Source organism: Marmota monax, unplaced genomic scaffold (genome assembly GCF_021218885.2).
Source record: "Marmota monax isolate L192 unplaced genomic scaffold, Marmota_monax_Labrador192_F-V1.1 WCK01_AAM20220418_F8-fsc00004, whole genome shotgun sequence".
NCBI lineage: Eukaryota > Metazoa > Chordata > Mammalia > Rodentia > Sciuridae > Marmota > Marmota monax.
Window position 1 is genome coordinate 12,750,283 of NW_026692881.1, and position 51,197 is coordinate 12,801,479.

General features: G+C 36.8%; 1 protein-coding gene across 4 annotated transcripts; it reads left to right on the top strand.

Annotated features, from left to right (window-relative positions):
• Positions 1-679: 679 nt before the first annotated feature.
• On the top strand, positions 680-19,372 carry Ccnj (cyclin J). Of its 4 annotated transcripts, none has more exons than XM_046450350.2 (6): positions 680-850; positions 1,444-1,553; positions 8,827-9,037; positions 15,326-15,625; positions 15,745-15,871; positions 16,443-19,372. In XM_046450350.2, the coding sequence occupies exons 2-6, from the start codon at positions 1,485-1,487 to the stop codon at positions 16,852-16,854; spliced, it is 1,119 nt and encodes a 372-aa protein (XP_046306306.1). In that variant the 5' UTR covers positions 680-850; positions 1,444-1,484; the 3' UTR covers positions 16,855-19,372. The 4 variants fall into 4 exon arrangements, with proteins under 4 accessions (XP_046306306.1, XP_046306307.1, XP_046306305.1 ...); XM_046450351.2 differs by having other exon boundaries at positions 15,748-15,871; XM_046450349.2 differs by having other exon boundaries at positions 683-850; positions 15,712-15,871.
• The last annotated feature ends 31,825 nt before the right edge of the window (positions 19,373-51,197 follow it).

Genomic DNA, 51,197 nt, shown 5'->3' on the forward strand with positions numbered 1-51,197 from the left:
GATTTACTACCACAGATGGTTAATTACATCCTCTATGGATTTGACAAGCTAGGTTATTGAAGGTAATGTTAATTCCCTTCTTGAAAAGTTCTCGGGAATCTCTAAAGCAAAGAAATAAGGCGAAGGATAGGATTAATTAGGTTTCTAAAAGAGGAGTGGATTTTGAGGTAGAACACCTCACGGAGATAACACCTTAGAGATTACGGAAACACCTAAAACCCATTTAAAAGGCCTGATGATCCCGAGCATCCCCTAGGATGTAGCAATCTAAGGTAGGGCCCATTGGTTTCACGCTGTGAAGGGCTTTAATCGCCAGAATAAGGCGTCCGAACTTTCCTTTGCCTGCACGCGGGGCACCGAACGTTCTCAGCAGGTGAGTGGCTTAACCAGATCGGTCACCTAATGGTCAACATTAAAATTTCTCGGGCGCTCTCTACCGACCCGGATCCGGTCTCAAGCCGGTTTCGAAGAAGGTGAAGGACGGGCTCCAGGCCCAAAGCACGAGAGCGGGCCGAGCCGCCCGGGACGCCGTGAGCACCCGGGCGGGGGCTGCCGAGCAGCGGAGCCGCTGCGGGGCGTAGCACCTGGGCCCGGCCTGGCCGCCGATTGGACGGCTGGGGGTGACCCCGCTGTATCGCGAGAAGAGATTGGCAGTGCAGGACTGCATTTGCCCCCGCGCTGGCTTTGTACGCCGAGCCGCCCGCCGGTCCTTTAACAATGGGCGGCGGGAGCGCCCCGGCGCTGGGCCCGAGCTGAGGCCCGCGCGTCGCTGCCGACTGTCCGCAGCATGAGCGGGGCCGGGGTCCCCCGCACGCCGGCGGGGCTGGGGCTGTGAAGGCCGCGGTTCCGGGTAAGAGAGCCGCGGTGCGGCCGAGCAGGCCTGGGCTGGGCGCGGGCACCAGTCCCGGGGGCGAGGCGCGGATCCTGGCCGGCCCGGCCTTTTGTTCGCCATTCAGGGTCCGCGCGGTTCCTCAGATCCCGGGGAGGAGCGGGCGCCCGGCCTTCTGCGGCCGGCGGACGTTCGTTCCTGGCCTCTCGGAGGGAACTTTGCACCCTAGCGGGGCTGGGACTGGTGTCAGGTCTACCCGCTCCTCGGAGCGTTTCAACCCGGGACTCCGGGAGTCCGAAGGCGGGCCTCCCGCCCCGGCTCTTGCCCTGCTTGCGGCCAGGTCTGTGCGTTGGCAGCTCGGGGTCCGAGTTGATCTCCCTCTTTCCCTGAAACTAGTTGGGCAGTTCCCTAAATAAGCTAGCTCCTCCTGAGTGCATAGGACGGGCCTTAAGCGTGGGATCTGGGAACTGTTTGGGTGCGTCCCAGGCTTAGGACGAGTGAGGTGAAGACCAACAGCCGCACAGGGTAGCTGAGGTCACACCCCTCAGGGAGGGGGCGCGGAGGGTCGTGGGGGAAGTTGCTGGCAGTGACCGCGTCTGGGGCGTGTCTTCCAGACTGAAGTTGCCGCGTCTGGCTAGGCGCGCCGCCGAGTCTCATGGAGCTGGAGGGGCAGTGGTGGCGAGGACAACTGGCTGCTGATATTCACCAAGCGCTTCGGTACAAGGTAACACTGGTTCTCAACCTTGCCATTTGGGGTCTTGCGCCAGTTAAAATGAACCTCGAAGTTCCCAGAAAGTCCAGGTCTTCCAGGCCAGAAAACCCTAGTTCGCTTATTTGCTCAAGGTTAATTAACTTATTCGTTCTGTCCCTGGGCTATATCAGAATAACCTGCAACTTAAATGATGCGAGGGCTTAGGAAAGGAAAAGTGGATGTTCTTGTCTCCAGATGGACCATGAATTTGATCGTGTATTTCAGAATACATACACTCTTGAGTTTTTATTGGGCAAAGCAGCCTTAATTGTTCTATAGTTGGTTCTGCATGCCGCTGTTGTAAGTCTCTTTTGTACATATCTAAATTTCCCATGCTTTCATCTAACTTGCTGTGAGACATTGGGCTAGTTAGTTTTCTGGTTCTCAGTTTGCCCACATGTAAAGTGAGGAATAATCATAATAGAATGTGGGGTGGAAGGTATAACTCAGTGGTAGAGCACTTGCCTAGCTTGAGCGAGGCCCTGGGTGATCCGCATCACAATAACAACAACAGTAGAACATACCTTATTAGGTGATTTTGAAATTTAAATGTATTGTATAGGGGCTTTAGTGCTTGGCATATAGTTAGCCCAAGTAAAAACTGTTATTATTACTTGCCTCTTAAGATTTGGGACTGTTCAAAAAGGCTTAGTATTAAAGGTAGAAAGACCTAATATACTTAACAGATATTGAAAAAATACACTTTTCTGGGCACAAAATCTGTGTATCACAGCTCTTAAATAACTTTACTGTGCATTTTACAAAACAGATTAATAGACAGCTCTGCCTTTCTGATAACCAGAAGGTATAACTTCTGATCCAAAATGATCTCTAGTTTAACTCACTTTCACTTTGGATAGAGAGAACCAAAGTGAGAAGCAAAACAGCCTGCTTTTTAATAAAGGGGATTCTGATCATTGGACTTGAGAGATTCTGGGATGATAACAAACTTTTATCTTAAGTCCCTGAAGACGCTAAGTAGATTGGAAAAAAAAATCGAATTGACTTAAATTCTTAGAATTTTGTATGTTTTTAAAGCTCTAGGTTTCTAAATGCTGTTTACTACTTCGATGTTCAGTCTTTTACCCTGAATACAACTCAGCCCCCTAAGAGAGCATTTTTATTGCATAAAAAAGTTCCAACTATGGGATGGTTCTCTGGAGGGTTAAGAAGAGTTGCAGGTTTTCTTCTTTGAAAATTGTCTGGATACGCTTTTAATTTTTTTTTTCCTTTTGGCAGATGTCATCTTTTAGTTGGAAATGTGCTTTTCTAAGGGTTAGATTTTTAATCCCTCTTGTATGTGGTGAAATTAATCATTTGTAAATGATACTTATATTTTTTAATTGACCAAAACTTTTAAGATTTTTCTTGGTGATCCCTCATGGTTTTCAATTCTTGTATTTTATGTGTAGATAATTTTAATCATGCGTGATTATCTGAGTTTGTTTTGTCAGTTGAATTTAGAAGTAGTTTTTTTTTTTTTTTTAATCTGAGTTTGTTGAATGCTCTTGTGCATTAGTCTCTGAAGGAGCCAAAGAATAAGACAGCCCTGCACTCAAGTTGCTAATGAACTGTCATAGGACAAGATAGCACAGGGTCTGAAGGAATACCACTGAAGGTGTCTTGGGCCATCTGTGGCACACTATCCTGGGCTGAAGTCAAGGAAGTTAAAATGAATTTTTATTATAGAAAAGCAAGTTACGGGCTGGGGTTGTGGCTCAGTGGTAGAGTGCTTGCCTAGCATATGTGAGACACTGGGTTCAATTCTCAGCACTGCATATAAATAAATGAATTTAAAAAAAAAAGACAAGTTAAATTCAGGCTGTTAGTTGATGATTTACTTAGATAGTCATCTGCTTATTGTATTGAACATGCTGAGTACCATACCAGTTGGAGCAGTAACTGAGAGACACAAACATCCCACCTTCATAGAATCCAATCTTTTTTCATAAGTCAGAACATCCAAATTTAGGTCTTTCTTTGGGGTGTTGCCATTGTATAATCTGGAAGATGTTCTGTGTTTAGACCCAAGGTTTGTAGAGAAATAATCAATGTGACCAGCATTATTTCTTCTAGGGAAGAGTGAAATACAGTGACTAGAAATCCTCTTCAACCCTAAATGCCAACTAGACAGTTTTTATAAAACACAATTTACCACTCAAAAAAACCTACAAATCAACATGTCTCCTCAGATGCTTATGTCTCCTTTTCTTCTCATCTTCTTGCTGCATTTAGTGTCATAGTTGTTTGGGAAAGAATTTTTAGAAGACTTAATGACAGTTCTCAAATTGTAGCTTTGTGAGAAACATTTAGAAAATATTTACCCCGTAGAATTGTAGTTAAAATTCTGAGTATTCTTTTAAGCCTGTATTTCCTTCCTGTGTGGGAAGGGAATGGCATTTGAGAAGCAAGAATAAGAGTGTTCAATTCTGAGGGATTGGGAATAGACAGCAGGGGAAACCTGTAAGTTGAGAAAAACATTGTCATTTTCTTATGTTTACATAACTGCAATACCTAGACAAGAACAGACTCTTGTTGGTTATGTGATAAGCACTTCTGCTTTACCATTTAAAAAAACTTAAAAGAGAATATATTGGACACGTTATTTAAAATTGTCTTGATGGCCCTTAGGTTTCCTTCCTTCCTCCTCCCTCTCTCCCTCAGTGCTAGGGATCCAGCCCAAGTCCTTATGTGTGTTTGGCAGACACTCTGCCCCTGAGCTACATCCAGAGCCCCTCCTGACTTTTTTTTTTTTTTAAGTTTGTAAGGTTAACATTGCTAATAATAAACCCCTCTAGCATTTTGAAGGTGTGTTTCCTAGTATGTCTTTTCCAGAAAACCTACCCTGGCTTTATTTTTTCCCAGTTCCTCACTCCTTGAGCTGAGTTAGCCTTTCTCAGTGTACTCATAATATCATAATACCTTGTGATTATAATAATATTGTGTTATAATGATCTCTGTATTTTGATTCACCTGCTAGAGAGAGGCTTGAGACTGTTTTTCCAGCTTTTCTCCTGGGGTTAGCACAGTGCCTGCTACAAGGGAGATGCTCAATATATGTCACATGATGGCAGCAAAGAAAGGTAAAGTTACAACTCATTTACACCATTCTAAAAATCTATAGAAATAGTGAAGGAGAAAGGAAGAATCCTAGGAGCTATATGAGAAACCAGCATGTTCCTTTTATTGAGAGAAAATTATTTTCTCAGTAGTGTTTGTTTATGCTATTATTATTATTATTTCTATTATTATATATTTGTGTATGTGTGGTACTGGGATTGAACCCAGGGCATTTTACCACTGTGCTAAACCCCACAGTCCCTTTTTGATTTTTATTTTGAGATGGAATCTTGCAAAGTTTCTCAGTCTGGCCTTGAACTTGCAATCTTCCTGTCTTAGCCTCCTTCGTCATGGGATTATAGGTGTGTGCCATCACACCCAGCTTGTGTTGCCTTGATCCTCTTAAGGTTCTTTTTCCTTGAAGATACCTAGTAAATCAGTATATCTGAAAATATAATATTTTGTTGTTCCTACAGAGGTCATAACATATATTCATTATTCTGTACCTTCCTGCCATACCACCCCCAATTTATGAGGTTTTTCCACATCAACCTATCTAGGTCTATTGACCTTTATTTTAAATGCTACATTGCATCAACATCCCATAGTTTATTTAACTAGATCCCTATTAATAGACATCACACTTTTTTAAAAAAATTAAGCTTTATATTTTGAGATTATTGTAGAATCCTATGCAGTTATAGTACAGGGGGATCCCCTATTACCTTTACCTAGTTTCCTCCAGTGGTAACTTCTTGAAAAACTATAATCATCTATCACAACCAGGGTAATTACATTGACGTAGCCAAGATGTAGAATATTTTCCATCATCACAAGGGTGTATCTTATGTTACCCTTTTATAAAAAGCATACCCTTCCCCTGCCATCTCATGCCCTCTTTTTAAAAAGAGTTTTTTAACAAAGAATTTTTTAACTTTATTTTATGTATGTATGTATGTATGTATGTATGTATTATGTGGTGTTGAGGCTCGAACCCAGTGCCTTACGTGTGCCAGGCAAGTGCTCTACTGCTGGCCCTAAACCCTAGCCCCTCATGCCCTCTCTTAACCCCTGACAACCACCAATCTGTTCTTTCTATAGTTTTGTCATTTCAAGAATGTTATATAAATAAGAGTTATAAAATATGTGACCTTTCAGGATTAACTTTTTAAACTCAGCATAATTTTCTGGAGATCCATTGTGGTTGTTGGGCATCAAGCTTTTTTTGCTATATATAATATATTCCTGGGATTAGAGTTTTTAGGTTAAAAAGCATTTGTACTTTTTAAAAAATTATCTATTACAAATTACTCTCCAATAGTTGTCAATCTGATCAATAGTATGTGAGAGCTACTATTTCTCTCTCAATAGCATAAACAAAAATTGATAAAACCTGATCTAGAAAGTAAACAATTACATAATGCTTTAAATTTGAATAAGATCTGACATCTTTTTATATATTTTTGGTCCTGTTGTATTTTTCCTATGATCTTGGTTCATATGTTGTCTTTTTCTTACTGATTTACTTGTAAGAGTTCTCTAAACAGTAAGAAATTAGTTCTTCATCATATTTAACAGAAATATTTATTAAATATATCTATTCTCCCCTTATTTGAAATGCCATTATTTTCATATATCTTATCCTGTCCAAGAACATCTTTCCATGTAAGTCCTCCACACCTATCAATTTTTTATCTTTTTTAAATTTTTTTCATATTACAGATTGAACCCATGGCTGTTTACCACTGAGCAACATCCCCAGTCCTTTTTATCTTTTGAGACAGGGTCTTGCTAAGTTGCCCAGGCTGGCCTTGAACTTGTGATCCTTGTGCCTCAGCCTTCTGAGTCACTGGAATTACAGATATGCGCCACCTCAACCAGCCAAATTTATCTTCATACAGTGTTGGCATATGTAAATCTATTCTTGGTCTTTATTTTTATAGATACTCATGTGAAATATTGTATTCGATTGTATAGAAAAACTGTTTTAATTTTATAATCAACCATCTTACTGAAATCTTACTGTTTCTCTTTATTTTTTCTGTGATTTTCTTGAGTTTTCTGGACACAAATTCTGCCATCTAAAAAATAATAATTTGTTTCATGAGAATAATTTATGATTCTTCCTTTCCAATAAGTATACCTTCACTTTTTTCTATCTGAATTGGTTAGGTAATGTTGCAATCATAGGCACTAGCCTGGTAATCCTTCTATTGTTTCACCTGCAAGTGAGATGCAGGCTCTTATATTCAATACCGTTTTACCTCCATCCAATCCATTCCTTCATTAAAGATATGTATGAACATTTGTTCTGTTTTTCCCAGGGTCACTTTTATTTCAGATGCTGTTGTGGTATCTGTCAAGATGATTGTGCATATTTGTGTATGAATTTTTTTGTGAATTACAGTTCCTAATACCAAACAGTCCTTGTATTCATGAGAAGTATTACAGCTGATTATGATGATGCATTTTTGATACTAATCTAATCTTAGAAAATATTAGATTATATGTAACTTCCCTGTTTTCATGTATTATTAAATGTACATGTAATAAAATTTGCCATGTTAACCATTTTTAAGTGACAGTTCAATAACATTAGGTACATTTACATTGTTTTGCTTCTGTCACCACTGTCCCCTCTAGAACTTTTTCATCTTCGTAAACTGAAACTCCATACTTAGTAATTTCCCAATCTTCCACCCTCACCCTTCTGCCCCTGGTTACCACTATTCTGCTTTGTCCCTACAAATTTGAATATTCTAAGTACTTCACATAAGTGGAACCGTAAAATAATTATTCTTTATAATCCAACAGCATACTGTCTTCTCTGTAGCATTTATCAGAATTTCCATTTTAATACTGAATAATGTTTCATTGTGAATGCCACATTTTATGTATCCATCAGTCAGTAGGCATTTGGGTTGTTTGTTTTCATGTTTTGGTTATTATACATAATGGTGACATGAATGTGGGTGTACAAATATCTGTTCAAATCCCTTCTTGCTGTTCTTTTGGATATACCTAAAAGTGCAATTGATGGATCATTTGGTGATTATTTATTTAATTTTTTTGACGAACTGCCACCATTATCCATGATAATATGGATGTAAACTGTACCATTTGACATCCTACTAGTATTGTACAAGAGTCCCAGTTTCTCCACATCCTTGTTAACACTTAATTCTATTTTTCTTCCTTTTTTGAATAGTTTTGATTTGCATTTCCTTAGTGATTAATGATGCTGAGCATCATTTCATATGCTTCTTGGCCTTTTATTTATGTTCTTTGGAGAAATGTCTATGCAAGTCCTTTGCCCATTTTTAAAGTGGGTTAGTTTTTTACTGTTGAATTGTAATAGTTCTTTGGCTATTAATCTTTTGTCAGATATATAATTTCTAAACATTTTCTCCTATTCTGTTGGTTGCCCTTTCACTCTGGGGACTGGACATTTTTCTTTTTGCCTGTGCTTTTGGTATCATATCCATGTTACTTCCTGCTATTGTAGTACCTATTAGTTAAGTGTCAGTTTTATACTTATCCATAAAATGAATTTGGAAATTTTCCACTTTTTTCTATGCTCCTGAAATATTTTACTAGTATATATTTTCCAATTTTTGAAAAACTAGTTGGTATAATATTTAAGATTAAAAACTGATGATGGGAAAAATTTAGGTATATAAAGGGCAAAAGAAAGATTAGGCAAAAGAAGATCATAAAACTGCTGAAAAGGACATGAGATTAGAAAATACTAAGGATGAGTACTGGTCTCTAGATCTCTGCAAGTATAACATGATATGCAGCATACCAGGAACATATCCACCTTCTTAAGAAAAGTTTTGAGATTCCTCAGGGGTGTGTGTGTGTGTGATGGTTAGATTTTTGGCAAGGACACATTTTTTTGAAAATACAATTCTCTTTTTAAAGATCTTTGTAGAATGTATCCATTCCATAAAGCAAGAAACACTTAAAATTGGTCACGTCAGAGGTCGTTAAGAATAAATAGAAAACTTTTATTTTAACCAGATTAATTTTTAAATGCCATTTATTATCCTCCCTTTTTTCATTTCTGTGTTCCTCTTAGGAAAAGTGTGTTTTGGACGTACTTGTAACACTAATATATTGGAAAGACTATGTGGGGGTATTTCTACATATTATGTCAGACTAAGTGTTGTTCTTCTTGCTTTAGGAGCTGAAGTTGCCCTCCTACAAAGGCCAGTCCCCTCAACTAAGTCTCAGAAGGTATTTTGCTGATTTGATTGCCATTGTGAGCAATCGCTTCACACTCTGCCCTTCGGCCCGACATCTTGCTGTCTATTTGCTGGACCTGTTTATGGATCGCTATGACATCTCTATCCAGCAGCTGCATTTAGTTGCGCTTTCCTGTCTGCTTCTAGCAAGTAAGTAGGAATGTGATTTACATGACTGGAAATCTCCATTACTTATATGATAAAATAGACTTACATAGAACTCAAATCCTATTCATTAGTACTATCAGGAAGTTTATTATGAAAGTGCTTTTTTAGCAGAATGATTGTTAATCAGACATGAAAAAATGGTTCTGGAGTATTTGAAAAATATATGCCTAAGCCCAACATGTTGAAGATTCTGATATAAATGCAAATTCTAGACCACCACAGATCTATTGAGTCAGCATTTACCTAGTGGGAACTGGATAATTTTTAATTTTTAAAAAGTTCCAAAGATAATTCTGTTGTGCTTTTCCAATTGAGAATCATTATTTAAAATCAGTGATTCACAACCAGGAACAACTCTGACCCACAGGGGATGCTCATCAACATGTGAAAGCATTTAGTTATCACAACTTGTTGGGGGATGCTGCTAGCATTTAGTGCACAGAAACTTGGTATGCTGCTAAACATTCTGTAATGCACTGGACAGTTCCCCAGAATAAAGAATTCTTTGGCTCCAAACATTAATGGAGCTAAAGTTGAGATACTTGTAAAAGTACCATGCTCTTAGATTGTTAGAATGCTTTCTACTGACTATATAACAAATTGGCTTAGTGAAATGAACTTTTGTGTGTAGCTACTACAGATGGAAGAATCTTTCTTGTGCATCAGGCCAACTGATCTTTTTAACCCAATTTACAGAAGGTACCACTAGACCTTTTCCCACCTCTTTCTCTTAATATCTAATTGTAACTCATTTCATTGCTTGCTAGTACTCTCAGTGAAGAGAAAGGGCAAATAAAGGAATTGAGTTTTTTCTTTTTTCAGTAATGAGAATGTCTTTATTGAAGTCAAATTGATGTATACTTTTTATATTATCCATGTTACTATAATAGAAAGTTAAGCCCTGTAATATGTACATATATCATCAGTCTTCACCTCTAATCACCACTGAAGGGTTAAGATCCAGTATGGCTGCTGTCCACAAAACATTCCCCCTATGCCAGTGCCACCGAAGTTCTTTCTGAAACACCTTTGTGTTTTGGCTGCTAATAAACTTAAAACCAAATGTAGTCCCCTGTGGTTTGATTTCTGGTACTAATCTCTTCTCAGATTTTATTTTCCTATCTTTATTCTTCCTGTGATTTGATGACCTCATCTACTTATTTTGTCCCCTTGAATATCTTTTTGTATGTTATTTCAGATCCCTTGTTAGGACAAGAATGAATGTAAAGCCATTGTCATATAAAGCCATGACTTCCCACTATTTGTGGTTTAAGGTAGAAACTGCTTACTATAGCATTTAGAATCTTTCATCTGGATGTAGTCACCCAGTCTCCTTATTCAAATTTCTTCCCAGATACCTTGAGCCAGATTCTTAGCAGAATATTATCTACTTCCTGAATAACTGCATTTCCCCTTTAATCTGTCTTCCTCCTAAGACCCAGACACATCTCACATCTCTCCCCCACCCAGAAGCCAGAGAGGTACTCTTTGCACATTTATAATTAACCTTTAACTTTTTTTTTAGTATTTATTTTTTAGTTGTATGTGGACAAATATCTTTATTTCATTTTTTTTAACCATACGATTTATTTTCATTTTTTTAGTCATACATGACGTATAATACATACATGGAATGTATATACATAAATCATATTGTCTATTCTATTCTGCTGCCTTTCCTATCCCCCCTACTCCTCCCCTCCTCTCCCATCCTTTCTCTCTATCCAATCTATAAAGGTCTGAACCTTTAACTTTTAATTAAAGTTTCATGCCCATAAGTAATCACATGTACAGTGCTGTGTATGTCTCATCACTGACTGTGAAGCCCTTTGGGGTTTAAAACTTGGGATCATTAATAAAAATTTTTTGCTTGCTGTAGCTGACACTGTCATTTTACCACTACAAAATCACACTTGTTCTGCCTGTAGTTCTTAAAAGAATGGTGTAGGTCAAGTGGGAAGCTCATCTTTGTGGATTATGAAATTAATAAATGATGCATGGTCAGTTCATAGACTGACTTATGTGACTAAATTAATTTTCAGTGTCTGATATGTTTTAAATTTGTAGAATTCATTCTTAGTGATATATTCTCATACTATGCCTTCTTACATTTGATGTCAATGGCAGCTCTCCTGTTAGTTACCATAAACATTATTCAGATAACTGCTATCTTCCTCATAGAAGGACTGAACTCTATTATGATCCTCCCGCAACTTTTCCCTGCTTTGGGGTGGGCATCCTGGAGTATGAAAGTACAGGATAGCTTATAACTGAAAGTACCAGGTAAAATTTATTTCAGTTATGGAATAGGTTGAAAGCAGCTTATAAAATTCCAGGAGCTTAAGTTGCCAATTCCTTGTTGTATTCATCATTAGAGAAAGGAAGAAGGATCTACACATTATTTCTGATTGCCTTGTTTTAGAGCAGGGACTATAATGATGGATTTTTCTGGATTTGAATCACCCACAATATGAATTTCAACAACCTTGCATCCCAGGTTATTTCTCTATTAAGATGAAAATACAGACCCCTTGCCTTACAAAGTTTTGAGGATAAGGTGGGTTTTAACATAAGAAAATGCAACATAAAGGGTTTGACATTGTAATTATTCCCTAAGAGTCCTGGTTTGTCCTAAAATAGACCCTGGTTTGTACAGAGAAATTCTCATATCCTGTTTTTATCACGTGTAGCATGGCTTCCGTTGGTGTCTGTGGCCAGCATGAAACATATGAAGAGCTTGGAATCAGTCTTGAATATGGGGTGTCTGATAATTTGCTTAAGGTCTTATGAAACTAACAAATGATCTTGGAATCAAGATGAAGTGAAAGTGAAATTATAGACTTTTAGTAATAACAATTGTAGCAAGTGCTTGTTTCTCCTTGACACCAGTAGTGGGTTAGCAAAGTTTTTTTTCTTTTTTATAACTTCCTCTTAGAGCAAAAATATTTCACAGTTGATCTGATTTGTATCTCAAATTTCTAATGAGCTTAGAATTTTTTTCTATGAATTTTTTGTTCTTCATCAATTTTTCTATTAGATTGATGGCCTTACAAATTTGTGAGTATTCTTAGTATGTATTAAGGATGACTTTCCTACTAAGTAATTAAAAAAATAGAAAGTGGTTTGGCAGAGCTCAGAATTTCCCCAGATCCATTCCCAATTCGGTGTACAACTCTTCTCTACCACATATCTGTCATTCACTGCTGGCTTTGAAAATGTTGCTTTCCATGACTGACTTGCACATTTCCTCTAAAGGAAAGACAACTTGGTGTTTTGTTTTCTGTGGCCTCTTAATTCTTTATTTTCTGGGAAACTGATATGAATTTCCTGTGCCCTTATATCCTGTTTGGGGCCTTTATCAATATAATCACATGGCTTCTGGTATTTCCTTTCAATTGAAGAAACTGATCTTTTTACTGTATGTGTGTGTAGCATTATGGATAGGTAAATAGATTTAAAGTACACACACATAGCATCAGCATAATAAAAACTATAGATATGAAAGCAGTTACTCATTGATGTTATCACACTCTTTGAATTTAATGTCCACAAAGCTGAGCACTTATATCACTATACATAATTAAAAAGTTCCAAAACTCCTTAACCTGAATTAGAATTCTAAATGTGGCTATATATGCAATATGCAAGTTATTTTTAACTTTGCAAAGCAGTATATAAAGTCTTTTACATTTATAATCATTGAATACTTACTCTATACATGTAAATATAGAAATCTGTCATTCTAGTAGTTCTCCCTATAAAATCTGGTACAGTACTTTGGTTCAGATTTGGGAATTCAAACATAAATCTTCCTTTTGGCTTCCTTTTTTTGTTTAAATCAGTTTATTTGACCTTAAATGAATTGGCCAACCTCACTACCTGGTTTCTTGAGATGTGAAATCGATCTTATGCAATTTTATTTCTTTATTTATTTGGCTTGCTTTGCTTTGCTTTGCTAGGGACCAAACCCAGGGCTTATGGTAGGCAAACACTTTACCACTGATCTACACTCCCAGCTGCAATTTTATTTTTGCTGTTGTAAGTTTCAAAGAGATAATATGAAACATCCTTGATCTGTGAATTATGGTATATTAATTTCTTCAAAGGAACTCCAAACATGATATAAATAAACTCATTAATTTTTTACAATGTTCCTTTGAAGTATACTGCCAGTGTGGCTGCTGCTACACAAATGGCAGGGTGCTTTGAAAGCTTTAATGATTCATCCTGAGGGCTTGAATCAAATTCCTAGGTCATTCTTCTTCTGAAGAATTTCACTTTAAAAACACTGAGAACAGTCTGTCTTCTTCCTTCACTTTATTGAGTGGGTGGTGGATAACTATATTAAAAAAACACTAAGATGTTTTCAATTATACAAAGTGTATACTAAACTTGCAGAAGTCTTCTTTATGTGATTTGAACTAGAAAGAACTATCTAGATTTTAAAGTCTGAATTATGTAAGCTATAGATCAACTCCTATCTTCAGCTTTATTTAGTTAAAGAGCAATTTAACTTTCTTGAGCAGGAAGAGATAACATCTCTCCTCCTTTGGGCTTGGGTTTTTCTCAAGATGGGCACTTAGAATCTCCTTGCATCAGAGGCAGAACTTAACCCCAGTTCTGCTGCCTAAGCAAAGATCAAAGGCATGTAGCAGCAGTTTTTCCTCAGCACTGAATAGGTCATCATGAGTGAATTTTTGCTGGCTACCATACAGGTGCCTATACTTTGAGCATCTGCACTGAGTGGTCCCTACCATTTGTTGTTGCAGCTTTAATGTGTGGTACAAACCTATCCCTCTAGAAGAGAAAGTTGACAAGGAAACTTCTAGTTTCTCTCACTTTGGCAATTTTTCTGGCTCTTCTCCAAAAGTGTTTTTAAATGCATAAAATAAAATTATAAGATTTCCAAGGAAACCACATATATTGAAATTGTTATCAAAATATTGAAATGTCAAAATATTTTTTAAACATTAATGTAAAATAGAACATAATAATGGGAGTTAGAAGGCTTTAGTTATTTCTGTTTTATGAACTACCAAGGAATAAGACCCAAAGAGACTTGAAAACAACGCTGGTTCTATTGCTGCATCTGAAAAATCTTAATAGTAAGTGATAGTTCATGACTATTCTCCAGCCATAAGTTCTAGAAATACCTAAAATGCATGCTTTATGTATAGGAAAATGCTTATTTGGAAATTAGTAGAAATGTGTTTCTTGGGCTGGAGATGGAATCTTATTCCTCAGTTGTTCATTGTGGAAACCTTATAGATGAATATTTCCTGAAAAATTAATGCCTTTGAATAATGAAATCCAACTATCATGTTGTCTTCTATTCTGCTTTGAGTAAGGGGATTTGAAAGAGGATAGAAAATATCTTCTCCTTTCCCCCTCCTTTTAAAATAGACTTAGCTAGATTTTTGCCTAGAATTCAGAAGAGGATAGATGTTTTTTTTTTTTGTTTTTTGTTTTTTTGTGGAATGATAATGCTTGCTAGACATTCACCCAGCCCTACCTCCCCATCTCTTATTTCTTTCTGGAATTGAGATTATGCTGAAAATATGCCAAAATGAGACACTTGAGCTTAAAAAGCTCTGACATTAAGTCCTTTAAACTCTACTCTGCTTCTACCTTAAAATAATTTTCTTTCACCAACCATCACCTGCCCACAAAATGGATCCTTTCTGAAAAGAATCAGCTTGTGAGATTTGAGTTATTTTTCTCATTGGCATATATAACTATTTTCTTTTTACAAGGTAGGATACAAATGAAAGTATTCCATGCATATTTTTTTGATTTTATTGTGAGTTGTTCAAAACATTACAAATTTCTTGACATATCATATTCCACACTTTGATTCTAGTGGGTTATGAACTCCCACCTTCACCCCATACACAGATTGCGGATTCACATCAGTTACACATCCATTGATTTACAAATTGCCATACTAGTGTCTGTTGTGCTCCGCTGCCTTTCCCATCATCCACCCTCCCCCCTCCCCACCTCTCCCCTCCCCTCCCCTCCTCTCTCTCTACCCCCTGATGCATATTTTTTTGGAGGATAGGGAAAATGGGAGATGGTGTTACTGGGAAGGAAAGTACATATGCAAATACAGAACCAAAGTATTCTGGCACAGTCCTATCTCAGTAAGGAAGAGAAAAGAATGTCTTTGGTCTAAATCTTGATGGTAAGTCAGAAAATCCATTTAACTGAATAGACATATAATGATCTCTTACCTAATACTTTTCCCAACCTTTCCCCTTTTCTTAAAAGGTAAATTTGAAGAAAAAGAAGATAGTGTGCCTAAGCTGGAGCAGCTCAACAGTCTGGGTTGTATGACTAATATGAATCTAGTATTAACAAAACAAAATTTGCTACATATGGAACTATTATTATTAGAAACCTTTCAGTGGAACCTCTGCCTTCCAACAGCTGCCCACTTTATCGAGTATTATCTCTCAGAAGCAGTACATGAAACAGATCTTCATGATGGCTGGCCAATGATTTGCTTGGAAAAAACTAAACTCTACATGGCCAAATATGCAGATTACTTCCTGGAAGTATCTCTGCAAGGTGAGTTGTTGTGGCTGCCAGTAAGTAACTTGTGTGCTTGTAACTTGGTATTCTGTTGCTTAAGTTCATTTTTGGTGTCTCCACAGATTATGCCTTTCTAAATTATGCACCTTCTTTAGTAGCTGCTGCATGTGTGGCTTCTTCGAGGATTATACTTCGTCTTTCTCCAACGTGGCCTACAAGACTGCATCGTCTTACTGCTTACTCCTGGGATTTCTTAGTGCAGTGTATTGAACGACTGTTGATGTAAGCCTTTTTAGTCTTGTGTTCATAGTTTCTCATTAACGTTTTTATTCATGTGTAAGGTACCCCCCAAAAAAGTTCTCAAAGGCACAGAGCTCTTAGGAGACTTGCTCTTGACAGCTGCTTGCTGCCATGAGAACAAGCCACTGTATGAGCAGGACTCTGTAGAAGGGGAGCTCCTTTTGGCTTCTAGTAAGTTAGAAGTTACCCTTTCTACTGTGGTTCTAGGTACATGATAGGGAAAGGAGCTGCTCTTGAATGTCTATAGGCCATAACTTTGAGATCAGTCCAAGTAAATCTTACCCCATTCTTATTTCCACTTCAAATTTTGGGGCTCACCAGAGTGTTACTAAAGTCACAGTCAAAATTAAGTGCTTATTTTGGACACACCTCCCAAGTTGGAAATAGCCTTAGGAGGGTACAGAGAAGATCTTGCTGCTGGGAATTATGGTGCAATGACTGCTGCCTGTGTAGTGGTGGCATTTGATGGAGTGAGCTGTTGAGGAGGTGGAGGTGGGAGTTCCCTGCAGATTCTTCTCAAGTAATATTGTTTCCTTTTTCCTCCATGTTTTAGTGCTCATGATAATGATGTAAAAGAAGCAAACAAACAGAGAGGACAGGCAGGCCCTCAGTCAGCACAACTAGGTGTGTTCCAGACAGCCTCCCAGCCCTCACGGCCGGTCCATTTTCAGCAACCTCAGTATCTCCCTCAGACTCAGCAGACCTCACTGCAATATCGCCATCCTGTATCAGAACAACCAAGCTGTCAGCAGATTGTATCTACCACACACACCTCGTCTTACACACTACAGACATGTCCTGCTGGCTTCCAAACCAGTGTTCAGGGCCTTGGGCACATACAGACTGGTGTTGGGATGTCCCTAGCAATACCAGTAGAAGTTAAACCCTGTCTGAGTGTTTCTTATAACCGGAGTTACCAGATAAATGAACATTATCCTTGTATTACCCCGTGCTTTGAAAGGTGATTATGTGCAAAGGCAGTAACCAACCCAGACTGTCTTGTGACTTGAAGCTCTGGTACAAACTTTGTAAACTTCTCTTCAGAAGGAAAGGATCTACCAGAAGACTGAATATCCCTTTCAGTGCACCATTAATATCTAGGAGGACTAAGCAAACACTTAATAGTGTGTGTCAAATCCTGTTACAAAATCCTGTGTGACAGATATGTTCAGGCCTGGCTGATGGTCCAAATATTTCAAATATTTTCAATACAACAACAAATTTGGACAGACTCCAATTTGCCATTTTGAGGTTTGACCTGTGGTAGGCTCTGGGCCTTATGTTGGCTTATATGTCAAAGACTAATGATTATCTGTGGACTTGCCAAACCGTCTTCTATGAAGGAAAGTTACAGTATTAATTTTTGAAGAGATCTTTTGTTTATTCTGCAGTTTTTGAGTTGTTTTGTTTTGTTCTGTTCTGTTTTTTTACCTACAGATTAATTTCTGACTAAGGTTAAACTCATGAATTGATATGCTATACCAATCTGTGCAGTAAAAATTTTTTTCAGATGATTCTGTATAACTTCCTATCATAAATAATATAGGTATCTGAATTTATATACTAAATTTAGGGGTGGAGTAGATCCCATGTCTTAAAATCATGGTCATAACTTTTGTTTGATTGCTTGCTTGTTTGTTTTTTCCCCTAAGTGATCAGCCTCAACTCTTTAGAATTAAAACACATTAACTCAGGGAATTTGTACTACTTGGAAACATTTAACTGTAATGCAACATGCTTTGGGAATGTTATAGTATGAACTACCTTTATAACATAGGTTAAATACTCCTATGCTAAAATGTGTTTTCCAATGAGAACTTAATATTGTAGCACAGAATGAATGAAGTGGTGGTTCCTATGATTCATAATATGTATACAGGTTTTGCATTTCTCAGTGCAATCAATGATTTATATTCAGATTTGAGAATACTCTTAAGAAAAAGGTTTTTTTCAAAGGAAGACATAACTGTAAAATATCAGTACTAGAAGAAAGTCCCGTAGATTTATTTTGGAGAGGGGAGTGGCCAGGGTAGTACTCAGGTTGTGCTAGTGCAGCACTTTGTTATGTGGAAGACAGGTTTTATAAGCAACCACGGAATCCAGCTAGTTAGTCTAAACAGGCAAGAGTACTGATTTCTAAATTTCAGTAGCTGCTTTCATTAGGTTGGGCCCACAACTGCCCTGGCATATTTCACTGTACTCATGATGAGTGAAAACACAATAATAGTCATGTTAGCAAGGGCAACTTGGGAGAAATGTTTTGGGGGAATAAACTTAAAAAGTAAAAAATAATAATAGTGAATAAACTGTATACATTACTCTCTTGTTAGTGGGAGAAGAGAGATTTGGTGGAGGGATGCTTTCTGGTTTAAAAATTATTAAGGTGTGTCTATTTGTGTTTTTTTAAGGATAGCACTTGAATAGAGGGGCATCTGCATGGCAGATATGCAACCGCCACAATGTGCATTGAAGACAAACATAATGATGTTGTGGGTATGCAGCAGGAGTCTCAGTAATCAAGCCAATGGCCTTTGTGAGGAAGGGAAGGGGCTCAACACAGCAAAGGACTGATCCAAATGGCTCCAGTGGTTGAGTGTGGGTGGGTGGCTTCTGCCAGCATGAATTCTTAGAGAAATGTCCTTTCCTTAAAAGGAAAATAACTTTTATATAATTTAGATACAGAGGGCATGATGTGCATTTATTAGTCTGGTAAATTTAAAAAACCACTCAGGTAAGAACACTCGCTCATGGCAGTTTTCAAGTGTGGAAATTGCTTTCTGAAAGTATCATCATTTTTCCTCTAAAAAGGCTGCTAATTGGAGCAGGTTTAGTAGTTCTTACCGTAAGAAAACTTGAATCATTGGGGGGAAAATATGTTCAAAAGATAGTATATCTTTCACATTCACAAACTCAGCAACCTGGAGTCCAATTTTCAGTATTTTAACTACCTCAGTAATGCTATGAATGTAAGATATTGGGATAGAGATCCTAACTTGAAACAACAACCAGTGCCTGTGGTGATTTAATGTCTTGTCAAATGCTTTTATTGATTGGTTTGTATGTCATTCTTGTTATAGAAGAATATGCCTTTTTTAAAAGCTTATTAACACTTTTCCCAATTTATATTTAAAAAAGCTAAAGAACACTGGATTAATTGGGGAGGGGTAGAATAAAATAATTGATTACTATTGCTGCATACCCAGGGTGGGGTGGGGTGGTTGGAGAACCAGAAGTGTTTTTAAAACATTAGGTTTCAATATAAATACAACTCACAACTGTTAGCTTTGGGAGGGGGTTGGGTGGGGGAGTTGTGTGGGTTTTGTTTTGTTTAATTTATTGATTAGTCTTTAAAGCTGTTTGTTATTTTGTTTTTTTGTTTTTGTTTTTTGAGATTACTGGACCATCATTAATGTGTACTGTGAAGAGATTAATATGTATCAAGGGCTTTACCAAAGTCCACTAAATAAACACTACTCAAGTACAGACTGCAAACCAAAATGTATCTGTGTTATGATATTAATTGCAAATAGCGAGCATGGTGCTAAAGTCTACACCAGTGGAATTAGATGAGTGCTATGCACTTAATTTTAAAATAAAACTAGTTTTCATTAAAATGGTCTTGGTGTTTTTGTTTTAAATACAGACTAGTAATTTACAGTTTCATTGAGCCATGTCTTTGTACAAGTCAGACTTAGAATCACAATTTACTAAGTCATCCAGATGTAGGATATAGCCACAGTGGTGGGAAAAATTGACCCATCATGTATTCCATCCTGAGCATTTTATTTGACACCACTGTTGCCTTTTAATCTTAAAATTAGTACTGCAGATTCTAATTTGTTACAGAATGATACAAGTTTCAGAATACTCTTAAGAAAAGTACGGACCCAAATGATCAAGGATGTGAGAGGCAACAGAATTAACTAAGTAGTGGTCTGTTTATCTGGGTGTAAATATTTTCTACTTAATCTAACTTAAACCTTAGTAGATGTAAATTATTTTTAAAGAGTAAAATCTAACAGGTTTGTACAAATGGATTAGGAATTTATACCCCTAAACATTTTAAAAATAAGTCCTGTAAGAATTTTCACTTACTCTGGCATAATGCCAGGGTTTAACAATAGCTCTTGAGAGTTAATATGCAATGTTCTTTAGGGCTGAATTTTAAGAGAGAGAGAAAAAAAGCAACAACCATTCAAAACCAGGACAAGAAACTTTGCATTGAGGTGATTCTGTACCCTACATGAAAAGGTGATAACTGCCTCTCAAGCACAATATGAGACTTGTCCTCTCCAGCTCTAAGCAGCTTACATCTAGGTTAATAAATATGACAGGCACACTGTAAGCAATTAGAATGGTGTCTGGAACTCTGTTTAATGTTTGGTTTAGGGATCACTCAGTATCCATTTTTAAATCCCTTAGATTAAAAAAAAATTATACTCATCAACAGCATAAAGATCAGGCTCAAACTGTATAGAAAGGACATCTGCTACCTGATGCCTGCCCCCACTGCCACTTTTCTTCATATTTACTCCCCAAACACTGCCTACTAGGGAAGCATTACCATCCTGAATTGAAGAATCTGGAGTCCATGAGACCTTGCCATAGTATTTAGTTTATATATAAAAGTCCATATACTTTTATCAGTTATTCAAAGGGATCAGTGATTAAAAATAGTAGCCACTGTCTTATCTGTTTACTTGCTAGTTTTCTCCTAATTTAAAATGTTCTCTTTTTTTAAAAAAGGCTTTTAGAATACATTTAGATTTATAGAATTATTACTAAAATAGTAGAGAGTTCTCATGTATCCCAATCCAGTTTTCCCCTTATTTTCGTCTGACATTGGTGTAGCCCATTTGTCACAATGAAAAAAATAGGTTATTGTTAACTAAAGTCCAGAATTTATTCAAATTTCCTTAGTTTTCCTCTAATGTCCTTTTCTGTCCCAAGTTCCTATTGGGGATATCCCGTGACTTTTACTTGTTAGGTCTTAGGTAACTTGGTTGTGCTAGCCAGACTTTCCTTGTTGATGATGATCTTGATAGTTTGGAGGATCATTTATCAGGTATTTCATAGAATGAATATTTGTCTTTTGAGAGGTGGGCTTTAGTCTTACTCATCTTGTGCCCTTTGTGTGATAGACAGCCTGGCAAAAGGCTCATGGGACTTTAGGTAACTCAAACACCACAGTGGGCAGGAAACAAATGCTGTCTTGGAAAGGTATAGTTCCATCGGATTTGGTAGTGATTAGATGGTATCCAGATAATCCTATGAACTGAATTGAATAAATCAAGTGTGTCTAAAAGCTGGTGATACATAGAAATGGTGATACATAGAAACATAGAAATGATGTTTCATGAGAAACAACTGAAGGAACTGGTGAGTTTTTCCACTGAGGGGAAGATGAAACACCTGTCTTCCCACTTACAGGTAAGATGTCTTATAACTTGAAAGGGCTGAGTTAAAATAGTGGTCAAGGGGCTGGGGATGTGGCTCAAGCGATAGCACACTCACCTGTCATTCGGGCGGCCCGGGTTCGATCCTCAGCACCACATACAAAGAAAGATGTTGTGTCCGCCGAAAACTAAAAAATAAATATTAAAAATTTCTCTCTCTCTCTCTCAAAAAAAAAAATAGTAGTCAAAAGTTTCTCACATTTTGGTGAAAAATAAGCCAGAATATTACAAATGAGTGCCTGGGTTCCTTCTTAGTCACCAAAGGTCCTTGACTTAGACCAGAAACAGGATGAAAGTAATTCTCAAACCTGGATATAAAAGAGACTGGATGACTTCTAAGTTATTTGCCAATTCTCAGGAGTTTCTTGGGCTCTCAAACATTTCTAAAGGCTTTATGGATAGGAACTTAGGCTGGGTGTACAAGGAAGAGAAAAGCCTCAACTACCCAGGGCAGCTACAGGAGAAGGCATCACCCTAGTGATGTCCATGAAGCAGCTCCCACTAGCCTGGCTAAAGCTCATCCATCCTCCTATACTCCACCCAACTGTTGGACAGTAAGGACAGACTCGCTGAGAAAATGTGGAGGAAACAAGGTGGCATGGGGCTGGTTTATGGAGTATTTTTTGTTTGTTGCAGTAGTGGGATTGAACCCAGAGGCACTCTACCATTGGGTTACTTTCCTTGTTCTTTTTATTTTATTTATTTTTTGGATACAGGGTCTTGCTAAATTGCCCAAGTTCTCCTCGAACCTATGATCCTCTCAGCTTCCCAAGACACTGGGATATGGATGTGTGCCACCATGCCCACCTGGGTTACAGAGTTTCAAAAGCCAGAAGAGAAAGATTTTGTGAGGATCAAAGAAACTTCTGAGGATCTGCAGTGCGATTCGGCTGATTTTAGGACGAATGCTGTATATGTATTGTAGTTTTGTGAGAGGAGATAAGAGTCAGGAAGCCTTTTGAAATAATGACAAATCAAGTAATGAAAGTGTATGCATATTTAATAGTACAAGGGTAAACACTAAGGAAGATGACAGAAGTAATAAAATTGGGTAATGGAATTACAGAAAAGAAATAAGGAAGTACACTGTTCTAGCATTACTTGTAAAAGTGAATTACAGATATGAAGGTAGTAGCTAAATAACTAGAAAACAGGATTTTTTGTACAATCAGGATATTACAGAGAGATAACTATGAAAACAAAAATACAAGTCTTCCTCATTAAAAGAAAAACAATATAAACTTATCCATATAGTAATATTTTTAAAGATATAAATACTGAAAGTTAACAAAATGGGACAAAACTAACAAATCAATGAGCTAAACTTAACTACTAAGAAAAAATTTCAGACTGAGTCATAAACTAACTTAACTAATTAAAAAAAAATTCAGACTGAATCATAAAGCAAAGCTCAAATCTATGTATGACTTTGATCTAAAATATAAGTGATTTAGAAAGGTTGAAAATCAAAGGATGAGTAAAATACCAGAAAAATTCAAACAAAGAAAGGATCAAGATCTTAACAGACAAGGCTGAATCCATGCCAAAAAACATTAAATCAGACCAAAACAAAGCACTCCTAAATGGGTACAACTCATAGTAAGAATGAGCAGTTATAAATAGCTGTGGGTCAAATAACTTAGCAATTTTAAGCAAAATCTACAGGGAGTATAAGAAAAAAGAAAAAATAGTAGGAAAACTAATTCATCTCAGTCTGTGACAGATCAGTAATTACGAAAAAACAAGGATATAAAAATCTTAATATTGTTCTTCTGGTAGGTCAAATTGATAGCTGTTGAGAAAGTCTAAAAAGGGAAGTGGTGCAGACTGGGCATAACAAAGAAGAAAAACAAAGGACATCAGACACAGACAGCCTGTCACTATATCAAGAACAAAAGGAAATTACTTTCCTTGTTGATCCACTTAGATGTCTAGGATCAGAGTGCCCTGACTGGCCTCTTTGTTAGCTGCCAACTAATCTGCACAGCTCACTCAAAAAGAAAAGAAAAAAAAATTCATGGTTTCCAAACTGGAACTTCTGCCTTTGTTCAATGAAAGCAAACACGGTTTCCACTGTATGTAAGTAAGCAATGCACCATTAATTGACTTATATTTCTTCAAGTTTTCTTTGATAATATCAAACTCCAGTATGAACTTTCAAAAAAAATTGACCATGCCTTAATTCAGAAAGAAAAACTAATCAAGTCTAAAATGTAGAAGCAATGAAGAAAACACTCTCATGAAAATGTGACTAAAATATTTAGTAGGACCAAAAGAAATAAGGAATTCATTTGAGTCAGATAAGAAATCTGAAATTTTAGAATATCTAGAAAATTTCCATAAAGAAAATTCTACATATCACATCATGAGCTCTGGGATAAAGATAAAACCATGCTCACAAGAAAATTAACATCAAACTGAAAAAGTTTAAGAAAGAACATCTAAAAAAAACTGAAGGTAAGAAATAAGACAAAGGTGGGCTGAGGATGTGGCTCAAGCAGTAGTGCGCTAGTCTGGCATGGGTGCGGCCCGGGTTCGATCCTCAGCACCACATACAAACAAAAGACGTTGTGTCCGCCAAAAAGCTAAAAAATAAACATTAAAAAAATTCATTCTCTCTCTCTCTCTCTCTAAAAAAAAATAATAATAATAATAAGACAAAGGTAAAAATTAATGATTTACAAAAAAAAAAAACTAAGACATCCATATATAAACATGCAATGAAAAAAATAATGTTTAAAAATTGGAAAAAGAGAAGGTAAAATTACCATTATTTATAGATTACTGAATACCTGGAAACTGCAAGATAATAAACTGAAAAACTATTACAGACACTAAACAAATTCAGTAAATTGGGAACATAATTAAAATATCTTTCCTATATACACAAACAGCCAGTTAGGCTTAATGCAAAATATTCTCAGTTATAACGGCCACCAAAATTAATATTAATAAGGCCTAACAATATAAGAAATGTGCAAGATCTACAAAAGAATAATTGAACAAGGCACACCATAGTCTTTCACATCAAGATGCCAATTCTTAATCTATAATCTCACAAGCTGCTTTTTAAAAATAATCTAAACATGCAGAATAACCAAGAAAATTCTAAAAAATAATATGAATGGTCACAAGCCTTACACAAAACTTCAATAAATAAAACACGATGGACTGGCAAATAAGTTGACAGAAACTAAAACAATAGAAGTTCTGGAAATACATATGGAAATATATATAAAACATTATTTGGTAAAGGTGGCATCTTAAAATTAGTGGAAAAAATATTGATTATTCAATAAATTCTGTTGGGTTAACCAGATAGCCACTTCAAAAAAAAAAAACCAACTATCCATACCTCAAATTTTAAAATTCTGATTTAAGCCATACAAGAATTATTTTGTAATCTCAAAGAGGGAGTAAACTTTCTAAACATGTAAAAGAATTCTAAATGCACTAAAATTGAACTATATAAAAGTTTATAAAATTTCTGCATGTCAAGAGACAAATAACATGAGTATTTACAAATAATCTCCAAAGTAATACTTTTCTTAACATGTAAAGAGCGAGCTATATGAACAGTTCTCAGAAAAAGATAAATATGGATGTCTCTGAAGAAAAGACAATGAACCTTATTTTTACAATTGACTTAATAGTGTTGGTGAAGGTATAGGCAATATCGTATGTTATTTATGGAGTGTCTGAGAGATCAAATTCTATAAAGGACAATTTGGCAATATGTATCAAAATTACAAAGGCAAAAATCTTCTGACCCAGAAATTCTGCTTCTAGGAATTTAATTTACAGAATTACATACATGTGAAATGATATAGGTACAAATTATTTATTTTACCATTATTGATAAGAGCAAAAGATTAGAAACAACTTAAATTCTCATCATTAGGGGACTTTGTTTTACTATTACAATGGCATTAAAAGAACAGAGTATTTCTCTATACACACTGAAATGCCTGATCTCCAAGATATATCACAGTATAGAGTACACTCCCATTACACCAGTGCTTACAGGACCACATAAGGTATCTTGTTTATTCATGTTCACTGCTTTTTTCTGATGGCCAATGTAGAACCTTTAGAAAATGAAAAATATAAAGCAAAAGGACATAACTAATAAATTTGGTTTTGATATCTTCCCTGTACATACTTTTTAATGACTTGCATGTAGAATATATAACTTTATATTCTACTTTTTGTACTTCACAATTTATCAGCAACAATTTTTCATAAAATTAAAATATATCCAAGGGGCTGGGGATGTGGCTCAAGTGGTAGTGCACTCGCCTAGCATGCGTGAGGCACTGGGTTCGATTCTCAGCACCACGTAAAAATAAAATAAAGATATTGTGTCCACCTAAAACTAAAAGTAAATATTTAAATATATATATATATATATATATATATATATATATATATATATATCCAAGTCACACTTTTAAAGGTTGTTCCTACTATATATATATATATATATATATATATATATATATATAATATAATTTAACCATCTCTAATGTTTTAAAATAATTAAAAATGCTAAAATGAATATGTATTTTATCAAATTTCTCTACTAATGTGTGTTAACCTTAAACTATTTCATCTTCAAAACTTTAACAAGTATGCTAGTCAGCTTTTCTTTGCTGTGACCATAATACCTGAGAAGAACAGCTTGCAGGAGGAAAAAGTTTATTTGGGGTTCACAATTTCAGAGGTTCAGTCCATGTTGGCCAGCTCCATTGCTCTTGACCTGAGGTGAGGTAGAACATTATGGCAAAAAGGCATGGTGGAAGAAAGCTGTTCTGCCCCTGGCAGCACAGAAGCAGAGAGGAAGAAGAAAGGAGACCCACAGGGAGGAGCTCTCAGGAGGACAAGATATAATCCCCGAGGGCACACCACCAGCGACTTACTCCCTCCAGCCAAGTTCTACCTGCATACAATTTATACTCAGTACAGTAGTCCTTTCAAATTATTAATCCATCAAATGAATTAATCCACTGATTAGATTATAGGAAAATATCCCAGTTTTATTTTTTATTAGTAAGTCTGAAATTCCAAGTGTAGTTGAACATCTTTGAATGAGCCTATCAATTACTTATAATTATCCATGAAATATTTGTTCATTCCTTTATCAGTTTTTCTCTTTGGTTAATTCTAACCTTTATTTTAAAAAGCATTCTAGCCAGACACAAAGGCGCAGGTCTGTTATCCCACTTACTTAGGAGGCTGAGGCAGGAGGATCTCAAGTTCAAGAATAGCTTATGCAACTTAGAGATCCTATCTCAAAAGAAAAGATAAAATGGGTTGTGGATGTAGCTCAGCAGTATAATGCCCCCAAGTTCAATCCCCAATACCAAATATAAATAGCATTCTACATAGTCAAAAATTATCTGTTTACCAGTTATAAATTTTTTGCCAGTTATTTTCTTTGAATCTTGCTTATATTATTGGGAACATTCCCATTTAAAGATCAAGATATATCTTTCAATGTATTGAAATATTTTTGGATGATAGTATAATTTTAAAGTTTTTTCATATAGTTCTTACTCATTTCTTAAATTTACTTCTGACTATATTACTCTTTTCAAAAATTATTATTATCATAATTGTGAATGGAATTTATTCTTCTACTAAATTTTTAACTGATTATTGTCTGAATCAAATGGATTAATGCACTGATTTTGTAAGACTCTCATTACCCAATCACTTCACCTCTAAACTTTGTTGCATTGTCTCACACATGAGCTTTTGGGGGACACCTCATATATAAACTACAAGAGGTTCTAAATAAACCAGCCTTTAATATTGATACAAATAATAGCCATGGCTACTTTCCTCTGCCACACCCTTCTGTGCCCTGATGTTCTGCCTCACTTTAGGCTCAAAGCAATGGACCCAGCCATCTATGGACTAAAACCTCTGAAACTGTGAGTGCCAAATACTTTTCCTCCTCTAAAATTGTTCTTTTCAGGTCTTATGGTCACAGCAGTGAAAAAGCTAACTAAAACAGAACTCTATTTTGTTTTCAAGATGTTTTTAATTATACTAACAATACATGAATACATGCTTGCATTTAAACATTTAAAACCTTGTTTTAAACATTAAAACACCATGCCTTTCTTCTGAATCAACATAAGAATAAAAATGAGTCATTCATAAAAACTTTTAATTTCATAACCACCCAGAATTTATTGCATTCTTTTGTTTTTCACAAAATCCTGTTGATTGCTTTAGCTTTCTCAGGTATACAGTCAGATCAATAGCAAACTAGTGAAACTTTTGGCCTCCTTCTTTATAAAATGAGTAGCTCTAATTTTACTTTCTCACTTCATTTTATGAGCTATTCCATCCAAAATTAAATAACACAATGGTATGATGGCTGAGATTTTAATGTGTACAGAGTACCAGTAATAATATATATGGTACTCATTTTAAGTATTTCAGCTATACTGTAAGTAATAAAAATATGCTGAATATCTACACAAATACACACACACACACACATCTTTAGTTATTAACTAACTATAGAGTTATTCAAAGGCAAACCCTGTTGAATTTTTATTGGAGGCTATGAAAAGGTGTTGCCACATTTTAAGAAAATGAATCTAAATAGTATCTGGAGGTATGTTTAGTAACATCCTATGGGGACTTTCTCTTTGCAAATTATGTGGGAATGAAAATCTAACCGAGATTAGAGATTTTCTCATTGAGTACAAGAATTAGAGAAGGGCGAGAGATGAAACTCTTGAAGCCTGTGGTCTGTAAAACACCATGCCTTTCTTCTGTTGATGACTTGTCCCTTTAAGTGGTTTGGTCATCCTCTGTGAGGCAGTGGAGTGGGTGGACTTGAGTGTGAGTTGTGATAGGGAATTTCCAAAAGTGAGGCTGGGCAAGAGCAGCTGCTTTCCGGGACCCAAACAGAACTGACTACCTTGCATCTGGGCAGCAGAGCCTGCAATGACTACACTTTGTAGTGCAACTGAAGATTTGTTCCTGAGTTTGGAGTTGTTATTCATTTCTTTATCAGACCAAGCATGTTTTGATTATAAGGCCTTAAACACTCTCCAAGGAGTGTTTTATGGCTATTTTCTCCTGCATGAAAGAAACCAAGATATGATGTAAGAGCAAGAACCAGTTATTTGCATAAAAATTAACATAGTTTCTATAGTACCTTCTTCTCTAAAGACCATCCAGCAGGTATCAGAAAGAGTGGAGTTTATGATCAGAAAGTACCACGTACACCAAGACAGACACCTCAACCTCTAACCATTCCCAAGTACCATTAAGTATAAAAGAATATCACCTTACATTAGTGTAAGTAAAGTTCACAGAGGCTTCTCATAGTTTTAATCTCATCTAATATCCATGAGGCACCTTGGCCAAAAGCAAACACACAAAACTTTTGCAGGACCATGTTATTGCCTTCTGTGTGCAGGAAGCAGAGATAGTGGTGAAGCTGTGAAGGATCCTGGGGCAGTTATCTTTGTATTTCCTCAAATGCCCAACACAATACATGAAACAGTAGTTTAGCATATTCAGTAAAAATATTAGCAGTTGTGTAAACAAAAATCAAGATCAAAGGGAAACTGAGGCCACATGTTGACAGCTCACTTCTGATGACTTAGGGAAGGGGCTTGTCACTACATGAGAAGATGGGACCAAATCCTCCAATTTCACACCTCTCTTCCATCTTTCACACAATTGAGGGAAGTACTGTCATTCAAGGACTATAGCCCCTATGGGTCCCATACCTAGGCACTGAAAAATAAGATACTTTATCTGGAATCCTAGAAACTACCATCTCCAAGAAATACTGAGAAATCTATACTGAAAGTAATGTTTGGTTATGTGCCACTAATATTAGCAATTGGAATTTATATGAAGATACATTTTACAGCTGTTCTTCCCAGTGAGGTGTTAAGTGAGCAGTCTTTGGATTCCTAAATCACTTTAGGATATCCCAATGGGAACGTTTAATTAATTTAAACACAACTAATTTAATGTGATCATCTGAAAAGATGAATGTCAAAGGATTGGGTAATAGGATTGTAGATGATTTTTGTTTCTCCCTTTGTAAATTAGTTGGTTTTCTAAATTTGCTTACTGTAACTATGGGTCACTTTCACAATTAGGAAATAATCATTGTTTTGTTTTGTTTTTGAGAAAAGTAAAATCTTCTTAGATCAAAAGCAAAGTTATTTCATTATATCTCATAGTTGGTTCTGGATGGAAGCCTTAGTAGGCATTTGTACAGAATTATTTTTCTTTCAGTTTGAAGAAATCCAGGAGTCCCTGTATTCAAGATCTCACTTTTAGGAACTTTGTAACTCGTGATATAGGACCTTTCTTGATTTAAATAGAGAGACCCCATGCAAGGAGCCTACAAAGATGACTTTGTCTGAGACCAGTTCCTTGTAGGCTCAAAAATAAAAACAAAAATATCTGACAGGTAACTTTCTCATCTCTGATCTCCTATTATATGTGGATCTCTTGTGACTGTATAAATTACACTCAGAATCAGTGCATCTTCCTGCTATTGGTTCCTGAAGAAATGAGGAACCACTTCTTTTTAAAATGCAAAGAGACTGAGGTACAATTTATATGCAATAAAATGCACACATTTTGACAAACATATACTCCTGTGTAATGACTACCACAATCAAGATACAGATCACTTCACTGCCCCAAAGGGTTTCTTTGTGCCTCTTCCTACTCAATCCTCCCTGCAACTCAAGTCCCTGGCCCAGGAAACCATAGGGAATAACATCTATGAGATAAGGATCTCATGGATGTGGAATAAATTTGTCTTTACTAGAGTTACTAATGAACAGAATTATATAGGATGCTCATTTTTTGAGTCTGGCTTTTTTCATTTGTCACTGTTTCTGAGGTTCATTATTCTGTTTGTACTTAATAATAAAAAAAACACATAACAGAAATTAATGATAAATAGTACTTGGATTTGTTAGTGCTGTAATTAATTTTCCTTCATTCAACAAACATTTTTCTAGTGCCTTTTATGTATCAGGCAATTTGCTGCCACTGGTTAAATGTAAGCTACATACTTGATTCCAGGCTCATGCACCTAATTTTGATCCTTTGGAAAAAACATCATTTGAGTCAAATGTCCAATGGTAGCCCTATTTTTGTATGGGAATATGAAAACTGTGTGGGTCAGTGTTAAGCTTCCTGATGTGGCAGGGAACCCAGTGTCTTCAATTCATTATAGACTTCATGAATAATATATCTCATTCTATTATAAGAATAAAGTAGGCTGGGTGCAGTGGAGCATACCTGTAATCCCTGCAACTTGGGAGGCTGAAGCAGGAAGCCTGCATGTTCAAGACAGCCTCAGCAACTTAGCAGGACCTTGCCTCAATATAAAAAATAAAAAGGGCTGGGGATGTGGTTAAGTGCCCCTGGGTTCAATCACCAGTACCATAAAAGAAAAAGAAATAAAACCTACCGCAGCCAAGATAACATGTCCATGTTTAAGGTAGGAAGAGCTAATAAAAGAAAATGGTTGTTTGCAACTACATCTGTCACTTTTGTCAGAAAAGCAAAAGTCTTCCCTTTTGCACCCTGAAGGATTTCCTGTTTAATCAGCCAGAAATGGGTCACATGGCCATCCATAGTTGCAAGGAAGCTAATGAGGGTCTTGCAAAGGAAAATAAAATAGTCATGATTGATAGATTATCATGATTTATAGCCCAAGGCTGGCACACTGTTATCCCAAACTAATTCTGATAACAAGGAACAACATGGAAATAATAATGCTATGTCTACCATAGCTTCTCATTATGTCTGCAGGAAGCCTTAGGATGATTCTAGCACAGATATGACAATGTGAGTAATGAAAGGTAGGATGGAAGCATTCCTTTAGATGGGTACAAATTTCCTTATTCCTCCTAAGTTCTCTGGAGAATTATAAAAGTATCACACACAGGGAGAACTCTTCTGAGACATTTACTTTTGTCCACAAATGGGATTCTGGCTCATAGGGTCATAATTGTATAATTTAACCCACTAATTATGAAACAAGATACAGTTAGATGATATTCACAGATTTCCTACAAAGTGGCTCTCACAAACTTCAAAGATGAATAAAGCACGATTTCTAAGGGAAGTTGGAATCTGCTCACCTTCCTTCAACTGTATTTCCCAGTCATGCTGCCAGTTAGCTCACCTCTCACATATGTGCCACTAGAGACAGGGTAATTCAATTGTGATTCTAGTCTAGGTTCTAGGGGTCAAGTAAATACCATCCTTCTCTTCTCTCTCCCAAATAGGGAGAAGTCAGAACTAATTCACAGATAGAAATATGAATCAGGCAAGGTGAAGAGCAAAATGTTAGCTTTAGAACAAAAATACCTGGATCAAAATACACGCCTTACATGTCTCACCTCATTGGGTATCTAATAAATATTTTACTACAGAGTTTAGTATTCCCAACCAGACTTAGGCTGGGCAGGAGATTCAGCCTTCCCTACTGAAAAAGGCCCACCATAGTAAATTTCCTGTATGAGCAAACCAGACTTGTGTCCTCTGCCAACCTGAAGATCAAAATGGGAGAGAAACTACACATATAGTTAGTTCATAAATGACCATTGTGTCATGATTAGTATTAGGTCAATAACACACAGGGAGAACTCTTCTGGAAGACTTCCAGGACAAGTTTTTTAAAAATATGGAGCAAATGTTGACATCTCTAGATGTGATGTTTGGAACTGCTGCAGCCATATTGCTACAGCTTGATGTTGAGGTTATAATTACATACTTTTATCCAGAATATGACAGAGGATGGGGGATATAGCTCAGTGGTAGAGCACATGCCTGGCATGTGTGAGGCCCTGAGTTTGATCCCTGGCACTTTATTTCCCTCTTGAATTTCCCTAGGGAAAAAAAGAAAGAAATGGGAAGGGAAAGGAAGGAAAGGGCAAGGAAAGGATGGAAGGTAAGAAATAACCTGTGTCCTTGGAAATATCAATGTGTAGGTGAATAGAGGCAACCAACCCTGAAGCCTGCCCTGCAGTTAGAGTTCCTGTTACATAAGTAACTTTATCAAATCTTGTTTGAGTCTGGATCATTTCCTATATTCTTCAGTATGGCCAGATATATCTACATTTCATCATGTCTTACTCAAAGTGCTATATTTTGGGTATCTGAACAATCTCAGTTAAAAGAGTATTTTTACATTCATGCATAAAACACATGCTACACCCTAATTGCTTTTCCAGAGTATGTGTTTATATTTTACATATCTTTTGGAAGATATGTATTATATTCATGTCTCCTGTTGTTATAGCTGCTAGTGCTAAGGCCATAAATGCTACTGAACATAATTTCTGAATAAAAACAAATAAAATTTCAGCTAAAATTATACCTATCCACCTGAGTATTATAATTTATAAATGTCCTAAACCAATAATATGAAAAGGCTGAACACTCTACAACTCAAGTCAAATGTACAGACATGGCAAGTGTCTTATTCACAGCTTATCGGTGGTACTAACGTAAGAAACTCAAACAAACTTTGACTATCATAGAAAATATGCAAAGGAAGATAAACACCACCTTCCTACAATTTTATCACAGGTATATATCTTTACAAATCAGGTCTAAATTTGCATTTGGGTTGGAGATGGGCGGAATTACAGAAGGAAGGAAGGTAAAGAAACCATCTAGAATAATAATAAAAGATTATTCCATTGAACCATTCATACAAGCTAAATGATCTCAAGCTTGTTTACAAAAATTAGTTTTACTCTTAAAATCATAGAGATACTCTATAGTTTGGGTGCTTCAGGCGCAATTTTCTCAAATTTTAGGCTTAGGTGTTCACATTTAATGTCTACAAAAGGCTTCAAAGAGGGCTTAGAGTATGCAGTGTACAATCTTCCATGACTTTAAAAAAGCACATGTGTGTGTGCACGTGCACTCACATATACACACACATACTTTTTTTAAACTATCAATTCTTATTTCACTTTCAAAAGGGATAGACAAAATTCAATTTTTGATAAATTACTAACAAAAATTTATATCTAATTTATTTCAGTATTCATATTCAAAACCAATTACAGAGTATAATCAACTTCTTCTCTTGAATATACATTACCACTCACCCTGATCTGAATTGCCATTATCTCACAGTTAGATGATTGGTCTTTTTAGGTCTACCCTATTGCACTCTAATCCTTTCTCCAAGCACAGCCAAGATTTTCTCAAGCAACCCAAATCTGGCCTCAAGTATTATCTCCTCACTCTCTCCTCCAACCACAGAGTCCTTTTTGTAATTGAATGTTCTTTCCTACTACAGATCCTTAGTGTATTTTAGACCTTTTATGAGGCAAACTTTCCTTTCCTCTTAACCTTATTAACATTTACTCGTGTCTTCAAATTTCAGCTTGTGTATCACTTTAAGACAACTTTCTGATCTCCCTAACTAATCAAATTCTCTTGCTATAGACTCATAGAACCTTATACTTCTATGTGTAATACTTGTTACATTTGCATTTTTATTGTGATTATCTAGTTACTGGTAATCTATTACATTAAACCATTAGCTTTATGAGCAGGGTTGAATCTATTTTTACTCATCACGTACATGAACAGTATTGAAGACACAGTGGGTGCTCAATATGTATTTTCTATGTGAAAAAAAACTGTCAAACTTTATCTCCTGTGCAAAAACCCTAAAAGAAACATGAAACTCACTGTCTCCTAACTCTTTCTATGATCAAAGGAACCCATTATGGAATTTCTAGCTAGAAGATACTCTATAAACAAACATGTTATATGAAGAAGATAAGAGCTGGATCTTCTAAGCACCACTCATTTTGGAGGGGTAAAGGATGAATAGCATTAAGGGATAGTGTCCAGAATGCAAATATTCTATTTGTGACCACAAGATATCACACAAGCACCATCTCCTTTTTAAAAAATTTTTTTAGTTGTAGATGGACACAATAACTTTATTTTTATTTATTTTTATGTGGTGCTGAGGATTAAACCCAGTGCTTCACTTATGTTAGGCAAGTGCTCTACCACTGAGCTACAGCCCAGCCCTCCATTTCCTTTTCTTGTCACTAGGAATAACTTCATCAAGTAAGGAATTCTTCAGCCTCCTGTCTATTCCCACTTCTTGGAAGCTGATATCCAAGCCATGATTTGAACCCTAGTAGAAGCTAGAACTCTACTCAATCTAACCTCAAAGATATCAGCTCTATCACTGCATTTCCTCCTTTTCAATAGTAGGTTCTTTCTTTCTTAAGTTTTGTTCTCATGACATCAATCCAGGCAAAAGGGTGTGGGGATCATGAGGGTGAAAACAACAGCTTGTTCACAAATGTTAGGTTGGGAGAACTGGCCTAGTATTAATGTCTTTGGGCCGGGGGTAGGTTACCTGGGGATGGAACCCAGGACCTTGCATCTACTAGGCAAGTACTCTACCACTGAGCAACACCCTAGCCTAGTCTTAATGTCCTGAGGAAAGTTTCCAGTTTGCAAAATCTTTCTTCTGGGAAAAACTGTCTTTATTTTCACTTTCCATGGGCTTTCTCTTCTTTTTTAAATTTAAGCTTCTTAAGGAAGTTTTTTTTAAAAAAATGTTTCTATAAAAGCTGCTACTAAAATAGGTTGGAGGTCGTGAGGCAAGGCTTTTTAATTCAGAGTGATAAACAGGCATTGTGTACTCTGTGAGGCCCTTGACAATGATATGCCAAATTCTGAGTGGCTGTTTGGAAATAAATTTTTCTGGAAAGTCTACACACTTTCAAATTCTGCCACCAGAATGTAGTATGCTGCCTGGGTGCGTGAATGCTTTATAAATATATGAATGAGAGAATGAATTAGTGATGAGAAGCCCTTCAGAAACCAGGACAAGGGGCTGGGGCTATAGCTCAGTGGCAAAGCGCTTGCCTAGCATCTGTGAGGCACTAGGTTTGGTTCTTAGCACCACATTAAAAACAAACAAATAAAATAAAGGCATGCTGTCCATCTACAACTATGAAAAAAAGAAAGAAAGAAAAAGGCAAAAGAAACAGGATGAATGGCCAGAGAAAATTTATTTACCACTAGGAAACAATGATGTCAGCAAAGCCCAAGGAAGAGAAACTTTTAAGAAAATTGATTAAACTGTCATCAGTTGAACAGAGGTTAAGTCAGATAAGGCCTGAGAAGTATTCAGTGGATTTAGAAACACTGTGGTAGTTGTTGACCTTTAAAACTAGTATTTTCAATTGAAGTAAAATATTGCAGTTGGTTGAAGAATATACAGGAAAAACAAACTAAGAAACCACAGGTAGAAAAATGTTTTCATGAGCCATGTCCTTGAAAGGATGCAAGAAACAGAATCGAGGGCAAATTGATATAGAAGGTTTTCTTTCCTTCTAAGATGGAAAAGACTTGAGAATGCTTAAATGTCAAGGTGAAGGAGCCACAGATAAGATGCAAAAGTGCTAAAAAAGCAGTAATGAGAAGGAATCCAGAGTCTGGGACCAGAAGAGGATCACCTTTCCATTGTAAAATAAAGGAAGGACTAAGAGTGGATTTCAAAGAAGTAAGTTTGAAGGTTTGGTGGCATTAATTTGAAAGTTTCTATCTTATGGTTGCTACTTTCTCCAAGAAAATGGGAGGCACAATAATCTTTTGATAATGAAAGGGTGGGGGACTTGGCCAGCAAAAAAGGGAAAGCCTGAGGTAAGTAAAAGGTGTTTAAAAAGAACCCTTGCAGTTGGGCGAAGTGACACATACCTATAGTCCCAACTAGACTAGGTCAAGAGGATCACTTAAGCCCAAGAGTTGGGGGATTATGAAAAATAAAAGAACTCCTATAGAGACAAGGAAACAGAATTACCAGGTATAAAGGGCAAGAGACAGGGAGGGAAGGGGGAAGTACTTGTTGGCAGCAGGTCCACCCTGGCCCCTGGAGCCCTACCTCCACTAGTTTGTTCTGCATGCCAGTGTGGCCAGCTCACAAGGCCATGGCGAACTTGCGGTTTTTCTGTTCCTGCTTGTCCGTCTGAGACATATGTATCCCACGGGAATGCCTTGACCTTTTCTGGTCTGATGGACTTATTGTTAAGGGAGGTTTCGGTACCTGACAATAATAGATGTTGAAACTAAATTTCTCCCCCCTCCCTCCTGCTTTTGGGTAGTTTTCCACTTCTGCTGCTTGGGGTATAAAAAAAGGTGTGTTAGCAATAAAGGGTATTGACTCCTGGATGAAGAACCTTGGTGTCCTGTGTGTCTTTTAACCTCGCCGTCCCTCGCCGGACTCGGCTCCCTTGGCCAGACGCGGCAGTACTGGTGAATGATATTGGCCAAATTATATTATTTATTATGTTGTGTTCATGTACAAACAGGTAACAACAAATACCATCAATAAGTACAATTATAATGCATCAATAAAAATGTGGAATTAAAAAAGATTTATCAGGTACAGTCATGAACATAAACATGTCATGCTACTACTTTTCTCCAGTGTGTGATTTTTCTCTTTCAAGAAGAGAGGAGTTTCTAGGAAAAATCCCCATTCACTGCAGGTTGCCTTTTCTGTTGAAATTGAGTAACTTAAACTCCAAGTTCCGAGTTGTGATGGAAATATCATTTATGTGAGTAGTATATGTAGAATTACATTAAATGCAAGATAAAAGTAAGAAGTTACTGGCATTATTTTAAATATGTAGAAGATAAAAGTGTGTCTTTTTAAGTACATAAGAATGGCAATGGAAAAGACTTTTTGTACAAGGAAACTAAAACCATTGTCCAAGCACGCCCTAAAATAACTACATAGAGGGCTTCATAGGTGGCCTATTAACTGGAACATTAGCCCATCACTTCAAATGACAGTGTCAGGGTCAAATAATCAGAACAGAAAGCATGGTTTTTCTCAAAACAGATGGAGGACTCTCACCCATCTATTCTTTGCCAAGTAAGCCAAGTCCAGTCTCTAACGTTGAGTAGTTGCCTCCAGGCAGAGGTGACAGATCATGCTCGGTTTCTAATCCAATATACATTCTCTTTAGCTTTTCTTCTCCTTCTGGTTATAGACTCCCAGAAGCAGGTGGTGCAATAAATGCCAACTCATTGTTACTATTCTCCTGGCTTGACTGGTGATCTCCAAGAGAATTAGTTACTAAGATAAAGACCTAGGTGAACTCAACATGGTGTGTACTATGATTCATTTACAGAGAAACAGAAAGATGAAGGGAAAAGGCATGGAAGTAGCAAACATTTTTTTAAAATTATATTTTTGAGAAAGGATCTCCCCATATTGCTCAGGCTGACCTCAAACTCACCATCCTCTTGCCTCAGCCTCCCAAGTAGCATAGCTAAGATTACAGGTATGCATCACCATGTCCTGCTAAAATACCAATTTTTTATGGTAGCACAAAGCAATCTTCAGGTACTTAAAATATTCTATAGTTATATTTCAATTAATATATTTGCTCCAAACTTGATACATACCACTTCTTCACCTCTCCAAACTTGGACTGACAAGACTTTAAAAACCTCATAAAATGAATTACATTATTTGAACCCACACAACAATTTCTTTTTGGCTACTGGTCTTATCCCCTTTGGGTTTGGGGAATTCTGAAAAGTACACATTTATACACTCTATTCAAGGAAATAAATAAAAATAGAAGTGAACACTATTCCCTTTTCATTACTGAATAGGCAATAACTTTACAAAGGAATAAGACGGTATTTTCAGTAAAAATGGGGTCCTAAGAAAAGTGAAGTGTTGGTGGAAATTCAAAGATGTTAGTGGTTAATGTTCACCTAGTAATGATGTGCTGTCATGTGATATAGAATTTTATTTTAGTGGCAGAAATTATAGTAGCTACATAAATGACTTTTATATTTAAATTTTTTAAAGTGGGGTATAAAAACATATCTAGTTTACAGAATTATGCAAAGAAAATGATAATTGTAATGTTATGTAACAACTGAAAGGAGTTTGGACATTTTGGATCTATCAATATAAAATAATTTTCGGTTTCTCATGTTTAAACAAACTGCTGTTTGAGGGTAAGATTTTTTTGTTGATTTCCCCAATCCCTTCCTGATAATATCTCACATGTGTTGGTTTTTCTAGCCACAGCAGAACACTCAGCTGATTATCTACAGAGAACAGTTTACAACTCTATAATTTCTGCATACCCTTCTTGGTTCTAACTGAAACACTTCATTACAGATGCTGTAATAATTTCTTTAGTTACATTATCATATACCTATCCTATGCCTTTTCATATATTTCAAAATATCTTTCAATTATAGTTTTAAATTCATAACTCATTAATCTTCAATACTATTTATATGTTGTTCATATCCATAATGCTCATGAAAATTCAACAAGCTATCAAATAATGTGTTTTCAACTTCTCTTAAAATGAAGATCTCGGGGTTGGGATTGTGGCTCAGCATAGAGCACTCACCTAGTATGTGCGAGGTCCTGGGTTCAATCCTCAGCACCACATAAAAATAAATAAACAAAATAAAAGTATTGTGTCCAACTACAACTAAAAATTAAATATTAAAAAAATGAAGATCTCTACATATGAAATAATGTTCTTATACTTTGGCTAGTCTAAAAACAAAACCAGCAAGTTTTCTTGTTTAAGTCTTCATATGTCAGCATTTCAATTTAATAATATCTCTCAAGGAACAAAGACACCCCCATACTTCTTGATAACCAACATCATATGACATTGAGAAGAAAGATACTGTTTGTATTATAAAAGTTCACTTTTGAATGCAAAAAATGGTAGTGAAATATTTTTGCAATATTGATACTATTATATTTTATGTCAAATTCAAGTCAAACACAAATTTTAAAAAAATTGTATCTATACTACTTCGAAATGAAGATTTGTTTAAATAATTTAGCAAATTGGGTATTCGCATACCTACTCTTCCACTACCATAAAGCTTATGTTTTATCTTAAATTATTTATGTTGAAATGCACATAACCCAGCAATGTTATAAATGTGCAGATGTCACAGAATCACAGTTGAAAAGGAGCTCATCAATTCCAAGATACATGTTATTTTGACATCCCTGAAATGAGTGATAACTTGCAATGTAGTTAGACCATGCAACATCGACATGCAGTTGTCACTACCAGGGATACAACAAAACTTCCAGGAGGAGTATCAGGGGCTTGGGAGAAAACCTTGGATTCAATGGTGAAAGCACTGTACAACTACTGTTAACTACATAAAGCTCACATCTAGTTATCTAAATAAAATACTGGAAAAATAAATAGACTGGTAAAATGTTCAAACTAATTAATACAACAAAATCTTCCACATTAACACTGGTTGTGCTATACAAAGAACTAAGGAGACATACCTGTAAGAAACCATACAAAAAGAATCCAGGTGATTTATGATCATCACATTATGAAGTACTTTAATGGGTGCAAATGTATAAATAAGCACAATCTTAAGTGAGACATACACAAGGAACAGATATTTAAATGTATAAACAGATTATTTTTGCTTTCTTTAAAATATTGTAACTACATACAATACAGATATTTTTAAAAATAAACATAAGTACTGGACATTAATATGTACAACAGCAAGACGTAACTAGGCCAGAAACATGAGATAATAACTGTTCATTATTTATTTCATGTATTTTAAAGCATTTATGTATTTTCACATTCATTACTAACTTAGAGCTTTGAACATAGTACCTAATTGTAAAAAAAAGATTCAAAGTACTTTCTAATGTCATGTTATTTTCTGTTCAAATCATGAGATATTCAAATAAAGGTAAAGATCTACCTTCCTTTTCTCCTTTTTAAAGCCTTTTAGGTCAGCTCTTATACTTTTGAGATTTTTATGTGAACATCCAAATTACAACACACTTTAAAGTTAACCTGTTTTATTTTCTCCATTTTTGTTTCTACAAAAAAAGTAACATTCTATATGTATTTGACCTATCCCTTTAATACATATTTCAGGCAAGTAAAAATGGTTTCAAGTGAGACTTTGAATTCATCAGATACATAGTTGAGTACTTTAAAAGTAACTACTAGGAAATGGTGATGAAGCAACTCACATTTGTTCCTGTTTCATTTGATGACAAAACCTATAGGAAACCCTGCAAAGGAAAAGTAATTCAAATTAATATAGCTAGAACTGCTGTATTTGCAGAAGCTTCTGGCAGTTAAAGAATTATTTATTAATAACCGATGTCTTTGTGTTATAACTTGTAGCAGCAAAATTAAAGAATTTCCTGAATATTTTCAGTATTAATATATTACAAGAATGCTTAAAAAAACTCACAAGCACTAACATACAAATTTAAAGCTTTGAAGAAAATTATCACATGACTCAACTGTGAACTTTATCCATTATTCCAAACGTAATGCTTATGTTTGAAGTTTTTGTTGTTGTTGTTTTGTTCTGTTTTTTAACTAGTCTCACTGGAATATACCCATCCTAGACATTCGCTAGGATCAAGGTCCATCTGGAGCAGAGCAGACTGGTTGAGTGTGGCTGGGTCAGCCAACCCAAGTCCCGTGATCAACTGAGACCACCCCATGGTGAAGAGTATCTCGGCTAAAACAAGAACCAGGACTCAAAGGGGGCGGCAGTTCGAGGCTGCACTCCGAGGAGTCCCCCTAGCTTCCCCCGCCCGGGAGTCCTCGGCGCGCTCCACCTCCCCAGAGCCTGACCCGCCTTTTCCTCCCAGGCTACCGCTGCGCTGCCAGCCCTGCTCCAGGGCCGCGGGGTGATGGGAACAAAAACTCAGCACACAAAGAAAGCCTGGGTGAAAAGAGAAGCCCCACCCTGTCAAAAGGGGAGACTTCTCTATTAAAACTTGGCAAGTTAACAGGAAGTGCGGAAACGCAGTTCCTGGGCACCCAGCCACCCGGCATCCTCATCCTTTTTCTCTTGACAGACTTCCTTGAAACCCCAAACTCTGAACGCCTTCTGGGCAACCCTTGACTCGATCTCCATTGCGGTGCCTCACTGATGGCAGCCATGACAGTTGTATCCGGGTATTTTGATTAGCCACGTCCTGAGTCCCCCGGAAGTGACGCGACGCGGAAGGATCCGCGTTTGGCTGAGGGAAGACTGAAGTGAAGGGTTTCTCGGAAGAGGGTGTGATAGGCCTGCTGACGGCGGGAGGGAGGCTGTGGTCTTTACATCAACTTCAGTTCATTTTATGTGTTTGTCTTTGTGCTTAACGCGATCATTGCTGTGCCATTTTATCCTTTCAACAACCCCAGGAATTAGAGGCTGTAATTTCCATTTTAAGAATGGAAAAACTGAGGCTAAGAGAGGGCAATTTTTCCAAGATCATGCAGCCATATTTGGTGAAGCTGGGCTTACCGAGACAAGCTCTCTGGTGACTCCATTTTGGAAAGCCCATGGTGTTGGCGCTTGGCAGCCTGGTATAGCATCTCTGCAAGTATCTTGTTCAGCTCAGTAGCATTTTTGTCCTGGGGATGGGGCCAAGCCCAACCATTGTGATTTTTATTCTCCTTTCTTTAGGGTACAGATTTTTCCTCCTCCCCAGTGCCATGGATTGAACTCCAGGACCTTGTCCAGGAGTGCTGTTTTAAGCAATTTATTTCAGACTCTGCAAAATCAAGCTTTATCTATTCTCATCCTCCACTTCCTACTATTACTTATTAATAAAATAGATGCAGAGGAAAGGGAAGAGAAAAATAAGACAGATCTGGGAGAATAGAAAAATAAAAGAATTTGCTGATTTAGGCGTTGACGTTATGTTGGGATTCCAAGGTAGCATGAAGCAATAGTCTAGCACAAGCCTGGTTGCCCACTAAAAGGTAGATTCACATACAATGTATGTGTTCCTCCACCCAAATGTAGCACCCACGATGATAACACTTAACCAAACATACACCTTTATGTTCGTATGTTAACAAAATTTGGTATGGTTGAACAATAAGAAATGTGAAGTAAAATCCCATCCTTTCCCCTAGTATCCCCTGTTGGTAAAGATAGTGCCTGGAGTGATTGTCTTCTGGGAGCCCAGGTCCATGAGGCACTGAATGGCACACGAACCATCACCTCCAATCCCTGTGAATGGCACACACTTTGAATGGCGCACCTCCAATCCCTGAAGTGGCGCGAACTCTCAGCCAATGAAGAAGTTAACAGCCCACTTGCCTTGCTCTTCCTCATCCTGCATTAAGCCCATAAATATCAATACCCTGTTCGTGTTCATTCTCTTACTCTTACTCTCTGGCTCTCCCTCTCTCTCTTACTCTCCCTTCTCTCTCCCCCGCCTCTCTGCCCCCCTCCTCTCTCTCTCTTTCCCCTCTCCTCTCTCTCCCCCTCTCCTCCTCCCCTCTCCCCCCCCCTTCTCTTCTGCGACTGGCCGCTAGGGTCCTGCTAATAAAATCTCAGACAGGTAAACGGTTGTTGAGTTTATGGAGCTTTTCCATCATCCTTTACACCCCGTGTTACCATGTCATTTATTCATCCGGTGATTTGCAGCATAACTAAGTATTGAACTGGAAACTGCCCACAGCATTATAGTGTAATAACTCTGAAACACAGAAGTGAGGTACTTGACTATAAGGTCCTTGCTTAGCATCTGGATAGCCATCTTAAGTGACAGCCACCATTTTAGGAAAAGTTTTGCTTTCTGCCCAAGGGCATTTCTGAGAAAGGCTCACCCCTCCCTCATACCAACCCAACCACTAACTGCTTGCATTAGGGCCCTTGGGGCGTGCTGGGCTGCCCTATAAAATCACAGAACCCAAGCCTGTTTTGCCTCTCTCCTCTACAGAGAGATGGCCTTTAGTTTTCAGCTCTGACCAAAGCTCATATGTATCTCTGCCTGGTCTTCATTTCTCACTTACCTGTCTCTTGTTCCTTGCTTTCCCTTCACTAACAAAATGCATGTTTTCAAAAGAAATACCTTCATGTTAATCTGGCTGTTCTGAGAAACAGTGTTAAGATGGTATTAAATATGCGGGAATTTTATCAGAGTAATCACCTATAAGAAAGAATGAAAGAGGGGCTGGGGTTGTGGCTCAGTGGTGGAGCGCTTGCCTAACATGTGTGGGGCACTGGGTTTGATCCTCAGCATCACATAAAAATAAATAAAATAAAGATATTGTGTCTATCTACAACTAGCAAAATAGGCAGCTTTCACAACAGAAATACATTTTCTCACAGTTCTGGAGGATGAAAGTCCAAGGTCAAGATTCTGGCCAATTCACTTTCTGGTGAGGGGCACTTTTAGTGTCTTGCAGAGGACTGCTTTATGTCATCACATAGCTTTTTCACTGTGCCAGCTTAAGAAGAGAGAAAAAGGATGAGGCAAAGGCAAAGAAAGCCTGAGGAAAAGAGGGAGAGGTAGAAAGCAAAGATCCATTCTGATGACCCCGTTTAACCTTAATTACTCCCTAGAGGCCACATCTCCAAATATAGTCACACTGGGGATTAGGGATTTAACACATGAATGGGGTGTGCTGGATACAAATATTCAGTTCATAATAGAGTATGATTCTGGATCAAAGATCTTTTGTGGGGGTAGGGAACATTAGATCTGTTTGTGCCTTAGACTCTTATGTAGGAGATATGCTGTAGACTTTGCAGCCTCCTGTAGTTTGGATCTTAAATGTTCCCCAAGGTGCAGGTGTAAAAGACATGGTCACATTCCTTGGGGGCTATAGTAGTTGAAATTAGGTTTAGTTGTGAGCATGGAGTAATAGACACCTCCAAAATAAGAGTTATTTAAACCTGCATGTCTGTAATCCCAGTGGCTTGGGAGGTTGAGACAGGAGGATTGCGAGTTCAAAGCCAGCCTCAGCAACAGCGAGGCACTGTCTCTAAATAAAATACAAAATAGGGATGGGGATGTGGCTTAGTGGTGGAGTGCCTCTGAGTTCAATCCCCGGTACCCCCACATAGTTATTAAACATGACAATTTATTTTTTTTTCCCTTCATATAGAAGTCTGGATGAAATAAGCTTAGTTTAATATGGTGTTTCATTGAGTGAGGACTCTAGATACTTGCTATCTTATTGTCCCACTATATTTGGCTTCTGTTTTCAAAAATCACTCCATGATCCATGATGGCTCCTATGGCTCTTGTCATTTCAGTGAAGGGAAAGGACTAAGGGATTTAAAGAAAAGCCCACCTCTTCCACTTAAGGACAACTCCCAAAAATTGTACAAAAACTTCTACAAGATAAGTGGGAAAGGTAGTATTTGTTTTCCTCGTAAACCAATGCCCACCTTTAAAAATGGGGTGGGGATTCTGTTACTCTGTAACAGGTGTCAGAAAACTACAGCCAGTTTTTAAAAATAAAATTTTATTTGAATGTAGCCAAGGTCATTTGACCTGTTGCCTATATCCACGTTTTTTAAGCAGCTTTATTGACATACAATTCACATGCCATACAATTCACCTATTTAAAGTTTTACAGTGCCTTTTAGTGTTTACAGAATTGTGCATCTATCACTGCAGTCAATTCTAAAATATTTTCATTGACACCTCTTCCCCCACATTTTCTTTATCCACTCATCTGTTTAAGGGCTCCTAGATTGGTTCCATAGCTCAGATATTGTGACTTGAGCTGCTGTAAACATTGTTGTGGCTGCATCACTGTAATATGCTGATTTTAAGTCCTTTGTGTATATGCCAAGGATTGGGATAACTGGGTGAAATGGTGGTTCCATTCCAAATTTTCCGAGGAATCTCCAAATTACCTTCCAGAGTGGTTGCACCAATTTGCAATTTCCAAGAGCCATGTATGAGTGTACCTTTCCCCCACATCCTCACCAACATTTATTGTTACTTGTATTCTTGATAATTGCCATTCTGGCTGGAGTTAGATGGAATCTCAGTGTAGTTTTAATTTGCATTTCTTTAATTGCTAGAGGTGCTGACTCTTTTTCATATATTTGACTGATCATTTTTCTTCTGTGAAGTGTCTTTTCAGTTCCTTTCCCATTTATTAATTGGATTGTTTTTTTTTTTTTGGTGTTAAGTTTTTTGAGTTCTTTATATATCCTGGAGATTAATGCTCTATCTGAGGTACAAATGGTAAAGTTTTTCTCCCATTCTGTAGGCTCTCTCTTTACATTCTTGATTGTTTCCTTTGCTGTGAAGAAGCTTTTTAGTTTGATATCATCCCATTTATTGATTCATAATTTTACTTCTCGCACTTTAGGAGTCTTGTTGAGGAATTTGGTTCCTAAGCCAACATGATTGGAGAGTTGGGCCTCTTTTTCTTCTGTTAGGTTCAGGGTCTCTGTTCTAATGTCTAGGTCATCATGTCTGGTTTGGTGTCAATAGCATGCACTTTTTTGTTAATATAGCTCTGTAATATTATTTACGATCTGGTATGGTGATACCTTCTGCTTCACTTTTCTTGCCAGGAATTGCTGGGCCATTATGGGCCTCTTATTTTTCCAAGTGAATTTCATGATTGCTTTTTCTATTTCTATAAAGAATGTAATTGGAACCTTAATGGAAATTGCATTAAATCTGTATAGTGCTTTTGGTAAGATGGCCATTTTTTTGTATGTATCTTTTTAGTTGTCAATGGACCTTTATTTTATTTATTTATATTCTGTGCTGAGAATTGAAACCAGTTCCTCACACATGCTAGGCAAGTGCTCTACCACTGAGCCCCAGCCCCAGCCCAGGATGGCCATTTTGACAGTATTAATCTTGCCTAACTAAGAACATGGGAGATCTTTCCATCTTCTAAGGTCTTCTTCAGTTTCTTTCTTTGGAGTTCTGTAGTTTTCACTGTAGAGGCGTTTCACTCCTTTTGTTAGCCTCAGCTATCGTGAATGGGAATGTTTTCCTAATTTCTCTTGCAGTTGATTCATCACTGCATCTTTTTACATCAAATTTAAAAATCTTATTTTGGACTCAATGCTGTTGAATTGTGCCAAATATAACAGAGGCTGTAGATCTCCATAGCTTCACTATTCTGCAGTTCTTGAGTATTTATGGAATAATGGTCTTTACTATGGTACCAGTAGAGACAGAATTGGTACCCTCTTTATGATTATGAACTGGTAAGATAGTTACCACCAGGGTAGAAAATTGTCATTTCTGTACCTCCCACTTCTATGAGTGCTAGACCACAACTGGCAAACAAACTATTGGTTGAGACTCACACTGAGTACTGGGAATGACTCCAGAGCTTATTATAGTCCATTCCCATTCCTTATAGAACTAGAGCTATCAGAGCAATATTTGTAGCTGAATACATGCTTCCTAACACATGGACATATAGTTTTAAAAAAGAATATCAATAACCTCAGGAAAAATAACCACCAAAAAATGGTGGTTCATAACAAAGATAAATAAACAAACCTATTGATATTCTACTTTTCCCTGAGGTTGACTTATCTCTCCCTTATCTGAGGTTTGAACATGTGAACAAATAAATCCTCCTTTATGTTTGAACTCATTTGCATTGAGTTCCCAATACTTGCAACCAAAGGCACATCAATTAATATGGAATGTGGACCTGCCAAAATGGTTATACAGCATAACATTATTCATGCTAAAAAGAAGTGGCTGTCAGAAATAAACCCTTGAAAAATATAAAAAGTTGTTCACTATCAACTATGATAGAAATTAATTGTGACTACCAGCATTTATTTTCTCCTGTTATTCTTAGGCACCTTCCTTGTATCTAGGTGTCACCAACAGAATGTGAGAAGCAGTGATGTGTTATTTTCAAGTTGTTATGGTTAAGAAAGGGTATTGGTGTTGAGGGCCACAGCCAAGTGGCTCGTGATTTGTGCCCAGCCAGACTGCGGCATATTGGCTTATTCTTTGTCTTTTTCTGAAAGACTGATATGGAGAATTCAGAGAATTCTGAGATTCTAGGGAAAGGTGAAATCATTGCCTATAAGAAACCTAGGTCCCTGACCGACTGCATGGAACTGAGCCTTCTCACTATGTCTATTAACGCATGTTAGACTGGGACTTGAAGAAACAATTATCCTTTATTCTGTTAAGATAATGAAAAATTTAAAAACCCAACCTGACATGTTGCCTACTCTAATGTATTGATAGCTTTAAACACTCCCTTATAAGCTAGGTGTGGTGGCATGCACATGAAGTCCCAGCTATTTGGGAGGCTGAGTCAGGAGGATCCCTTGAGTCCAAGAGTTTGAAGTCAGCCTGGGCAACATAAGAAGACCCTGTCTCAAAACAAGAGCTATTTTCTTATATATTTTGATGGAACTGACTAATATGGGCAAAGATATTGTGCAAAAATATCAACCATTGGATAAACATGATTAAGATTTAACCAAAGTCGTAAGAAATACTATAATACTATAGCTATTGGTGATACCTATTCAGAGAGTAATATAACATTCCCATATGCAATTTTTAGAAGTTTTCTTAGCATTTTTCAAAAATGAGTTAATACCTTCAGATTATGTGAGCACAAAAATGTGTGTAGTCTAGAAGACAGTTAATTACCCTGATGAAAATGCAGAAATTGTCACCATTTATGTCTACCACTGGAATCTTGAGACATTTACATTATTCAAAATATATTCTGTTGAGGAAAGAGAACCAGTGACACTAGTTTATGGTTATTCAGAAACCATTTTCCTTATGCTACTTCCTTCTTCATCAAGTACTAATCACAGATAAGTGCACAAGCTCTATGACTAGATCTAAGAAATCTTCAGTGATGCCCTAAATCACCTATTTGACTCCTTACTGGTAGATTAAAGGTGCCTCACATGAAGGAAATCACCTGAGTACTGGGCTTTTCCCCCCCAAATAGTAACACAGTTGTTAAAATTATTAATCCTCCAGATGTTCTATTCTTTATAACTTCTTTAATGTTTTATTGAGATAAGAGATATGCCTTCTACTGTAAAGTGGCTCATAATTAGGCATTATTTATCAAGGCAGCTAAGGTTGTTATCAGCTGGTTCCTGTCAGTCCAATTTTACTCTTTTATCTGTAAGATTGGACCTGGGTCTCACAATACTTTTCCTTTTCTAGGAGGTATGATGGTAATCTTTTTAAGGAATGAGATCTGAATGACATTGTAGGAGAAAAACTGGTTCTAGTGGCTCTGGGAGAACATGCTTTTATTCTCCACTGCTCAGTCTATGTAGATTTCTGTAGTATGAGGTATGAAGGAGGCAGCTTTCTGAAGCATTGGGTCACTATGCTCAGCTTTAAACATGGGTTGCTGAGGCATAGCTTGGAAACCTAGAATAGTGTTAGACTGTGCCTTCTCGAGTCACTGTTCCCTTTTACCCACTCCTCAGACCCACATGTACATATGTCTGGAGTCCTGCAAGCTGGCTGTCTTGTGAGCCAGTCACCCAGACTTTGTCTATGCAACTGCGTAGAGCTGCCTTTGATTAAGCCACAGAGAGATAAGCACTAGTTTGCTATGGCTCCCAGTTCTAGCAGCATCTACAGAAGTACTCTGACTTGTTCTGAGCCCTTTACTTCATGCCTATAGCCTGTCTACCAAAGTTAGTTCCCCTGTTCCCCAGAGTTACTGACTTGTTCTGTGCAATTGGGTAGGCATACACTTTTATACAATTGCATCTTCTAATTCATGAATGTGGTATTTATTTAAGTATACTCCATTTATTTAAGTATACTTTAATGCCTTTTACCAAAGCCTTAGAATTTTCTCTACAAAAGTCTCAAAAACGTTTTATTTTAATGTTTACTCCAGGAATAGTACTTCTTTATTGCTCTAGTAAATGGCATTATCTTTAAATATTTAGTTTTTAACTATTGATTGGGGATGCAACAGATTTTCATATGTTGATTTTGCATATCCAGCAACTTTGCTGAACTTTCACATTCATTCATATATAGGTTCTTTCAAATTTTCTATATCCCAAATCATATAATCTGTAAATAATGACAAATTATTATTCTATTCATATTTTTTATTTCTTTTTCTTGCTTCATGTATCAGTAAGGGTACCAAATATAATGTTCAGTAGAAATGGTATTAATGTCACTCTTCTCTTGCTGGTGTCAGGTGGAATGCTTTTAATTGTCCACTCTTAAGTATGGTGTTTACAGTATTTTTGTATATGACCTTTATCAGATTAAGGAATTTTCTTTGAGATTTTTAATACATCCTTAATTATTTTATTGATGCTTCATGCCTGATGTTGGCATTTTAGTTCCCTTTTTCTGAAATAACAAATTATCATGAAGTTACTGGATTAGAGAACCACACATTTATTATCTCACAGTTCTGCAAATAAGAAGCCTTGCTGGATAAAATCAAGATATCAACAGGGTTTTGTTCTCCCTAGAAACTCAAGAAGATAATGTGGTTGCTTGCTTATTCCAGCTTCCAGGGGCCATGAGCATTTATTGGTTCATGGTTCCTTCCTCCATTTTCTAAGCCATCAGCATTGGATCTTCAGAATCTCTTTTCTACTCTGATTCTCCCACCTTCTTGGTATTAGGACTCTTGAATTTAAATTGGATCCACCTAGATTAATTCAGTGTATCTTCCTATCTGACAATTCTTGTGTTGTTCTTTTTAGTTATACATGACAGTAAAATGTATTTTGACCATCTGACAATTCTTAACATACATTTACAAAGTCCCTTTGCTATGAAGGTAACACAGATTTTCATGACTATGTCATGGGCATTTTGGGGGGCATTATTCTATATAGCACAGGTAGAAATATTGATTATTAATTTTCCTCACCTTTGGCCAATGAGTTCATATATAAATTGGGTGAACTTTGAAATACAGATATACAGATACTACTTCAATGAATCACTTTTTTGTTGTTGTGTATTTCATTTTTAAGGTAGTATATTATATTGTATCTCTCATATTTTTACTGCTCAACACTTCTCCTGTTCTTCTGGGAACAACTTTATAGTTGCTGCATGGGAGGCTCTAGCCACTAGAGTAAATCTGAAAGCTTTGGATTTTTCAAATTGAACCTGGAAAAGAGTCAGGTTAGTCTTTCTCATCTCATAGAGGCAGAAAGGGTGGAAGAGTATAGATAGAAAAGTTTAGCAACTATCAATAGTGACATTCTGTACTATTTGTACAAAGGTCTTTTGCTGTGAGATAGAGTGAAACTATTAAGTAAAGAGAAGTCAAAATAGAAGATTGATGGGAAAAGATCTGAGAGTTTCTGTGTCATTTTCAGGGAGTTCCTGAGACTCTGTAGTTGTGTGTTTAACCTTTCCATCCATTACAAAGGATATCATACTTTAGTTTTTCCCAATGAATTTATCTGTCTAGCTTTATCATAATAAAGATTTAATGCTTGTAAAATACAAAAACTATTATGAAGCATGAAGTACAGGGCTTCTCCCCTCCTTCTTCCAATTTATTATTCCCATTGCACTGCATTAACTGCTTTTAACAGTTTGCTTAAAATCTTTCCATATTTTTTCTAGGTATATTACACATGTGAAATTATACTATTGTATAATCCATGTCTGTCACTGTCTAGTTCAGCAATATATTATGGAAGTTTTTCTATGTCAAGATATATGAAATGTACTTCCACTTTTTAATAGATGCATACATAATATTCTTTTTAAAAATATTTATTTTATGGTTGTAGTTGGACACAATAGCTTTATTTTATTTATTTATTGTTACACAGTGCTGAGGATCAAATCCAGGGCTTTGCAAGTTCTAGGCAAGCATTCTACCACCGAGCCACAACCTCAGCCCTTGATGCATGATATTCTACTGTATGGTTTGCCCTGATTTATTTGGGTAATTTCCAATTTATATACATTTATGATGTTTCAAATTTCATGTACTACAAAACAAAGATACAAACCCTTTTGTTTACTTATCAATTCAATAAAGAATATT

Coding starts and splice junctions, on each gene's coding strand:
- Ccnj (XM_046450349.2), top strand. CDS start 1,485: ATGGAGCTGGAGGGGCAGTGGTGGCGAGGACAACTGGCTGCTGATATT. Junction 15,626..15,711: donor CCTGGAAGTATCTCTGCAAG/GTGAGTTGTTGT, acceptor GTGTCTCCACAG/ATTATGCCTTTCTAAATTAT. Junction 15,872..16,442: donor TGTATTGAACGACTGTTGAT/GTAAGCCTTTTT, acceptor TCCATGTTTTAG/TGCTCATGATAATGATGTAA.